The following is a 72,089-nucleotide window of genomic DNA, read 5'->3' on the forward strand; positions in this document are numbered from 1 at the left end:
TTTGATCCCAAATTGAGCAAGCTTGTAAGTTGTCTGGAGCATTTCCTGTATTGCCAACAAAGAGATGAACCTATGCTTTGGCACACTCAGTCTGTTCCATACCATTGTGTCCCATGTTACTCTTTGTTATTCCCTTTTAACTTCTCATAAACCTTTTTCATAAAATGTGCCTATATGTCACGTAAACCTGCTTGTGTAAACACTATTTTCATTTGTTCCTTGACAAAGCATGTCTTTTTTCAGTACCAGCTAGCATTAGCTTGTCGTACGTGAGCCCACCTGTAACAGCCCGAATTCTCTCGACCACTTGACAAGGATTAAGCACAGCGAAAGAGACTCTAGTCGATATAACTCGGACAATTACCATCACACTCACCGAACTACATCGAAATGTGTGGAACTCAATTTCCAACTCTATTCAAATTAATTAACTATTACAACAACACCCTGATTCTCAGACTTTATTCTCATAAATTTCTACAAAAAATCCGGCAGAGTTTCCTTTGAAAATAGGACAACTCTAAAGCGGGAAATAATATGAACCTGTTACAATTTCAATAAATAAAATAGTAACGAATCCCAACAATCTCAACGCTTTCACGGAGCAACAACTAACAGAGAATCAGGAGCACTAGCTAGCGACTCTTTAATGGGGAAATAGATTATAGAAAATATACGATTAACTATTACAAAGTCAAGCGTCCTCACTTTGGTATCACATATAACATTACAATTATTCTTCCAGAACATAATAGTTTTAACTCGGGAAAGATTACTCACGACTTCAACCTGAAACATTTAGGATATTGCCACCCACCAAGTGACAGGCCACAAAAATGACAAAATGACAAACACACATTAGCAAAGCTGAGTACTAAACCAGTAAATAAGCTTACACATGATTTGGTGGCTTTTACTTGAAAACGACTCAACAGTCATCATGCTCAGATTAATCACACAAGTCATAACAAAGTATAACATTAGTCTTGTTGGACACATACATGCAATACCATCATTTAATTCATTTCATAGTACACCATCGTTCATATGATAGCAAACAAAGCAGAGACATAATTCATATATCTTCATTTAATTAATTAGCTTTGAACATATCACAATTACTTATGAGGAATCTAAGTTAACCAACTCTGATATAGGTTATATGACTTATTTCGTTTAAACGATTTCTTATCATAAATCTAACTTAGATTCTCAAATACCTAATCATTTTCTTATACCTTTGAAAACAATTCCTTATCAGGAATTAAATAACATGACAACACTCTATGATATAATTCCTTACCGGGAATCCAATACCAAAATATGATTCCTTATTAGGAATCCAATAACAAGATACGATTCCTTATCGGGAATCCAACATCAGTATAACTTACCATGATATGCTTCCTTATCAGGAAAGCAATATCGATATTCATATTCAAATATTAAATAAACATTCATAACTTACTTGATACGATTCCTTATCGGGAATCCAATATCGAAACAACTTACCACGATACGATTCCTTATCGGGAATCCAATATCGATATAACTTTCACTCCGACAATGGGGGTCGTTACCCAACCATTCTCTTTACTTTTGGCCAATAAGCGCGACTAGTCCGGAGCACATTTTTCCGCTGATTTCATAAGCCATCCACAAGTTTCACATTACCTGATATATCGCCCGATTATCGCCCGACAAAACAATGGGCAGGTTTCCTTGTGGAGCCCCCATGATTCACAGTCCATGAGGCACTGTTCGTGTCACCTCATCCGTCGACTCAGACGAGGCTGCTTTCCCCTATTAGATTCCTTTCGATTATCGTTCATAACTCAAGCAGATCATTCATATAACTCATCCAATAATATTAGTAATTCTTATCATCTTTTGAACAACCAACCACACTAACGGACTTTACTTTAGAGAGTTATACTCATTTATCATAGTACCTTCAAACATATTTCAAGTTTAATACTTATACATTTACGTTCAACTCAATTTCCAATTATAGAACTTATAACCACAATCATATTCAACAACATATCAATAGTTACTAAACCACTTACACTTAATTCATACTCTTGCATATGAATAGTTTATATTCTTTTACAAACTTTATGATTATCAGTCTTCATCTACCTCAATAATGATAATAACCGGTATCAAGCACAAACAACAATTATCATAGGCCTCTATCTTAGAATTAACTAAGGAGAGTTAACTTAAACACCTCTCTCAAGGCTCATTAATGAAAAGTTGATTAATGAAAACAATTAAATATGCTTCATACTATACCATATATTAAATTCCAAATAGAAGTTTCATGATAACAAAATCAATTTACATAACATACTAGTAATCATACAAATGGAGTATGCATCATTCCAATTAGGAAGTTATGGAACCATATATGTGGAGCTTCTTTTAAGCAATTTAAGAACTTATACTCACACAAATTCTTACACTAACTTGTTTTAGTGAACGTTAATTGAATAGTCTAGCTGACTTCCCATTTACAATTATTAAACCCAAAATCTCATTTTAGCAGACACGAGTCAGATAGTCCAGCTTTATTATATTATTCCATTTATAGAGATCGAACTAAAATACTTTATTAAACACACCTTCACTAATCTAATTCACAGTTAGGTAAACTAACTCTCATACTCTTAGATTATTAACAATGATTAGTCAATCATTTTAGAACTATTTCCATCTCCAACCAACTCACATTTTTTTATTTAAAAGTCAATCAAATTGGATCTACAAGTTGACTTTAATTAACTCCACTCTTAATAATTTGACAAGGAAATACTTAATACTATACTTTAGAACACTTCACTAAAATAAAAGTAGTTCACTAAAGTACTAGACTTGGTAAGTACTGTGAAAGGAAATGAACATTTTACTTCCCTTTTAGTAACTCTAAATAGGTGTTCTAACTTTACATATTGATCCATTTATAGGGTATTGCCTTATCACATTAACTTAGATATATGTACATATAAACCTCACTAATGGACTTATGAGTTACAAAACTACTCCATACTAGCTAACTCCATGTTATTAGCACAATTGTGTAGTCCTTTTTCTCCCTTTAATTAAGTAATGTAGCAGAATTTGTTCTTTCTCAAAGACAAGATCAATAATTCTTAACTAATTAAACATATGAGCATCATACACTTCTTAATTACTATTCTCTTCACTTATAATTCAACCATGAACTTGAATTACTACAACACTTATTGATAACTTTCTATCAACATTAAAACTAAAGATACTTGAACTACCTCTTACTAACCCATATCATTCCAATCATGTCCTTCATCAAACTAACTACCTTTCTTGATCCAATTTCGATTATGTAACTTACTCAACAAACAACAATCACAATTGCTATCCTTATATGTTGTCTCTAATTAACTTATTAACATCAAATAGTCATAAACAACCATCTAGTATGTTAGTCTGTATAAATACTAGATCAACTATAAGAGGTAGGTGAGTTGTAGTTGTTCAGATTTTTAAACTTTTTGCGGAGAATAAAAACTTGAAAGCAAATAAAGAGAATAGATGATAAGGAGAATACAAGAAGATACTTTTAACAAGGTTCTCTTCTACAATTCTTTAGGAAGAAACCTTTCTCTTTTATCTATAATAGTTATTACAACTTATTGTAAATCAATTCTCACTATGTTCCTCAAGAAACCAGTTCCCAGTCACCTTGTTCCCCCTGAACACGTGACTTTTCTCACTTGACTTTACTCAAAGTCTTCTCTTGCTCTTTCTTTTTCTCACTCTGATTACAAAAATTTTGTTCTCTAAATCTCACTCACCCAACACTCAAAAGTAATACAATAATTATTGCTTTGCAAAGTATAAAAACTGAAATAAACTTTCTAATAAATAAGACATGTAAATCTGGAAAGTTGGTCGTTTATTCTGGTTTTGGTTGAGCTATATCTAGAAGACTTGAGCAGCTCCTATTTTTTCTCCACTACATAGATATGGGTGTTACAAGTGGCCCATGATCAATCAGTTGATGTAATCGTTATCTCCATGATGTTCTCCAACTAAATCCATGTACAACCAACCACTACTCCATAAATTTAGCGTGGAGTTAGTTGTTGAGCGTTGTTTGCTTGGGTGGTTAGTTACTTCTACTAGATTCTAGGAACTGACTGTCAATCAGTTTTCGGTCTCCCTAGATACTAGGAACAACAGTTTTAATTCAGTTTTCTTCTTGACAACTCGGTTTGTCATTGATCGTTACTTCCTCGATTTAAGTCGTTCAACCTATATACCAATAACAAACAAATACTCCAACTAATATCATGGAAATCTTATTTTTATTCAAAATAATATTCCATGCTATTAGGTTATTTTAAAAACAATTCATAACATGTAATATTCACGTGCATGTAATAATATTAATTTAAATAAATTGACTAGGTTAAACTTATAACCAATTCCCCACAAGTTATAATTAAAGTAATTATTAACAAAAGAATATAAACTAATTTATATGCAAACATTAAAACATAAAGATTATCAAAGTCTATAAATAAATCTTAAGTAAAGTAATTGATTCTAGACTCAATAATATATTATTTGTCATCATTAAAACAGTGAATACAATTATATTTCCCTTTTTTTATGATGGCAAATAATTGGTAAGAAAGTTAAAGAAAATAATGAAAAAGAAAAGAAAGAAAGAAGAAATTTATTTAGAAGGTTCAAAGACTCTAAAACTAAGACTGTAAACTGTGACTAGGGACGGAGATAAGATCATCAAGAAAGGCAACAAGGACTAAGGAAAGTTCACAAAATTTTCTAAGCCTGTCAATATAACTCTTCCCCTTTTTGTCATCATCAAAACCAAGTAGTGAACCTGCAGCACTAGTACAATCAACAATCTTAAAATCAAGGCAATTAGCTCTAACATGTTATCTGATTATATTAGCCATCCAAACATTCCAAGAGTAAGAAAAGCAGGAACATGCATAACAAAGCATAAGTATATCAGGAACAGAGTTCAAAAAGCAAAAGATAAGAGAATGAATTTGATAAAAGAGGATTAGAGATTGTTCAGAATTTCTTGTCATACAACAAGGAGAAGCAAAATAAAGAGAGATGCAATTGTTCAAAAATTTATCAAGCCTAAAATAAACTGAAATATCATAGTCTTAGTGAAAAGGGATTGTGATCAGGGAGGTTCATAGATTGGAAAGGAGGTAGCAACAGAATCAACTTTGGTGCAGATGTTGGAGGCTCCCTTGTTGATAGCTTGGAGAACCTGATCATGTTGAACATCTTAGTGAGAAATCCAAGCCTGTAAGGTTCGCACCCTTGTTCCCTGCAGTGCAATGGAAGCTTGAATCTCCTTCAACAGTCCATGGAGACCAGCAGTGAAGAGGAGAGGAAAATCCACAGCTTGAGAAGTTATTCCTTTAAGAACTAGATCCTCATCCAGGTCAATCATAATGCCACTAACTTGGTTGCTCCTGGGCTCTGCTAGTCTCTGACTCTTCCGGACCAAGTTCTTAACCCCAGAACCTAATTCCTCATCTCTCTTCCTCTTTAACTTCCAAAAGTTTCAACATCCTTCTCCACCTTCACCTTTACTTCCTCAAAATCATACCCTATCACACCCCCTTGGACTCTCAAGCTAAGTCTTGAGAGTGTATCCTTTGTTAAATAATTCTCGGGTTCCTGTTCAAAAGATGGTTGAGAAGGGAGTTTAATCTTGCATTTTTCTCAAGATTATGGAAATGAGATTTCCATAGCCAATTTGGTTTTTGTGTGTAATGCAGTGGGTAAGGTGAGTTATGATTAATGCGGTAAGGTTGATGTGAATGTTGTTTGTAAGACAATACATGAGAGAGAGATCAAGGAGTTTGGCTTAGGTTCTTTTGGAGGTATGGGGAACAAGAAACCGCCAAACCAATTGAAAGAGGAACTTTTGAAATGGATTTAGGTCATTTTGATCCATGGAAAGATCCATGGGATGACCACCAAAAAGATTTAGAATTTTACTATCTGTTGCCCCTTCCGCATTTAATTTTGCTTTTCCCTTTACATATTCTTTGTACCCAACAGCAGGTTCATTGAACCAATCACTCAATTTTATTTCATCAAGCTTCACTAAATCTCCCCCGACAACACTAATGCACAATCCATTAGAATTTTCAAACTTAGAACAGAATTCAGTCATTTTGTCCTCATATAAACCCTCATCTATGCACAAAATATGCGAATCATTTTTGAAATTTTACAATATCAAGATATTCGGTCCATTTCCTTTTCTTGCACCACCCCAAATCGACGCAAAACCCAATCAAAAACTTAGTGGATTTTGTTTTGTTACCTTTCTTTGTAGGAATTTTAAGTGCCTTTTCGACTTCTTCCTCTTCCTCATTTCTTCTTCCATTTTCTTGGAAGAATGCTCAATTTTCGGTGTTTGTTCTTTGCATGCCGAAGATTCTTGGCTGGAACAACAGCAACACAACTACCACAACTAAACGGGAATAAAATATGGCTATAGTTGCGCAAAGCAAGGAAGTAGTTACAATAAGTTGAGCATAGCGTGGAAAATTTCCTATATTCCGGCAAGGTAGCCGTTGTAAAATATCAGCTTAGGATTATAATATTTAAGCACAGAAAGAGCCATAGAAAACTCACTGGATTATTAATTTAGAGATAAAGCATACAAGAAAAATGCATTAATTATCGACACTCAATCATACAACTCTTGTACTTAGATCACAAATATAGACTGTAATGATCGTTGTTCATCTGGAACGACGGTCACTGATAGTGGATTGGTCGAATCATCTTGACTCGTGGTTTTTACCCACCTTCATTGGGGTTTTCCGCGTCACCATTTCCTTGTGTCATTCCCCTGACTTTTCCCCTTGCATTAATTTCTAGTTTTGTTCGTCCAAACATCTGGTTGTTGTGTCCCTAACTTTAATTCTGTCATAAGGCAAATTTTAGCATAAAAAAATTGGCTCCCACCGTGGGGAATAACCAGATTAATTACTTTCTTTCAAAATCCATCCAATGGCTGAAGCAACTAATCTCAATGAGATGCAAAAGCTCTACGATCAAATGAAAGCAGAGATGACTGAAATGAAAAGAGCTAATGAACGTTTGTCCTTTGACTTCTCCTCATCTCAAGAGAAAATTCACAAGCTGCAATAAGAGTTGTCCTCGTCAAAGGCATCCAAGGCGAAGCGGTGTGCCAACATGGAAGACGTTTCTTTCATGTAAAACTACACCGATTCAGACAAGTTGAATCTGAAGACGACGCAGAGTTCGAAGAAGACGATCCCCGAAACGATTCCGAGAAAACCCCTGACACGGAGATGCAGATCTTATGGCAAAGCGGATGATCCTGATCGAGAAGCAAAACCGACGCTTAATGAAGCTTATGTCCCAGCTCCCAGGGGCACCGACACCAAGCATTGTTCAGCATCTTAATGGCCATGCAGAGTTGTCGTTCATGGAAAGGATTTCAAAGGCTGCACTCCCCAAAAAGCTTAACCTGCCCGTCCTCGTCGCCACCTATGATGGTTCAACCGATCCAGGCGAACATGTTGCTCAATATAAGCAGAGAATGTGGAAAGTGTCAATCCCTTAGCATCTCATGGAACCTGCATGTGCAAATCTTTTCGAGCCAGGAAGCTTAGGCAACTCCTCCATCCTGGTCAACAAATATATGATAAGTTCGAAGGCAGCCGTAGCTTGGAGAAGCAGACCAGCGATCTATATGGCGTCGTTCAAGGACCAAGAGAATCCATCCGCGATTATTATAATCGCTTTAACAAAGAAATGATTAGTATTAAAGACCTTGACACTAAAACCACCATTGAATGTTTGAGGAAAGGTTTAATTCTCCGGTCGAAGCTCTATAACTGCTTGACGAAGTACCCATGCCAGACGTTCGAAGAAGTCAAAGCTCGAGCATTGGCGCTGATGCGATTGGAAGAAGACGACACCATCCTCAACACTATATCAACGCGTCAAACACCTGAAAGTTCCAGCGATCACAAGTTTTATGCTCCAAAAAAGAGCACCTGGCGAAGTCACCCCTACAACCGTCCTGGTCAGGTACATAACGTTACCGATGTTGTTGACAATGTAGGCATTGACACAAAGACGGAGCAACCGACCTATCCTGATCTTGAATCTTATGAATTCTCTGTCAATGTCGGAGGCATCATAAACGCTTTGACTAAGATCGGAGTGCCCGTTCGTTGGCCACAAAAGAGTGATCGACCCGATGCACAGAAAGACCAATCAAAATGGTGCAAGTTTCATAATGACCATGGCCATAAAAAAGAAGAATGCATTGCGTTGCGTCGTGAAGTCGCGTTTGTGCTCAACAAAGGTCATTTGCAAGATATGGTGAGCGATAAAGGGAAAGCATCCTTCGAAAGGAATCCCACCAAGCCAATTCCACCCGCATCTCCGAGGCATGTAAAGGTAATTAACGTGATTTCAGCTGGATCTGATGTATGTTGACTAACGTATTCTGCAGCCAAAAGGCTAGCAAGAGAGGGACCTCCCTCATCTGCCGTTTATAAATCTTGCAGGTCCGAAGAAGAACGTAGGCTGGAAGCAATGGCGACGATGTGTGCAAAGCAGAGCACCACGACGGCTTGGTTATATCCTTAACCGTCAGCAATTGCCTACTAAGACGAGTGTTGGTCGATTGAGGCATCTCAGCCAACATCATCTTTAAGAACGCTCTCGAAGGTATGGGATTATATGAAAAAGATATTACTAAACAATCCATCGTCTTAGTTGGTTTCAGTAGAGAAGCCCATCACACTGTCGGAGAGATTACACTGCCAACGCTAGCCAAAGGCGTCAACTTGCCAACCAGATTCAATGTTGTAGACTGCCCGTCCGCCTACAACATCATCCTTGGGTCCCCTTGGATTCAAAAGATGAAGGCAGTCCCATCAACCTATCAACAGACGTTGAAGTTCCCCACTAAATGGGTCGTCCAAGAAATAAAAGGCGAGCAGAAAGCCGCACAAGAATGTTACAGCTCGTCGCTCAAACCGCCAAAATCGTCGATCTAGTAATTAACGGATGGATCAGCGCCTGATGCACCCGACGAGCAAAACATAGACAAAGTGGTGCTCGGTCCAACCGTTCCAGACCGTATCTAACTCCAAGGAATGTCAAGGAAGTGCAGAAGCTGACTAGATGCGTTGCTGCTTTAAATCGCTTCATATCCAGAGCAGAGAAGTGTCACTTATTATATGACGTATTGCAAAAAAATAAAGGCTTCGACTGGACCCCTCAACATGAAGACACATTACAAGCGCTCAAGCAATACCTCGCGTCCCCTCCGTTGTTGTCAAAGCCTTGCGAGGGGAGACGTTGCAGCTTTATTTGGCCGTGAGTGGCCTATCTGTCAGTGCGATTCTGACGCGAGAGGTAGAAAGTCAGCAACTCCGATTAATTATGTAAGTAAGTCTCTGCTAGACGCAGAGACCAGGTATTCCTCTTTGAAAAAGCTTATTTTAGCTATAGTAGTCGCTGTTGAAAAACTTAAACATTATTTTGAAACGCACACTGTTGTCTTATGACTAATTATCCAGTAAAGTTTATTTAGCGACGACCGGAATTAACAGGACACATGAGCAAGTGGGCAATAGCACTCAGTGGTTACGACATTCAATACTGCCCTAGAACAGCTATCAAGTCGCAAGCGCTAGCAGATTTTGTGGCAGACTTTAGCCCAGAGCTAGAGAAACTTGCAAACGATGAAGTCGCACAGATTAACCATATTAACCATGAAGCTTGGATTTAATTTGTTGACGGATCATCTAATTTTCGTGGTGCAAGTCTAGGTATTGTGCTTAAGTCGCCACAAGGGGAAAAGGTGGTACGAGCAATCTGTTGTGAGTTCAAAGCGACAAACAACGAAGCCAAATACGAAGCACTAATAGCAGGAATGACCATAACAGACGACTTGGGGGAAAAAGTGCTAAAAGTCTACAACAATTCATTATTAATAGTCAGCCAAATTAAAGGCGAATTCGCAGCAAAAGACTCCAAGATGGCGCTGTACGTAGAAGTAGCCCAAGAAAATAGTAAGATGTTTAACCCATTTGATATTTTGCAGATCCCAAGAGACCACAATACTCAAGCAGACGCGCTAGCCAATCTCGGATCTTCCTTAGGAGATATAAGATTAACCTCTGTCTCCATAGTCCACTCGCCAAGTCCAGCAATCGCCAAGGACGCTAATAAAATCGTTGCGACGATAGAGGAGCACGTCCAAATCAATGACGGAGACGACCTTGCTGCTCACAACAACAACCTAAACTCTGCTGGCAATGTCGTAGCGACGGACGACCCTAGCAATGAGGAGGTAAGTGTTAGTTGGACAAAACCATTCTACATTTACCTCACTAACGATATATATACTTCTAGCAGATAAAGCAAAAATGCGTAAAATTCGCTTTAAGGCATCAAGGTACGTCATCATCTAAGGGGTATTGTTTAAAAAGTCAGTCCCATGCCCTTACTTGTGTTGCTTAGAAAAGAACCTGTGGAGCACAATCTTGGAAGATCTGCACGAAGGAACGTGCAAAAATCATTCAGGAGGACACAGTCTGTCCAACAGAGCGTTGCGTATGGGTTACTATTGGCCAACGATGAAGAAGGACGCTACCAGGTATGTCACCAAGTGTGATAGCTGTCAACGACACGCAGGTATGACGCACAAACCTTGTAAAAATCTGCATCCTTCTTTAACACCATGCCTTTCCTGAAATCGGGAATGGACATCGACAAGGAAGTCATTTCTTTTATATACACTAACATAATTTGCAGGTTTGATGTCCCATCTGAAATAATATGCGATAATGGGTCGCAATTTATTAGCGACAAGACGAAACACTTTTGTGTCGAATGGAACATTACCTTGTTAACGTCAACGCCTAGATATCCACAAGATGGACAAGCTGAATCTAGCAACAAAACAATCATTGACACGTTAAAGAAACGACTCACTACGATGAAAGGAAAATGGACAGAAGCATTACCATCCATCCTATGGGCAAATCGCACAACGCCACACACCGCGACAGGACAAATACCATTCTCATTGGTCTATGGATGCGAAAGAACTTGTGGAGCAAAGTCTTTATGAAAGCACATTTTAACATTATTTTTGTAATGCAAAAGAACAATCTTGTTCAGATTTCAACTTATCTTGATTTAGTAATTGCGGATAAGGTGCGTGAGAGAATGGGGATAAGACAAAGAGATCCCCACCCTTCACATACAACACTTAAAAAATCTAAATCGTGTAGAATCAAAGATAAGAGTCTAGTCGAATGACCAAATACTCCTTAATCACCAAACCCTTTAATTGAGGTTAATTATGTAGCCCATGGACATTTCTTAATTATATACTTTCCCGTCCCATTTTATAGTTCTCATATTCCATTTGGGTATCAACTGTTGTTTTAGTCGACAAGAAGTTTGTTTGGCTGCTGACCAAACATTCCCTGGCCTAAGGTTTGGTGTGCTACAACACTAGAGTCGTTCTTGCAGTTTACTTATTGTTGTTACATCATGTTTAGTTTGTGACTTAGGTTCATCATGTTTATAAGACTTTAAAAGTAAACTAAAAAAAATTGAAGTATTAGTTATATTTGTATAGTATGCATACATGTTTGCGGTTTTATTGGTGTATAGTTAGTTCTTTGATTACTTTATATGACTAATCCTTAAAACAGTATGGGTACTAGTTTGTATAGTTGACTTCTTTCACTTTTGGTCTAACTTATTTGCTCTTTTGGAATAAGTTGATTTAAGTTGAGTCGTTTTCGAAAGTAGTCAAAACTCATAAGCTAGGTTATGTCATTTATAGGTGATCAATTATGTGAAGTATAGTCTAGTGACTTATTCTATATTATTATATTGTAGATTGCAAGTTCGTAGAGGAAACTTTTTGACTTGAGTTTGCGATTCATTGATTGTGATTGCTGATAAGGTAAGAATCTTACTATAATTGTACAGGTGAGTTCACAATTGTTTTATATCGTTTGAAAATTAATTTGTAAGAATGAGATCATTTTTATGATTTTTTATATATTGAAGATTTGAGTTGTTCACGATATTATATTGAAAATAATTATGAGATAATATTAAAAGGGGAAGTTCACATGGTTACCAAGTTTAATTATATTGCCTTGTGGAGTTTTCACTAAGCGGTATTCTACGAGTATGGAAGTATGTTGAGTTAATAGTGTCTCAACAATTTATCTTAGTAGTTGGGAGTATATTTATCAATACTCTTGCCATTGGTCTTCCTTCTTGGTACGTTATCAAGTTAGGGGTATGCATACTAGGTACTTTGTTGTTTACCCTATCTGGTGAGCCTAGCTAGATCACTGGAATTTTATTACTTCCTACTCACAGATTTCGGAGTTAAGGGTACAACAAGGACCCAAACTATCAGATTGTTCACCATTCAAGACCTACAACTATTTTATGCACCCTTTAGGACCTGATGACAAGAATCTGGCAAGTTAACTCAACGTTAACTGAACTGAGGTTAACTAGACCAAAAAAAAAGTAAAATTTAAATTAAAAAGTAACCGTTGGAATTTATGGAACTTTTAGTTCCTGAAATACAGCTTAAAAACAAACAAACACAAAAAAAAACAATTAAGATAAAATAAATAATACTTAATATCCAAAAAGTACAAGAACACCACAAAAAATAAACTCCATTAAAACTTCAATCTCCATTCTCATCTTCTCCAAAGCTTCAAAAAAAATGATAATTAAAACCCCAAATGAACAAGACTAATTAGATCCTTTTTTTTTAGTTTTCTGAATGAAAATGAAAAACCCCATTTGTCAAATTCACATTTATCACAAGCCCATTAGAAAAATTCGAATTTACTACTCCATTCTTGAAGATCTAAAGAATTCGAACCACAATACAAAACAATACGACCCAAAACTAAAAACAATTCAAACAAAAAAAAAATCAAAACAATTCGAAAGAAAACCCAAAAAAATCTGAACAATTCTAACTGGAAAATAAGAACAACCCCAACAAAAATCACAACAAAAATCATACCACAAAAATCAAACATACCCATAAAAATTCGAACAATACAACAAATCCAAAAAAAATCCACAAGAAAAAGAGAGTTCAAGAGTGAGAAAGAGAGACCATACGACGAAGACCAACTTCGAGATTCATTCACATTGAACATATCTTGTGCTAAAAACCCAAAAAAACAAATTTTTGGGTTTGAAACATCTAGATTCAAACTGAAAAATTCGATTTTTGGGTTTGAACATCTTCTTCTTCCAATTTGAATGATTTCGGATGTTTTTTCCCAAAAAAAAATGATATCGTAAACCATAAATGGTTCAAACCCACAAAATAATAATCCCATTAACTCGAAAAAAACATAAATAAGCGAATTTGTGGTAAATTTTGGTAGAAATTGGTGAACAAATGAGGAAGGTCTGGGAAGAAAGAATAACGGAGGGGAGAGAAAAAAAATTGGGTTAGGGTTCTTGAGTTCTTCAGTAGATTATGTTAGGAGAGAGATGAGAGAGGTGAGAGAGGAGAGAGAAAATAAAATAGTTCCCAATTATTACTTTATTTGGTCCCCACGCTTAACCATAGTTATAATTTTGCAACATCAATTGACATTAACGGTGCATAAAATAGTTGTAGGTCCTTAACGGTGAAAATCCTAATAGTTCAGGTCCTAAATGTACCCTTAACTCCAGATTTCGAATGGTTATATTTGAAAGTTTTACAGAATAGTTCAAAAAAAAAAAAGATTGGATTTGAGGTTGTTAGAGAGTTAATATATTATATATAATATGTACAACTTTAAATGAATTTGTAAGATATTCATATATATTTTAGTTGTACATTGAATAGTTTTGTTTTAGTACAGTATTAAATCTTGCTCAGCCTTTGGCTGATATTACAGATTTTAATGTGCATTGACTTGAGAAGATAGTTAGCTTCCGGTTGGGTTAAAGAGTGCGTTGGATCAATTTTGATTTAATAAGACTTTAGTAAGATTTTCCCTGTTATTTATTTGTCTATAAGATTTATATTATGGTTTGTAATAATTAATTACTTTCTATCTAGTTGGTCTCTAATAATTATTTAGAACTTATTGTTTATTATTATTTTTAATTAGAACCATTAGTCTTGCGGTTATAATTATTAATTATCAGAGCGTATGACCTTTGCATATTCGAGTTTATTTATTATGAGATTTTTTAGAAGTACCGGACTTTCAGGGTTGTTACAATACCAAAGGGGGTAAACAAACTAGGTTGGACTCCCCTCCTAAGGCATATAACAAACCATATAGGCAGCTAAGTACAATGTATCATCATAGTTTTAAGAACCAATCATAATTCTTCTAGAGATCTTTTGAGGCATTACAGCTAGAATCCTAGCTCTAGTATATTATGCCAAATTTGCTTCATCCCTTGCTCTATGTTAGGAACATACTGATTACAATAGACCGAATTCCGAGCTCACCAAATAAAGTATATCAAGGCCAATAAACCAGCTAGAATCACTTGTTTCCTGAATTTTGACTTCTTGCTATGTTAATCACCCTGATCAATTATTGTATTTCATCAATCTGATGAGTAAGCTTAGACCAGTCTTTAAGCATATTCAAACAACACAGGCTAAAGTGGTATTTGAAAAATAAATGTTGGTGATTTTCATTATAACTGCTACAAATAAGGCAAGTATCAGATGTTTTGATCCCAAATTGAGCAAGCTTGTAAGTTATCTGGAGCATTTCCTGTATTGCCAACAAAGAGATGAACCTATGCTTTGGCACACTCAGTCTGTTCCATACCATTGTGTCCCATGTTACTCTTTGTTATTCCCTTTTAACTTCTCATAAACCTTTTTCATAAAATGCGCCTATATGTCACATAAACCTGCTTGTGTAAACACTATTTTCATTTGTTCCTTGACAAAGCATGTCTTTTTTCAGTACCAGCTAGCATTAGCTTGTCGTACGTGAGCCCACCTGTAACAGCCCGAATTCTCTCGACCACTTGACAAGGATTAAGCACAGCGAAAGAGACTCTAGTCGATATAACTCGGACAATTACACATCACACTCACCGAACTACATCGAAATGTGTGGAACTCAATTTCCAACTCTATTCAAATTAATTAACTATTACAACAACACCCTGATTCTCAGACTTTATTCTCATAAATTTCTACAAAAAATCCGGCAGAGTTTCCTTTGAAAATAGGACAACTCTAAAGCGGGAAATAATATGAACCTGTTACAATTTCAATAAATAAAATAGTAACGAATCCCAACAACCTCAACACTTTCGCGGAGCAACAACTAACAGAGAATCAGGAGCACTAGCTAGCGACTCTTTAATGGGGAAATAGATTATAGAAAATATACGATTAACTATTACAAAGTCAAGCGTCCTCACTTTGGTATCACATATAACATTACAATTATTCTTCCAGAACATAATAGTTTAACTCGGGAAAGATTACTCACGACTTCAACCTGAAACATTTAGGATATTCCACCCACCAAGTGACAGGCCACAAAAATGACAAAATGACAAACACACATTAGCAAAGCTGAGTACTAAACCAGTAAATAAGCTTACACATGATTTGGTGGCTTTTACTTGAAAACGACTCAACAGTCATCATGCTCAGATTAATCACACAAGTCATAACAAAGTATAACATTAGTCTTGTTGGACACATACATGCAATACCATCATTTAATTCATTTCATAGTACACCATCGTTCATATGATAGCAAACAAAGTAGAGACATAATTCATATATCTTCATTTAATTAATTAGCTTTGAACATATCACAATTACTTATGAGGAATCTAAGTTAACCAACTCTGATATAGGTTATATGACTTATTTCGTTTAAACGATTTCTTATCATAAATCTAACTTAGATTCTCAAATACCTAATAATTTTCTTATACCTTTGAAAACAATTCCTTATCAGGAATTAAATAACATGACAACACTCTATGATATAATTCCTTACCGGGAATCCAATACCAAAATATGATTCCTTATCAGGAATCCAATAACAAGATACGATTCCTTATCGGGAATCCAACATCAGTATAACTTACCATGATATGCTTCCTTATCAGGAAAGCAATATCGATATTCATATTCAAATATTAAATAAACATTCATAACTTACTTGATACGATTCCTTATCGGGAATCCAATATCGAAACAACTTACCACGATACGATTCCTTATCGGGAATCCAATATCGATATAACTTTCACTCCGACAATGGGGGTCGTTACCCAACCATTCTCTTTACTTTTGGCCAATAAGCGCGACTAGTCCGGAGCACATTTTTCCGCTGATTTCATCAGCCATCCACAAGTTTCACATTACCTGATATATCGCCCGATTATCGCCCGACAAAACAATGGGCAGGTTTCCTTGTGGAGCCCCCATGATTCACAGTCCATGAGGCACTGTTCGTGTCACCTCATCCGTCGACTCAGACGAGGCTGCTTTCCCCTATTAGATTCCTTTCGATTATCGTTCATAACTCAAGCAGATCATTCATATAACTCATCCAATAATATTAGTAATTCTTATCATCTTTTGAACAACCAACCACACTAACGGACTTTACTTTAGAGAGTTATACTCATTTATCATAGTACCTTCAAACATATTTCAAGTTTAATAGTTATACATTTACGTTCAACTCAATTTCCAATTATAGAACTTATAACCACAATCATATTCAACAACATATCAATAGTTACTAAACCACTTACACTTAATTCATACTCTTGCATATGAATAATTTATATTCTTTTACAAACTTTATGATTATCAGTCTTCATCTACCTCAATAATGATAATAACCGGTATCAAGCACAAACAACAATTATCATAGGCCTCTATCTTAGAATTAACTAAGGAGAGTTAACTTAAACACCTCTCTCAAGGCTCATTAATGAAAAGTTGATTAATGAAAACAATTAAATATGCTTCATACTATACCATTTATTAAATTCCAAATAGAAGTTTCATGATAACAAAATCAATTTACATAACATACTAGTAATCATACAAATGGAGTATGCATCATTCCAATTAGGAAGTTATGGAACCATATATGTGGAGCTTCTTTTAAGCAATTTAAGAACTTATACTCACACAAATTCTTACACTAACTTGTTTTAGTGAACGTTAATTGAATAGTCTAGCTGACTTCCCATTTACAATTATTAAACCCAAAATCTCATTTTAGCAGACACGAGTCAGATAGTCCAGCTTTATTATATTATTCCATTTATAGAGATCGAACTAAAATACTTTATTAAACACACCTTCACTAATCTAATTCACAGTTAGGTAAACTAACTCTCATACTCTTAGATTATTAACAATGATTAGTCAATCATTTTAGAACTATTTCCATCTCCAACCAACTCACATTTTTTTATTTAAAAGTCAATCAAATTGGATCTACAAGTTGACTTTAATTAACTCCACTCTTAATAATTTGACAAGGAAATACTTAATACTATACTTTAGAACACTTCACTAAAATAAAAGTAGTTCACTAAAGTACTAGACTTGGTAAGTACTGTGAAAGGAAATGAACATTTTACTTCCCTTTTAGTAACTCTAAATAGGTGTTCTAACTTTACATATTGATCCATTTATAGGGTATTGCCTTATCACATTAACTTAGATATATGTACATATAAACCTCACTAATGGACTTATGAGTTACAAAACTACTCCATACTAGCTAACTCCATGTTATTAGCACAATTGTGTAGTCCTTTTTCTCCCTTTAATTAAGTAATGTAGCAGAATTTGTTCTTTCTCAAAGACAAGATCAATAATTCTTAACTAATTAAAAATATGAGCATCATACACTTCTTAATTACTATTCTCTTCACTTATAATTCATCCATGAACTTGAATTACTACAACACTTATTGATAACTTTCTATCAACATTAAAACTAAAGATACTTGAACTACCTCTTACTAACCCATATCATTCCAATCATGTCCTTCATCAAACTAACTACCTTTCTTGATCCAATTTCGATTATGTAACTTACTCAACAAACAACAATCACAATTTGCTATCCTTATATGTTGTCTCTAATTAACTTATTAACATCAAATAGTCATAAACAACCATCTAGTATGTTAGTCTGGTATAAATACTAGATCAACTATAAGAGGTAGGTGAGTTGTAGTTGTTCAGATTTTTAAACTTTTTGCGGAGAATAAAAACTTGAAAGCAAATAAAGAGAATAGATGATAAGGAGAATACAAGAAGATACTTTTAACAAGGTTCTCTTCTACAATTCTTTAGGAAGAAACCTTTCTCTTTTATCTATAATAGTTATTACAACTTATTGTAAATCAATTCTCACTATGTTCCTCAAGAAACCAGTTCCCAGTCACCTTGTTCCCCCTGAACACGTGACTTTTCTCACTTGACTTTACTCAAAGTCTTCTCTTGCTCTTTCTTTTTCTCACTCTGATTACAAAAATTTTGTTCTCTAAATCTCACTCACCCAACACTCAAAAGTAATACAATAATTATTGCTTTGCAAAGTATAAAAACTGAAATAAACTTTCTAATAAATAAGACATGTAAATCTGGAAAGTTGGTCGTTTATTCTGGTTTTGGTTGAGCTATATCTAGAAGACTTGAGCAGCTCCTATTTTTTCTCCACTACATAGATATGGGTGTTACAAGTGGCCCATGATCAATCAGTTGATGTAATCTTTATCTCCATGATGTTCTCCAACTAAATCCATGTACAACCAACCACTACTCCATAAATTTAGCGTGGAGTTAGTTGTTGAGCGTTGTTTGCTTGGGTTGTTAGTTACTTCTACTAGATTCTAGGAACTGACTGTCAATCAGTTTTCGGTCTCCCTAGATACTAGGAACAACAGTTTTAATTCAGTTTTCTTCTTGACAACTCGGTTTGTCATTGATCGTTACTTCCTCGATTTAAGTCGTTCAACCTATATACCAATAACAAACAAATACTCCAACTAATATCATGGAAATCTTATTTTTATTCAAAATAATATTCCATGCTATTAGGTTATTTTAAAAACAATTCATAACATATAATATTCACGTGCATGTAATAATTAATTTAAATAAATTGACTAGGTTAAACTTATAACCAATTCCCCACAAGTTATAATTAAAGTAATTATTAACAAAAGAATATAAACTAATTTATATGCAAACATTAAAACATAAAGATTATCAAAGTCTATAAATAAATCTTAAGTAAAGTAATTGATTCTAGACTCAATAATATATTATTTGTCATCATTAAAACAGTGAATACAATTATATTTCCCTTTTTTTTATGATGGCAAATAATTGGCAAGAAAGTTAAAGAAAATAATGAAAAAGAAAAGAAAGAAAGAAGAAATTTATTTAGAAGGCTCAAAGACTCTAAAACTAAGACTGTAAACTGTGACTAGGGACGGAGATAAGATCATCAAGAAAGGCAACAAGGACTAAGGAAAGTTCACAAAATTTTCTAAGCCTGTCAATATAACTCTTCCCCTTTTTGTCATCATCAAAACCAAGTAGTGAACCTGCAGCACTAGTACAATCAACAATCTTAAAATCAAGGCAATTAGCTCTAACATGTTATCTGATTATATTAGCCATCCAAACATTCCAAGAGTAAGAAAAGCAGGAACATGCATAACAAAGCATAAGTATATCAGGAACAGAGTTCAAAAAGCAAAAGATAAGAGAATGAATTTGATAAAAGAGGATTAGAGATTGTTCAGAATTTCTTGTCATACAACAAGGAGAAGCAAAATAAAGAGAGATGCAATTGTTCAAAAATTTATCAAGCCTAAAATAAACTGAAATATTATAGTCTTAATGAAAAGGGACTGTGATCAGGGAGGTTCATAGATTGGAAAGGAGGTAGCAACAGAATCAACTTTGGTGCAGATGTTGGAGGCTCCCTTGTTGATAGCTTGGAGAACCTGATCATGTTGAACATCTTAGTGAGAAATCCGAGCCTGTAAGGTTCGCACCCTTGTTCCCTGCAGTGCAATGGAAGCTTGAATCTCCTTCAACAGTCCATGGAGACCAGCAGTGAAGAGGAGAGTAAAATCCACAGCTTGAGAAGTTATTCCTTGAAGAACTAGATCCTCATCCAGGTCAATCATAATGCCACTAACTTGGTTGCTCCTGGGCTCTGCCAGTCTCTGACTCTTCCGGACCAAGTTCTTAACCCCAGAACCTAATTCCTCATCTCTCTTCCTCTTTAACTTCCAAAAGTTTCAACATCCTTCTCCACCTTCACCTTTACTTCCTCAGAATCATACCCTAGCACACCCCGCCCTTGGACTCTCAAGCTAAGTCTTGAGAGTGTATCCTTTGTTAAATAATTCTCGGGTTCCTGTTCAAAAGATGGTTGAGAAGGGAGTTTAATCTTGCATTTTTCTCAAGATTATGGAAATGAGATTTCCATAGCCAATTTGGTTTTTGTGTGTAATGCAGTGGGTAAGGTGAGTTATGATTAATGCGGTAAGGTTGATGTGAATGTTGTTTGTAAGACAATACATGAGAGAGAGATCAAGGAGTTTGGCTTAGGTTCTTTTGGAGGTATGGGGAACAAGAAACCGCCAAACCAATTGAAAGAGGAACTTTTGAAATGGATTTAGGTCATTTTGATCCATGGAAAGATCCATGGGATGACCACCAAAAAGATTTAGAATTTTACCATCTGTTGCCTCTTCCGCATTTAATTTTGCTTTTCCCTTTACATATTCTTTGTACCCAACAGCAGGTTCATTGAACCAATCACTCAATTTATTTTCATCAAGCTTCACTAAATCTCCCCCGACAACACTAATGCACAATCCATTAGAATTTTCAAACTTAGAACAGAATTCAGTCATTTTGTCCTCATATAAACCCTCATCTATGCACAAAATATGCGAATCATTTTTGAAATTTTACAATATCAAGATATTCGGTCCATTTCCTTTTCTTGCACCACCCCAAATAGACGCAAAACCCAATCAAAAACTTAGTGGATTTTGTTTTGTTACCTTTCTTTGTAGGAATTTTAAGTGCCTTTTCGACTTCTTCCTCTTCCTCATTTCTTCTTCCATTTTCTTGGAAGAATGCTCAATTTTCGGTGTTTGTTCTTTGCATGCCGAAGATTCTCGGCTGGAACAACAGCAACACAACTACCACAACTAAACGGGAATAAAAGATGGCTATAGTTGCGCAAAGCAAGGAAGTAGTTACAATAAGTTGAGCATAGCGTGGAAAATCTCCTATATTCCGGCAAGGTAGCCGTTGTAAAATATCAGCTTAGGATTATAATATTTAAGCACAGAAAGAGCCATAGAAAACTCACTGGATTATTTAGAGATAAAGCATACAAGAAAAATGCATTAATTATCTACACTCAATCGTACAACTCTTGTACTTAGATCACAAATATGGACTGTAATGATCGTTGTTCATCTGGAACGACGGTCACTGATAGTGGATTGGTCGAATCATCTTGACTCGTGGTTTTTACCCACCTTCATTGGGGTTTTCCGCGTCACCATTTCCTTGTGTCATTCCCCTGACTTTTCCCCTTGCATTAATTTCTAGTTTTGTTCGTCCAAACATCTGGTTGTTGTGTCCCTAACTTTAATTCTGTCATAAGGCAAATTTTAGCATAAAAAATTTGGCTCCCACCGTGGGGAATAACCAGATTAATTACTTTCTTTCAAAATCCATCCAATGGCTGAAGCAACTAATCTCAATGAGATGCAAAAGCTCTACGATCAAATGAAAGCAGAGATGACTGAAATGAAAAGAGCTAATGAACGTTTGTCCTTTGACTTCTCCTCATCTCAAGAGAAAATTCACAAGCTGCAATAAGAGTTGGCCTCGTCAAAGGCATCCAAGGCGAAGCGGTGTGCCAACATGGAAGACGTTTCTTTCATGTAAAACTACACCGATTCAGACAATGTTGAATCTGAAGACGACGCAGAGTTCGAAGAAGACGATCCCCGAAACGATTCCGAGAAAACCCCTGACACGGAGATGCAGATCTTATGGCAAAGCGGATGATCCTGATCGAGAAGCAAAACCGACACTTAATGAAGCTTATGTCCCAGCTCCCAGGGGCACCGACACCAAGCATTGTTCAGCATCTTAATGGCCATGCAGAGTTGTCGTTCATGGAAAGGATTTCAAAGGCTGCACTCCCCAAAAAGCTTAACCTGCCCGTCCTCGTCGCCACCTATGATGGTTCAACCGATCCAGGCGAACATGTTGCTCAATATAAGCAGAGTATGTGGAAAGTGTCAATCCCTTAGCATCTCATGGAAGCCTGCATGTGCAAATCTTTTCGAGCCAGGAAGCTTAGGCAACTCCTCCATCCTGGTCAACAAATTATATGATAAGTTCGAAGGCAGCCGTAGCTTGGAGAAGCAGACCAACGATCTATATGGCGTCGTTCAAGGACCAAGAGAATCCATCCGCGATTATTATAATCGCTTTAACAAAGAAATGATTAGTATTAAAGACCTTGACACTAAAACCACCATTGAATGTTTGAGGAAAGGTTTAATTCTCCGGTCGAAGCTCTATAACTGCTTGACGAAGTACCCATGCCAGACGTTCGAAGAAGTCAAAGCTCGAGCATTGGCGCTGATGCGATTGGAAGAAGACGACACCATCCTCAACACTATATCAACGCGTCAAACACCTGAAAGTTCCAGCGATCACAAGTTTTATGCTCCAAAAAAGAGCACCTGGCGAAGTCACCCCTACAACCGTCCTGGTCAGGTACATAACGTTACCGATGTTGTTGACAATGTAGGCATTGACACAAAGACGGAGCAACCGACCTATCCTGATCTTGAATCTTATGAATTCTCTGTCAATGTCGGAGGCATCATAAACGCTTTGACTAAGATCGGAGTGCCCGTTCGTTGGCCACAAAAGAGTGATCGACCCGATGCACAGAAAGACCAATCAAAATGGTGCAAGTTTCATAATGACCATGGCCATAAAAAAGAAGAATGCATTGCGTTGTGTCGTGAAGTCGCGTTTGTGCTCAACAAAGGTCATTTGCAAGATATGGTGAGCGATAAAGGGAAAGCATCCTTCGAAAGGAATCCCACCAAGCCAATTCCACCCGCATCTTCGAGGCATGTAAAGGTAATTAACGTGATTTCAGCTGGATCTGATGTATGTGGACTAACGTATTCTGCAGCCAAAAGGCTAGCAAAAGAGGGACCTCCCTCATCTGCCGTTTATAAATCTTGCAGGTCCGAAGAAGAACGTAGGCTGGAAGCAATGGCGACGATGTGTGCAAAGCAGAGCACCACGACGGCTTGGTTATATCCTTAACCGTCAGCAATTGCCTACTAAGACGAGTGTTGGTCGATGGAGGCATCTCAGCCAACATCATCTTTAAGAACGCTCTCGAAGGTATGGGATTATATGAAAAAGATATTACTAAACAATCCATCGTCTTAGTTGGTTTCAGTAGAGAAGCCCATCACACTGTCGGAGAGATTACACTGCCAACGCTAGCCAAAGGCGTCAACTTGCCAACCAGATTCAATGTTGTAGACTGCCCGTCCGCCTACAACATCATCCTTGGGACCCCTTGGATTCAAAAGATGAAGGCAGTCCCATCAACCTATCAACAGACGTTGAAGTTCCCCACTAAATGGGTCGTCCAAGAAATAAAAGGCGAGCAGAAAGCCGCACAAGAATGTTACAGCTCGTCGCTCAAACCGCCAAAATCGTCGATCTAGTAATTAACGGATGGATCAGCGCCTGATGCACTCGACGAGCAAAACATAGACAAAGTGGTGCTCGGTCCAACCGTTCCAGACCGTATCTAACTCCAAGGAATGTCAAGGAAGTGCAGAAGCTGACTAGATGCGTTACTGCTTTAAATCGCTTCATATCCAGAGCAGAGAAGTGTCACTTATTATATGACGTAGTACAAAAAAATAAAGGCTTCGACTGGACCCCTCAACATGAAGACACATTACAAGCGCTCAAGCAATACCTCGCGTCCCCTCCGCTGTTGTCAAAGCCTTGCGAGGGGAGACGTTGCAGCTTTATTTGGCCGTGAGTGGCGTATCTGTCAGTGCGATTCTGACGCGAGAGGTAGAAAGTCAGCAACTCCGATTAATTATGTAAGTAAGTCTGTGCTAGACGCAGAGACCAGGTATTCCTCTTTGAAAAAGCTTATTTTAGCTATAGTAGTCGCTGTTGAAAAACTTAAACATTATTTTGAAACGCACACTGTTGTCTTATGACTAATTATCCAGTAAATTTATTTAGCGACGACCGGAATTAACAGGACACATGAGCAAGTGGGCAATAGCACTCAGTGGTTACGACATTCAATACTGCCTAGAACAGCTATCAAGTCGCAAGCGCTAGCAGATTTTGTGGCAGACTTTAGCCAGAGCTAGAGAAACTTGCAAACGATGAAGTCGCACAGATTAACCATATTAACCATGAAGCTTGGATTTAATTTGTTGACGGATCATCTAATTTTCGTGGTGCAAGTCTAGGTATTGTGCTTAAGTCGCCACAAGGGGAAAAGGTGGTACGAGCAATCTGTTGTGAGTTCAACGCGACAAACAACGAAGCCAAATACGAAGCACTAATAGCAGGAATGACCATAGCAGACGACTTGGGGGAAAAAGTGCTAAAAGTCTACAACAATTCATTATTAATAGTCAGCCAAATTAAAGGCGAATTCGCAGCAAAAGACTCCAAGATGGCGTTGTACGTAGAAGTAGCCCAAGAAAATAGTAAGATGTTTAACCCATTTGATATTTTGCAGATCCCAAGAGACCACAATACTCAAGCAGACGCGCTAGCCAATCTCGGATCTTCCTTAGGAGATATAAGATTAACCTCTGTCCCCATAGTCCACTCGGCAAGTCCAGCAATCGCCAAGGACGCTAATAAAATCGTTGCGACGATAGAGGAGCACGTCCAAATCAATGACGGAGACGACCTTGCTGCTCACAACAACAACCTAAACTCTGCTGGCAATGTCGTAGCGACGGACGACCCTAGCAATGAGGAGGTAAGTGTTAGTTGGACAAAACCATTCTACTTTACCTCACTAACGATATATATATTCTAGCCGATAAAGCAAAAATGCGTAAAATTCGCTTTAAGGCATCAAGGTACGTCATCATCTAAGGGGTATTGTTTAAAAAGTCAGTCCCATTCCCTTACTTGTGTTGGTTAGAAAAGAACCTGTGGAGCACAATCTTGGAAGATCTGCACGAAGGAACGTGCAAAAATCATTCAGGAGGACACAGTCTGTCCAACAGAGCGTTGCGTATGGGTTACTGTTGGCCAACGATGAAGAAGGACGCTACCAGGTATGTCACCAAGTGTGATAGCTGTCAACGACACGCAGGTATGACGCACAAACCTTGTAAAAATCTGCATCCTTCTTTAACACCATGGCCTTTCCTGAAATGGGGAATGGACATCGACAAGGAAGTCATTTCTTTTATATACACTAACATAATTTGCAGGTTTGATGTCCCATCTGAAATAATATGCGACAATGGGTCGCAATTTATTAGCGACAAGACGAAACACTTTTGTGTCGAATGGAACATTACCTTGTTAACGTCAACGCCTAGATATCCACAAGATGGACAAGCTGAATCTAGCAACAAAACAATCATTGACACGTTAAAGAAACGACTCACTACGATGAAAGGAAATGGACAGAAGCATTACCATCCATCCTATGGGCAAATCGCACAACGCCACACACCGCGACAGGACAAATACCATTCTCATTGGTCTATGGATGCAAAAGAACTTGTGGAGCAAAGTCTTTATGAAAGCACATTTAACATTATTTTTGTAATGCAAAAGAACAATCTTGTTCAGATTTCAACTTATCTTGATTTAGTAATTGCGGATAAGGTGCGTGAGAGAATGGGATAAGACAAAGAGATCCCCACCCTTCACATACAACACTTAAAAAATCTAAATCGTGTAGAATCAAAGATAAGAGTCTAGTCGAATGACCAAATACTCCTTAATCACCAAACCCTTTAATTGAGGTTAATTATGTAGCCCATGGACATTTCTTAATTATATACTTTCCCGTCCCATTTTATAGTTCTCATATTCCATTTGGGTGTCCCAAAATGTTGTTCTCATTTCCCTTATTTTCATTTTTTGACATGACTTTTTACTCTCTCCACCTTTTCATATGAGTTTTTGACACCCTCATTTAATGTTCCCTTCAATCTTGGTTGGGTATAAAAAAACATTTTTTTTTACTTTCTCTCTCCTCTTTTCACATGCCCACCCATTTAATGTTCTAATTCTTTTTCTTTTTTTTTATTACAATAATTCGAAAAAACACAATAACTCTCAATGCAATTACATAATAGTTATTGTTTCCTTAATTCCCGTATCCGAAATAAAATGAGAATTATAAAATGAGACCATCTCCTTAACAAACCTATAAACCCTCGTAAATACAATTACATAAGCTAAAGTACCCACGGCATAAAAGGCCTAAAATCCAAATGCCATTTACTTTACCCTCATACCTTGGAAATCCACGCCCCAAATTATAGCCAATCACACAAACATGTCCACCTTATTCATCTCAAACAATACTATATTTTAGTTTCCAAAGATGAGCTCAGACGTCAAATTCCCAATCCCAGCTAAAAAACAAACATTAACGTGGCATCTCCATGGATTCATTGTGTGAGCTTGCGTCTCGGCAACTCATAAATACAAACAATAATAAGCACGCAGCTGAGCTGACATCCCCAATTCATTCAACGTGCATTTCTTAAAGATTCCGCATCTACCTTTCCAATTCACAAAAGTTTTCACCTTTTTGTGTCATAACTCATAACATAAAAATTGGATATGGAGGTGGTCTCTGAGAGGAGAGAGAAACCAGTCACTTCGTCGGCACCGGAGATTACGACGTTCACCGGAAAACAAGAGTCGGTGCTTCACACTATTCTCGCCGTCGCTATTTGGCTTGGTGCTATTCATTTCAATGTCGCCATTGTTATAGCTTCCTTTTTCTTTCTCTCTCTCCCTAATTTTTTTGCGTTAGTATTTCTCTTTCTCTCTCTTTATAAATTCTTTCTTCTTTTGAAGTTAAATCATTGATTAATTTTGTGTCTATTTTTTTTTCTAGGGTTTGCTGTGTTCTTCTGATATTTATTTTGATTCCGATTGATGAAAAGGACAAATTTGGCCGGAAATTAGCTAGGTATTAGTTCGAACTTCCGATTAAACTCAACATGCTTCAATTTGATTATTAGAGATTATTATGAGCTCAAAATTTCTGATTTTTGATTTTCCGCAGTTATATATGTAAGCACGCTTGTGGTTATTTTCCGATCACTCTTGACGTTGAAGAATACAAGGCATTTGATCCTAATCGAGCTTATGGTAAGCTTTTCTTACATTTTGTTGGTGCAGATTTTCCATTTTTTGAAGGTTCAACTTTTTACTCCCAAGATTTTGGAGAATTTTATATGGGATTCATCGGCTGAAAGACGATTAAAGGTTTCATTGTTCTTTATATATAAAGCAATCATATTGATTTGAGTAACATATTTTCAACTAACTGTTAGATATCTAAACTCTAAAGAGGAGTATGAGTCTATGATGGGATCCGCATCCAATGCATTTACAAAAATTTATAGTAGACTCATATGTCAAAATTAACATACCGAAAAATGAGCTATTTAGCCATTATGTTTGGAATTGTAAGAAGGAAATTACTTTTCAGTTTTTCTTTATGTTTAGATTTATGGTGACCATTGAAACTGACTCCAGCTGTTTAGCTGAAAAAGAATGACATAGATAATGATGTTCATAAAGGAAAGAGAAAGGTTTGACTTACATTCATTGTGTTCCTTAGACCTTAGCTAATGACTTGCTCTTGAATATGGTAGTTATAGTATGCTGCATTGCTGGACGGAGTGTAATTATCTGTCGATGTTTGTAAAACATAGTTGTGCATTGTGTTAAATGGCTTTTCTTTTTCAGGCATTAAGTAATAATTTTATGTGCCTTGCTATATGCAGTTTTTGGGTATGAACCCCATTCGGTCTTGCCAATTGGTGTTGTTGCGCTTGCTGACCTCACAGGCTTTATGCCTTTGTCTAAAGTGAAGGTTCTTGCAAGTACTGCAGTAAGTCATATACTCCTCTAACTTTTCCATCCCGATACTTCTCTTTTCTCCCTTGTTAGTGGGCTTACCACTTCACTGATGACTAGGTGTTTTACACTCCATTTTTGAGGCATATATGGTCGTGGTTGGGTCTATCTCCGGCAACTAGAAACAATTTTAAATCTCGGCTGTCTTCAGGTTATAGTTGCATCATAGTGCCGGGCGGAGTTCAAGAGACGTTTCATATGGAGCATGGCTCGGAGGTATTTCTGCATTGTTATTTGTCATTGTATACATGTTATGCCCTAAATTTGTTGAAGCAGGATCGGCTACTTTTTAGTACCCTGACAAGCTAATTTTACCCCTTTCTGTTCTGACACAATAGTTGCTTGATGGATGGACATAGGGTTTATGTATCTGTGGCAGCTTAATGCTTAGTTTTGGTTAATCTTTGCTGTTGCAGGTAATTTTTCTTAAAAATAGGAAAGGATTTGTTCGCCTGGCTTTGGAGAAGGGCTGTCCTTTGGTTCCTGTGTTCAGCTTTGGTCAGGTATTCTTCTATTGTTTATGCTAGTAGGCTCACTGACTGTGTGCTCTGTTGAAAATTTTAGTCGAAACTTTTTGAGAAAGATGATTCTTTAACTAGCGTTTATGGTCTATAATAATGCATTCTCTACATTCTTTCTTTTGCAGTCAGAGGTCTATAAGTGGTGGAAGCCCAGTGGAAAGTTGTTCTTGCAAATCGCCAGAGCTTTGAGGTTCACCCCTGTATTTTTTTGGGGAGTTTTTGGGTATGTTTTAAACTTCGTTAGCTAAAAGTTGGCATGGAGAATCTTCGTTGTGATGTATGCATTTCCTTTTTAGATTTTTCTTATTCGAAGAGGAATTTGAATTCGTGTTGAATACTTTTGTGGCTTTGGAAATCGTGATGCTCTTTATCAGAAGGAATATGGAAATTTAGCTTACTTAAGGAGACTCTCTGGTCAATGGCCCTGATCTAGCCACCTAGGATCTAAAGGGAAGCATTAGTGGTTCAGGATTACCCTTCTATGGGGACCTTCCTTTTCGGATTCGCAGTTTTTTGTATGTGACTAGGTGTCTCAGGTTACTTATCTGAACTTTAAACTTAGGTCCTAAACTATGAACCTGGTGTCGATACGCTCCAGCGTTCTTAGAGAATGAAAGAGGGATCCAGGGCATTGCAGAGAAGACCTCCACCCCCAAATGTAAGTCAGATACCACTTGGTCTTTCAGGGATAGTGGAAGTTGATGATCTGATATACCTGAGGAAAAGGTTGGGAGGGAACAGTATTACTTGCAAACTAGCTTGTTAAGTTACTGTGACAATTCTGGAATTGGCTTTGCTAGAAGGTTAAAAGTTTATTAGTGACTCTCTTTAATCACAATCTTTACAATCACTTCTGGGGATGTATGAGATAGGCTGCTTTTTGGCCGGAGAATATGGCAAGCAAATATGGTGATGGCTAGGAAGCCTAGGACACGAAAGAACTAGTATCAGAATTAAGACCTTGATGACAATGCAAAAGGTCTCTGTATAATTAGAAATAGGAAACTTCGTATGGATGATGGAAAGCACGAGAAATCTGAAACGTCACCCTTTTTGAAGAAGATACTCGTTATTAAGAATTATTGCTCTACATAATAGCCAAATATTTTTTATGGCTGTTTGGCTGATGTCCAGTCCAGCTTTACCATATATGGAATGATAGAATATTCGTGTACTATTCTTTTCCATAATCAAGTTTAATACATGCAGGTCGCCGTTACCTTATCGGGTCCCCATGCATGTTGTGGTTGGTCGACCGATTGATGTGAAGAAAAATCCAGAGCCCACCATGGAGGAGGTATGGATTCTATTACATCGGTGAATCATCTGTTTTTTTCTCCCTTGTCCTGATAGTGTATGGTACCATTTGAAAATTGTTCAATAATTTTACCACAATTTCCACAATTGACAAATGCATTTTGGTACTATTACTTCTGCATTAAATTCGTAACTTGTCCTGCTTTCTTATGTGATGTAGTTTAATCACATATGATTGTTGAGCTAGAGGGTGATTTGAGCACCTATACTGGTTAAATTGGAGGATTTGTAGCGTCCCTTTGTGGCTCTCGTGCAGTCCAGATTATTGTCCGCAAAAGCATGTGACAAGTATTTTAAATATATTTTAAAGTAAATAAACATTCCTTCTTAGGTATAAGGTACCCTTTATGGAAGGATGCACATTGGGTGATATGTTTGTTGCATTTTTTGCTTTCCTTTACGCTGAGGCAAAATTATAACTGTAACAGCAATGAAGGACGTGTTGAAAAACATTGCCATAGAAGTATCTCACTAAAAAGTAAAATGTTTCTAATGGTTGAAAATTTGAGCGTCATTTGTCTTACATCTGTATATGGCTATCCGGCCCTTTTTCTGTATTCCTCCTAACTGGCTAAGTTACAGGCTAAAACAAAGTTGCATTGCTATGTGCCCTTCGCCTAATTTTGACAGTATGCTGCTCCAATTATTCTTCCACATTTTGTCAGGTTTCGGAAGCTCATAGCCGGTATGTTGAGGCGCTCGAAGACCTTTTTGAAAGACACAAGGCAAGAGTTGGTCATGCTAATCTTCAACTGAAGATTCTTTAATTTTTTTTTGGATTGTCTTGTATATATGCACATTAAAAACCGCCCAAATCCCCCAAAAAGAAAAAAAAAAAAAGGTACTCTTTAACAGCTATGAGTAATCCAATCTTTTAAAGGTTAAATTTCGGCTAGAGAAAGGGGATATCCAACTCTATCTGAAAAATGAAGACGAGTGAATTGTCATGATGTAGTTCCTGTATCCCTCAGCAGCTAAATTTCATTTACACCGTAATTCAAAATGTAGTCACTATTATTTGTCATCTCTCCTGTTTTTGATGAATTCTCAGTCTTCTCCTTTCCGAGATGTCACAACATATGTCAACAAATGTAGTTTTCCTCAATTTGTTTCTTTAACCAAAATAATCAAAATATTTTGGTTCTTCGGTGAAGTTCATAGTTTATTAGGAGATATATGCACCGAACATATAATTTTGCTAAATTCACTAAGTATGACGCGTCTCTCACAAATGTATCCTGTTCTGTTTGAACAAGTCATATATACTGTTTGCATTATATTATATGTATCCAAGATTGCAAGGTAAACATACAGCACAAACTGTGTTGTAGGGGTACAGAGTAAAATGGTCAAGTAAACTCGTATCACGAAATTTGTGTTTTCTTTAGTAGATTAGTACATGTTGCTGATGATGATATCTACTGATCCCGTTGCGAACCATGTGCACTACGGCACTCTAAAGAACTACAGTGCGAGTCCTTAAGACAGGAGCCAAAGGTAGAAGGTGCACCAGAGAGTGAGCATAACTGGTGCCAGAACATTAGTCCATAGCATGATGACTGAACATTCATTCTGACCTGCTCCAAATAGCTCTGTTACTGTTCCTGTGGTAAGCGTCAAAAGCACTTCATTAGATGTAGATTATTATTTCTTTCAAAAAAAAAAAAAAAAAGATGTAGATTATTATAGAATAGTTGCAGGAAAGGGGAATGTCGAAAGTTCAATTTGAACATAAATGTTTGTCGACTGTAATGGTTACGTTATTTATTGGAGAAGAGGGAAGTGACAATGGTCCGACTAGTAGAAATGACTTCAAGTTATAATTTCAAATTGAATTGAATCAATCAAAAAACTAATACTTCCTCCGTTTCTAAATAAGTACAACATTTCTTGTTTGCACGTTTGTCAATGCTTTATTTTAACCATTAATATCTTCAATTATCAATAAGTAAAAATTATAAAAAGTTGATATTAAAAAAATTCACATTCAGACGAATCTAACAAGATCCCACATGACTATGTTTTTCCTAAAATGTAAATCACCAAAGTTAATTAAAGTTTAAACTGTGAATAGTAAACACTATGCAAATGTTGCACTTATTTAGAAACGGAGGAAGTATTCAATATGAGTTAGTTCCTATAAGTAAAAAAAAGATGAAATACATCAATCAACAAGGAAAGGCTTACTAAGTAGAAATAACAACAGTGAACATTAAAAAATAGTTCAGTTTAGGGAATTTGATGCGAGGATCAGATAAAGAACACAAGCTTAATGATACCATCGTTGCATACCAATGCTCACTGCCGGAGGGAGCGAATATTGAAGCAGAAGAACAAACTGAAAGAATATATCATGAGATTGCACGAAACCAGCAAAAACAGCGCCCTTAACAATTAGAATGCCCAGTAGGGGAAGAAATATGTATCGAACTACTATTATTCCTATAATAGTTGTAGATTGAATTCCTGATCCCTTTAACCCTGTAAATGAACAAAAGAACAGAAAAAATAAAAGTTTTGAGCTGTGCTCTCTTGAATTTTTCTGGCAATCGAGATCGTGTGTTGGCGAAGTGGAAGAGATGAAGTACCTCTCAAGAGATTTGCCCCGAGTATTAATGTTGTACATGGGATGGCTGCATCTCTGATAATCAGTGTAACATCAGTAACTATGCTGAGTTGAATCAGGTAATATACAAGCTGATTTGCTAGCAATTGCTGATTAGGCTATAACCTGGATCAATCATGTAGAAGTATTTGGTATTCAAAGCTAGTTACATACCCGATCATGAAACCTGTGTCTCCAATAACATGGAGAGGACCATTATTGTCCATGAGCAGCCTACGAAATGGAGATATCATCCCGATGATGAACCCAACAATCTACAGCAGAAAAAGGGTATCTTCTCAGTAAATCATAAATGTAATATAGTACTTGGTATACTAGTAAGTTGTAACCACCGGGTAATTTATAATGTTGATCCATAAAAAATTTTTCGCATAATATTCGTATTCAATATAGTTTTTTTTATATGTGCAATATATATCTTTGTCCCCTTTTTATGAATTCAGAGTAATGAATACGTGGTTTTTTTTTTTTTTATGATGCCGCTCCAATTGTTGAAGGTGCTAATACTGCCTTGAGATTCAATTCCTTGGAGATATTTGTTAATCGTTGCTTTATCCTTGATGATAATGTAACCTGCTAAAGAAATTAAGAAGGTAAGCCATCAGATTACAACGAATAGGATGGCCGAAAGCGAGTGTAAGAATATGAATAACCAAATCATGAGATTACTAGCAAAAACTTTTTTTATTTTCAATTTTTTTATATATTTTGTGAGTAGGGGTGTGCGTCGGCCATACCAAGACTGGTTGGAACGACACATCTGAATGCAAGATTTCTTTGGACTAGAGACGGTCCAGAACCAAGAGCGAAATTTCACATGCGGTTCGATTTTTGACCGGATTGGATTGTATTTTGGTTTCACACTTTATTATTAGGAAAAAATGACAAAAATAAGACAACCTTTACCCGATTCGCCACATTTAAGTCAACCTTTTGAAAATCCAGAGATAATACAAGCTTTACATTATTTAAGCCAAATTTAGGTCAGATTACTAGTAACTTGTTCGCAATAGGTTAAAAATGTTTTTGATTTTTTTTTTTTTACTTTTTTTCTTTAATTAAGCTCTCCCCCCCCCCCCTCTCTCTCCTCCTCCCACTGCATTTTGGCATCACCACTTCTAATCTCTCCCCTCACTGCCTTCTTCGTTGATTCCGGATTTGGGTCTGTTAGCACCACCACCAACCACTGCCATCAATTCCTTCTCTCTCCTCTATCACAACCACCACCATCACTGCCTTCTTCGTTGATTGTGATTTCGGTAAATGGTTTTTGCGGGTGGAAAATAGTGGTTTTCGCTAGGGTTTTTGGTGGGTATTGTGGATTCGAGATTTGGGTTGGGTTTTTGGGTGATTTCGGGTTGGGTTTGGCTAGTTTTAGGTTTGGGTTTTTGGTTTAGGGTGGTTTTAGGCTGGAGGTGGTTTGGGGTTTTCGGTGGATAGTGTTTTTGGGGTTTGGGTGGTTTTGAGATGGTTGACAATGGTGGTGGGACTGGGTTAACAGGGCTGGTGTGGCTGGGTTCAATGTCGGTGGGGTTGGGTTGACATTGGTGGTGGGGCCAGATCGATGGGGTCGAGTAAGTGGTAGTAGGGTTGGGTTCGGTGTTGGTGGGGCCGGTTAGTGGTGGTGGTGCTAGTGGTGCTAGTGGGGCCGGGTTACCGGTGGTTGGTGGTGGGGTTGGATTAATGGTGGTTCGTGGTGAAGTTGGGTTAATCAATCATAATCAAAATCGTAATTAAATTAACCTATTGTTTACTTGGGTTAGCAGGTTAACTTTTAGGTCAACCTAAATTTGGCTTAAATGATGTAAAACTTGTATTATATCTGGATTTTCAAAAGGTTGACTTAAATGTGGCTCATCGGGTAAAGGTTGGCTTATTGTTGTTAATTTTTCCTTATTATTATATATGTAAACCCACTTTCAGTTAATCTCAAAATATTAATACCTTTGCACATCACCTTCTCAAATTGTTCTTAAATTTGTTGATGACCAGTTTAATAGATAAAGCTTGACAGTGTTGCTATTCTATAGGTCTAAAGCTTTAAATTATTATAAAAAGATTATCTCTTATACCATCCCCCTCCCATCAACTGTTTCCCTGTCTTTTCCCCATTCCTGCCACAAACTCCCGTCCACTTGCCCTTTCTCTCTCCTCCCACCTCTGTCACCAACTCATCACCATAACCCTTTCAGGAGGTGTTTGGTTCATATGATTTTGTTATAATGTATGGGTTTAGAATGATTACATACACTGTACTATTGGCTTTCGAGATTTTCACTCAATGAAATCTCCAGCTATTCAACGAAAGGGCACTATGGCTCGTAAACTTGATATGGTGAAAGCTTATGATCGAGTGGAGTGGATTTTTCTAGAGTGTTCGATGTGCCAAATGGGTTTCAACGATGGTTGGGTGAGATATCATGCGATGCATATCTAGTACGTACATCTCCTCTATGATAAATGGTGCGGCTCAAGGTGTTGTTACTCCCTCTCGTGGATTATGCCAAGGGGATATCATTTCGTCGTATCTCTTTCATTTATGTGCATAAACTTTCCCTACTCTTGTTACTCGTGTTTCTTTGACTAATGACATTCATGCGGCATGTGTTTGTCAGGGAGCCCCTATTATTTCTCATCTATTTTTTTTGTAGATGATATTGTTCTGTTTCCCCGTGCAAATTTCCAGGAATGCTCAACCTTAGATTTCATTATCAGCGAGTATGAAAGAACTTTTGGTCAAAAAATTAATTTCAATAAATTGGAGATTTTGTTCAACAAAATATTTAGGCAAACACTAGAGAAGAGACAATTCAATTGCTTGGCGTGGAGGAGGTGGATAGGCATGAAAAATATCTTGGGTTCCCTCCAATACTTGGAAGATCCAAAATAGCTACCTTTTGGAAATGTCAAAACGAGGGTGTGGAAAAAGATTCAATGGTGGCAGGCAAAACAAAGTTAACAATTATTTTATGATGCTTCTTTTTTACTATGGAAGGCGAAACAAGGTTAGCGATTATTTTCTGATGCTTCTTTTTTACTGGCTCAAATTCTAAAGGCAAGATATTTTAAGAATGTTAACTTCTTAAGCTCCTACCTAGGAGACAATCCTAGTTACATCTGGAGAGGCGTCTGGAGCTCAAAGTTTGCTAAAAGAAGGCTTGAACTGGAGACTGGTTAATGGCAATAACATTAATTATGGTCAGATTACTGGCTTCAACCACCTCATTCGCTAGCGACCCCTCACCCATATCATGATACGAACGTGTCATTAATGTGGCTAACCTTATCAATGAGAATTCATGTTCGTGGGGTGTAGAGAAGATAAATTATACTTTTTCAGTAGAAGATAAATTATACTTTTTCAGTAGAAGATGCTCTTCAGGTTCAACAAATCCCAATTAGTATATGTGTGCCTCTTAATTCTCTCTATCGGAGCCTTGAAAAAAACTGGCATATTTACTATTAAATATGCCTAGTGGTTGAGTCGGATCAACCATGTTGCAAGGTGGGAAGAAACTCGTTGATGACCTGGTTTTCTGAACTTCTGGAATAATGTTTGGCATCTAGATTGTCCTCCCAAACTCAAGCATTTTGTTTGGCGTGCTGTTAGTGGGGAACTTACTGTTAAAGAAAGCTTGGGTTATAGGAACATCAATTAGGATAAATCATGTCAGATTTATGGAAGAAATTATGAGACCATCATTCATGCTCTCTTTTAATGTTCTTAGATTCATGCTTGTTTGGCTAATACTCTTTTTACTAATATTATTTCCCAATGCACTCATGGCTCTTTTAACAAAATGCCATGGCTATTCGAGAACTTGGCAAAAAAATGAAATCAGAATGCTATTGGCTTTGGCTTGGGGTGTTTGGACATGTCAACGAAAATAGATTTGTAAATGGGAATTCTGATTTGGAAGCTACTACAGCTGGATTCACAAGGCTTGTAAATGATTATTTTAAGTACACCCATCTTATTTTTTCTCTAAGTCCTTGCCGTGTGTACCCTGCTTATTGGTCTTCTCCAAGTGAATGTACTATATATAAAGTTAAATTCAAATGCTGAGTGAAAAGAACTAAGGGTCATACTAGGATAGGAGGACAATGATTGTTCTAGTACTATTATGTAGTGGAGGGCACTGAATATCATTTGCTCAGTAGCAATCGATCCTAGGTCCTCTATATGTGTACCAAGGATTAGAAATATCTCTATTTTTGTCCTTAGTAATTAATAGCTGAGACAACTCAACATTGTGCCCTTTGTTTATTGGTTTCCTAGGTAGCTTCCTAGCCTCTTGTGGTGTATTTAAGCCCCTCAATCTTAGGTTGTAAATCAAGCAAGAGAGAATGAATGAAATGGGACAATTGACTGCTGCTAAACCTTTGTTCTTTCACAAAATGTTTATGTGGTATCATAGCACAATTATAAAATTCTCTCGCAGAAAGACATCACGGAATTTTTTAGCTCAAAAATTAAATCTTTGAATCATGACTGAATCTACTACTATAGAAAAAACAAACCCTTTGTATTTTACATCCCTCATATGGGAATAACTTCACTTGCATAGACAAACTCCAAGGATCTTCTAACTACATATCTTGGAAAAGGTCTATGGAGATAGCTCTTGCATCCGAGAGAAAACTCGGGTTTGTTACAGGAGTGATAAAAAGAGATACAAAGGATTCTGTAAAAAAGGATGTTTGGGATACTTGCAGCAACATGGTTATATCATGGATCCTAGGGTCTGTGAGTGAACCAATTAAAAAATCACTCATGTTTGTTAGCAATGCCAGAGAGATATGACACCAGCTTGAGAAGAGGTCTTCTCTTACTAATGGCACTAGAAAATATAAGATATGTAAAGATTAACTCTATGAAACTAAGGAACATAGAAGAGAAATTAATGAGTATTACACTAATATGAAGTGTTATTGGGAGGGGTTAGAATTACTTAATATTCTACCCCCAATAACCTTTGTGACCGCGAAAATTACAAGCTTTATTGAAGCAATTACACAGCAACAAGAAGAACATAAACTCTTTCAGTTCTTGAATGGACTGGATGATTCATATGAAATACAAAGGAGTAACTTACTCATGATGAGTATTCTTCCTACTGTTGAAATTGTCTGCAGTTTTCTTGAGCAAGAAGAAGCTTAGAGGGAGGTCCTAGGACACGTCAAAAAAGAAACAGAACATGGCCATGTTTTCTAAGGGATCAAGTGGATTTGTGAACACAACTCAACCTTCTGCATAGCGCACTGTGTGTGAAAAGAATGGGCATACAAAAGAAGGTTATTGATTTGTTATTTGGTTTCCTACAAAACCTAACAAAGGAAAGTATCAAGGTGTAAACAAAGGGAAAGGAAAGGACCTTTTTCATAAAAATGGAACAAGGGGAAGCAAGTTGGGTCTAAAACTACAGCTAATGCTCAACATGAAAGTACATCATCAATGAGAAATTAAACTACTATAACAGCTGTTAAGGATGCTTCCAACTCCTTCAAATTAAGATGTCAGTGATGCAACAAACTGTAGCTTTAGTGGGCATGGTATCATGCTATTTTGCTGACTTAGTGAAGGGTGAATGGATTTTGGATTCAGGTCTAAATTAGAAATCTTAGTTTTTCTTTCTCTTTTCTCTTAATTTATCATGTGAAGAAGGTGGGGAATACCATAATGCATCTTATGGCTAGATTTAGTTGCTCCCTTATAGGATAGTGAGTGTATCTTTCTATGTAATTTTCCCCAAGGAGTTTTATCTTTGGTGGAACTTAATTTTATTCAATAATACACTCCCCCTCCCGTGCTTCTCTACTTAAAAAAGCATATTACAAAGTTTAATATTGTATGAAGCATATTAAAATTTAATATTTTAAATACAAAAAGTATACATAAATAATATCTTTTACAGAAAATGGACCGGACTGGACCAAAAGACCATAATCTTGGTTTTTCATGAATTGGGGACGGACTGGTTCGGGTTCGAAAGGGATTCTGCATACCCCTACTTGTCAGATCCTTTTAGATGACATATGTCAATTTTTTATTATTAATTATTGATTAAAATTATAATTCTCTTACTTGTCTTGATATCCTATTATTAGGCGTTTTTCCTGTTTTATCCCTTTTCAACTATTAATTTAGGAAATAGAGCAATAGAAATTAAAAGATCTGATTCCCAATCTTCATTATGTCAAAGTAAAGTCGACTGAAATGAGACTTTATTGTTTTTGCTAAAAAATTTCATGTTTTTTTATATGGATTAACTATCATACAATAACCTTTGTCATGATTAATATTTTCTTGGTATCTTCGTCGACCTTGTTGAGTAGACTTCATAGTGAATATGTGGTTATTGTTGTTGTCAAATCAACTTGATCTTCTCCTCCATTATAGGGATTTAACGCTACTATCTTTGTCTAATGACTTGAACCCGTAGTATGTTGTCGAAACAATTCCTATTTTTAAGGATTTGAGATTATATTGATCTACTTGCTTAATTAGTTGATTTGTTACATCTTTCAACCGTAGACTTAATCAGTTGATCTGGAGTGTTATTGGTAGTTCATGCTCATCTTGGGTTGAGCCATACACGAGATTGCGCTGAAAAGTACCACATATATTATTTTTTTTCTCTACATTCTGCAATCATATTTTTTACACAATTATTTTTGATAAAAGATCTATGTAAGTCTAGCTCCTTGGTAATTCGCCAAAAGCAATGTAGAAAGAAAAAAAGAAAAAGAAAAGAGGCAGTGTTATTTTTCTTACCACATATTTAGTAGAGGAGTTGGAGAGGCGCGGAGCATCAAGGGAATAGATTGAAGAATGTAAGGGTGGATTTGGTTCTGCTTCATCTACCGGGACATTCGCTGATGTTTCCCCTTCATTTGCTTTCACTTCCTTCGAGGAGATTCTAACAATGTTGTAGGCATACAACCAAAAGTATATGCTCCCAATCTGAATAATTTTTTGAACAAATGACGCTTGTATCAGCTAGTCTTGCTTAATATGCCCTATATATCTTGTTGTTTAAGATAATAAAATAGTCCCTTCGTCCTTAAAAAAAGATTCGTATTAATCTAAAATGGATGTTTTCTTTTTCAAATCCTCAATTTTCTTCTTTATTCACAGCTTAAGCGTAAAATAAAGTTGTTTCTTGAGGGAGGGTGGAGTAATAAAATTGAAAATTATTTGAATTCATATGGTATATAAGAGAAGTTATATGTGAGATTATACCGCCATGGAAAGTGAAGCATAAGCAAGACCATAGCGCTCGCAAATATTAGGTTCTCCAAAAGGACTGCCTTTTTCTTTGCAGATTGCAGGGAGAATTATGATAGGCAAGTTACCAAGATTCCCTGTTTCAATGGTGAATCAACTTAAACAAGATTATATAATTTAAGACTACGTTTAGTTGAATGAACATAATTGTCCTAGATATATATGTATGATTATCATTCTGTATTTGATTTTTAATAGGTTTAAACTAACTTTTCCAAGGATGTTAAATTTTTGAAATATGTAAACGAAGAAATGCCACATATTCTTTCTTACACCTTACATTTCACTTTTGTTCTCTCTCATTCATCATGTTCCATACATTTTCAAATCCATCTAACTTTTCTTATAAGTAATTAAATAAAGGACAAGTAATTTAAGATTTCCCTTCCAAGAAAAAGGATTATTTAAGATCAAGTTCTCTCTTGAAATTGTTTTTATTTAGAAAATTATTTTCATGATAAAATATTTTCCATCTAATCAAACTGAGTTCAGTAGAAAATCCAACATCCAACCCATTTGGATTCGGAATCATTCGAGGAAAAGACAAGATATACTGATTAAATATTCCAATATAGTAATATAAATTCTAAATCACAACCAATAACGAGCAAGCTGACCATTACTTCATAATATATACATCAATTGATTTATAATTACTTATTTATCAATTATTTAATAAGTTTAATGTTGAAATCATCATAGTAAACTAAGATCTATCTATTTCAAGTAATTAGCATTGACCACACAAATAATAAATGAGCATATTATTCTTATCATGAAATACTTTCTCTGTTTTTTAATATTCACAATACTAAAAGGGGCACAAAAGTCTAGAAAAGAAAAGAGATACAAAAGAACTCATGTGTACTAGGAGAGATAAAAAAAAATATATTGCGTGCCTAACATGTCAACATTGTAAGTAATTGACAAAATCTTGAAACCAAAAAAACATTGCAAGTATATAAAAATGGCTTGAGAATTGTATAACAAAAGCATAGTAAATGCTACCTTCGTATTTTTTTAGTTGCAACATTTGATTTTGTGGCACTGTTAATCAACCAACTTTATCAAACTATCTCGCATCATTATATAAGAAAAAATATATTCAAGTGAGTATTGTTAGTTTCGTCTCAATGCTATTCTAAATATCAATTTTTTTTAATAAATTTTACTTATACTCAGTAAAAGATATTAACATTCAAAGAAGTGGATTGTCAAATGTGAAAAAGCAAATGATGCAACTAAACAAGATACATAGGTAGTATACTGAAAAGATAAGGAGCAATTGACATGAATAATCTCAACTTAAAAAAAAAGATTGGTGAAATTTAGGTAGATTCAGGCAAATATTTGAAAAACGATCAAGTTAGAGAAAAAAATGCTCCATATAATTTCAAATTAAGATAAACTAGTCGTATATGCATGTTATGCTTGTGAAGTCAAATAATAGTGGTAATTGCTTTACAGTTTGTTACATCGGGTGTCTTCTTTTTTTTTTTAAAAAAAAAACTGATAAGATGGTATATTTTTTCTAGTTTGGAGTATATTGATAAAAAATGATGTACACCAAAATCGTCAAGGGTTTCCATATATAATTTAGATAAAAACAAAATTAAAAGGTTAGTTTCCTTTTTGGGCAAATTAAAAGAATTATGGAAATAAACGTTGGGTAGAGGAGATTGCCAAAAGAAAGAAAATAAAGAAAAGGTAGACGACAAGCTTACCCTTTAAAAAAAATCCACAAAATACCCTTAATTACTAACGGAGATTAAACAATACACAAAATACTCTTAATGATTAATGGAGGTTAACTTGATAGTCATTAAATCATAATTAACCTCATTAACGCCTTGTGTCTCCTCTCTCTCCACCCAACCACATGCACCATCTCATAATCTCTCTTCTCTCTCCACCTAACCCTCTGCAATTATTAGTCATTAAACTATGTCCACCACTTCACTGTCTCTCTCCTCTCTCTCTTCACCTAATCCCCTCCACCTCCGGCCACCATCTCCAACCACCCCTCTTCCTCTTTGACTGCAGTGCCAACAACCCACCATTTCTTAATGTTGAAGCAGATTAAGAAATTGACATGCACCTTTCCCCCTCCACCTCGCTTCATCATCCTCGGTGTACCCACATAACCCCCTTCCACATTGCTCTAACCAGTCACCACCATCACTCAGATTCTAAACATCACTTTTCAAGTTTCCATGTCCAAACACGCTTCCACCTCCTACCATCAATTTCAAGAATTTGTCAACCTCGCAATCCTAATCAACAACCAAGTAACCAGCAACAATAATCTACCCTCCATTAAACTAATCACTAAAAGACCCTCCATAATTGATTACTCCCTCCGTCCTCTATTAGTTTACCTGTATTCCATTTAAGGGTGTCCCTTATTAGTTTACCCCTTTTTTTTCTATTTTTGAAATGGGACCACAAACTTTTCATCACACATACATTCAACTTTAATATAAAATAATAATTTCTCTTTATTTCTATGACCCACAACATTATGCCTCCTAAAACTCTGTGCAAAAGAACGGGGTAAACTAATAGAGGATGGAGGGAGTATTTCACAGCAACACCACTCCCATAACTTGGTTTGCTTCTTTTTCTTTTTTCAACTTTTTTTGGGGTTTTATTTTTTGAATGGATCTAAAAAAGGCCCCTTATAACCAATTTTCACTTCATCATCCGAAATCTCAATAAACTCATTACCGGCCGCAACACCATTGTTATCATCCTAATCATTCAAACCAACTCTACTAGCAAGAGTCTTCCCAATTATTCTAAAAGGAAACATCCCTACAATACGAGGCCAATTAGAGAATAGGGACATTTCAGGGGAGGAGAAAGAGTTATGAGCGAAAATAGAGGGAGAAAAAGTGAAGATTACCGGTGAAAATTCCAACGATTTGTCAAAAAAATGGTTGGTGCAGGTGCAGGAAAAACACAATGGTGGAAGCTACGAGATTGTGGTGAAAATTTTGGTGAAAATAGGTCTTGGTTGGTGCAACTTACAAGTGCAGAGGGAGAAGAGCGGTGTGGTTGTGGGAAAGGGAGACGGCTGAGTGGTGGGTTATTTGCTGGTGTTAATGGTGGAGGGGGGAGAGGAGAAATGAGTTAAGTGGATTAGGGGAGATAGAAGGAAATATAGAGATAATAGGGTAGGGTTAATTTAGAATTAGAAGGTTAATGAGGTCAAATAGGGATTCATAATTAACTGAATTAATATTTATTAGTAATTAAGGGCATTTTCTGTTTTATGGGAAGTGAAGGGTATATGGTGAATTCTGAAACTTGTAGGGGTATATGATGCAAAAATAATTATTAGGGTATATGGTGAAAAAACCGAAACTACAAATACAACCAACACGCCACTGAGCTAAAACGTGTTAACTAAGAAAACTAGGCATGTGATGCTTATAAACTATGTTTTGTCGACAATTTTCCCCCCGGATTTTTATGGGTTCAGTTAAAGCTACTGAACCCATGCTAGATCCGTCAATGACAGAGTCTAAATGCATTACGAAATGCCTGATTGCACAACATTTAAAGAGCACTTCTATTGATACTTTTAAGTCCAATTTATAAGAAAATAAACATGCATAAATATACAAATGATAAGTAAACTGTAGATAGTCTAATTAGGTCATCAATTTTAGATAATCAAGTGAATATTGATTTCATGTTAAATATGCGTGCTTATATTCATCATACAGTGAGCTGAGTTTGTAGATCTTAATGAATTCAGTCCCTATGGTATTCGGACATGGATTAATCACCAAAGTAATTACTTGATACCGATCCGGATATGAAATATGTGTCACATCCGACTATTTGCAGTCGGACATGACGAAACCCTAATCTCCATATTGAATCACAAAAGAAGCATAATTATGGGCTTTTATTCGTCATCATAAGGTGAGCCCAACTCAATAATCAATTTTCCGGTAACGTTGACGGAAACAGAGTCGCCATGGTTGTTGTTGAAGAAGAGATGAGAGGAAGAAAGAAGATCAATATTCATGATTGAGACGGGAGAGTAGAGAGAAAAATAAAAAGAAAAAATAAACACGTGGTTTCTACTTAACAAAGCCATATGATTGGGATGGGACAGTGTAAGGAGAAATAAATATTGGTGCCACCTATCTTTTCTTTTGAAAACAAGTTTATATGGACCCGATGCACATTAATGAGTTTTATTAACTTTATATAGTGAGTTTTGTAGAGAAACAAGGAACTTATATACAATATGGTGGATTTAAATAACGAAAAACATGTAGTGAAATTATATGCAATATAGTGGATGGTTTGATTTAAATGTTCTAACACTTAAGAAGATGTAGGTTGTGATATCATGATACATGTTTTAACGTATAGAAGGATGTAGTTTTTGCATGATACAATGAGGTTCTTAATGATATAGTAGGTTTTGCATGATATAATGATAAGTGAGTGTCTAATGATATATTGGATCATTCATAAATGATGTAGTTTTTACATGATATAATATATTTGTTGAATAATATAGTGAGGTTTTGAATGACATAATGAGTTTTTGAATGATATAGTGGATTGTTTAGAAATGATGTAGTTTTTGCATGATAAAGTGTGTTTCTCAATGATATAGTGGGTTTTTGCATGATATAATGAGTTTCTAAATGGTATAGTTGATTATTCAGAAATCATACGTTCTCTTGGCTTATGCACACTAATGTTAACGTGAATCGGGCCCATGCAAGTCAGATTGTTTTTTTTTTGTCCTTTTTCTTTCCACCTTTAAATGAGGCATAACATTTTCATTGGTAGAGAATTTCCCTTATAAAAGTTGTTTGCCTTTTGAACTTTATGTTCTTTTCCAAATAGATCACATATATATTCCAAATATGTTTATAGAGAAATTTTTATATTTTCAAATTTTAAAGTGGGAATATATAAAAAATAAAGGTAATGAAAGTTAGCATGTCCGCCCCCTAAAAAGTGACCGGGCTTGGGTGGATTTTTTGGGCCTTGTTTCATTGTTTTTTGTTTGGAACGGGTTTTGAGTAATCTAAAAATGATTTTTTAGTTTCAATTTAGCCTTGACCAATTTTGGCCTGAAAAGCCAGTTGTTTTTGTTATAAAAAAGCGGGCTTTGAGCACAAAAAATTGGCTCGAAATTTGTCTTACCACACCATTTGATCACCTCTAATAAAAATGAAGATAAAATGAGTATTTAATTTTTTATTAGCTGTATTCCCATAGCCGTGCCCAACTTTAGGATGGTGTTCCCATATCCATTTATTTTTAATTAAAATAACGTTATACCATATCGGGCACTCGTAACCATGTCCATATAACATAGCTCAGGTCGGATACATGTGATATACAAGTGCGTAGAGATTTGTGCAGTGTGACAGCTTGGTGCATGTGATTTATGTTGTATGCTTAGATAGCTGACTGTGGTTCTAAGGATCCACACGCATAATATAGTGTGACGTCTTTAGTGATTTGAGTTATTTTAAGATGTAAGGGGGCGTTTGGTTAAGAGTTTTTAAGAAAGGGTAAGGGAATCAACTTACTTAATTCCTTATTGTTTGTGAGGTCTATTCAATCATTTCCTTTACCCCTTGGTTACCACAAACTAATCTACATTCATTCCCCAACCCCACCCAAGGTATCCCTTATCTTTTCTCTCCTCTACTCCATGGTTACCTTGAATGTTATTTGGCCCATTGCCACCACAACCACCATCCTCCCACCAAACCACCACCTTTCCACTTGAAATCCTAGCCAGCTAAAACCACTACCTCTCCACCCGAAACAACCAATTTAACATCGTAAACCACCAAGCCTCCACTCTAAACCCCAACGCTGCCATCTAAAACCTAGCATAACCACCTGAAACTAACATACAACCCACCGAAAAACCACCGCATAACCTACCCAAATCCCAACCCAAAACCCAAAATACCACCAAAGCCACTAAAACACTTTACGACCCGCTGAAACATCATTCTCTCCCCCGAAAGCCAACCCAACCAACAAATGGACCACCCTGTCACCAAATACCCACTAAGTCTACAATAAAGGAAGGAGATAATACCTTGAGTTGAGGGTAAATGAGGTGCCGACGAAGGAAAGGGGAAGGCAGTGGTGGTGGGGGATGGAAAGGAAGTAGCGGCGAAAGAAGGAAAGGGGCACCAATGGTGGAAGGGAAATTTCCAGAGAAAGTATGGTGGTGGTGGTTATAGAGGGAAAATTATGGTGGTGGAATTATTAATGTTTCCTTTTGATATTTCTAAACAAACAATTTACAACATCTAAGGGTAAACCTTTTTGATTCCCTCTAGTAACCCTTTTTCAGACTCTTCCCCTTTCCTCTAAAAAAACAAAAGCTCTCTAAGGACACTGGAATCAAGCGGGCCTTCTCATTTATAGTTGACTCAAGTTGAATTTGCACCCACGAGCTCAAGTTACATTACTTTTTAATTGATATAAATATATTTTGTACAAGTAAAGTTTCTACTTTGTAGATGGTGTTAGGCACATCTTGGGCCATTATGTATATATGCTTATTATTTGTTGTATAAGGGTTATGGGCTGCTTATTGTAAAGCCCATTAGTGTTAATAGGATGTAATTAATACTGCCTAATGAAGGAAATACAACTAAGAAAACTTTATTCATAACATGGTATCGGAGCCTTAAGCCTAACCCTACTCCTATCCTCACCATCCGTCGATCCTGCTCAACCGCTCCTCACGGTAGCATTGCCGCAACTTCCACCGAAATAATATATGTTTTTTCTTTCTTCTTGTGTCAGTCACAATGACAGAGGAACACAAGCTTGATCCCACTTCTCCGTTCTATCTCGGCTCGGGTGACCAATTCGGAAACTTAATCACTCACGTGATTCTTAAGGGCGACAACTACCTTGCGTGGGCTAGGGCAATCACGTTGTCCTTGAAAGCTCGTCGAAAATTTGTGTTTGTTGATGGCACCATTAGAAACCTATTGAGAAACGGAAACTCCTCGATTGGGATACCGTTAATTCTATGCTCGTTTCCTGGATTCTCAGGAGCATGGATTCGAAAGTTCTACCTCTATCCCTTACTTTGATGATGCGCGGGCCCTTTGACTCTATTTGGAGTCTCGATTTTGCATTAACGACGGACTCCGCCTTCAACAGTTGTGTGCTACCATCACGACTTGTAAGCAAACCAAAGGTATGCCTATGGCCGATTATTATAATGCTCTCATGGGATTGAACGACGATTTATCTCGTTTGAAACCCTTACATGGCTGCACGTGTAGTATGCGCACTTGCAATGTTGCTGCGAAATTTGCTGCTGATTGCGAAGAAGAAAAACTCCACCAATTTTATATTGGTGTGGATGATGACCTTTACTCCATTGTCCATTCCAACCTTCTTTCGCAACAGCCTCCTCCCTATCTCAATCGTTCTTACCAAGCATTCCTCTAGGAGAAAGGTGTGCGTGGGATTGCCCACGACAAAGTTGCGGTTACCGAGGCTAGTATCTTTGCCGTGAAAGCTTCCTCGGGTCGGGTTGGCAAGTCCTCTCTTCATTGTACTCACTATAGGAAACATGGATATGATGTCTCCACGTGTTTCCGGCTTCATGGCCATCCGGCTTGGTGAGAAGAAAAATATGGGAAGAGTTCTGATTCGGTTGCTTCTACCGAGTCCACCGCAGCTCACCTGACTCCTCTAGCCTCGTCTGATCGTCGCTCGTCTTCCACGGTTGTGGGTGCTCATGCGCTGAGCAGCAGTGCTCGTTCCTCTAGTAGTGGCGTGGCCTTGCCACCTCCGGTGATGGGCGCACAGGGGGGTCTCCCCTTGATTCCATAACTCCTGCTCAAATGCAAGTTTTATTAAACTTGTTCAATGACAAAACCAGTGATCACATGATGAGTGAGTGTATTACCTCTTCTTGGTTAGTTGATACAGGTGCTTCCTATAACATCACAGGCAATTCTCATTTGTTGGTGGATATTGTATCTATTCCTGCTTGCCTTGTCGGTTTGCCGCACGGTGAACATATTGTTGCTACTTAATATTTCTTGGTTGATCTTGCTGGGGGTTTAACGCTTCGCAATGTTATTATTGTTCCTCGTCTTCAATGCAATTTAATTTTTGTGTCGCAGTTGATTGCTGATACTCATTGGTTTTTGCCCGCTTCACTGATTCTCTTTGTGCTATACAGGACCTTCGCTCGGGGAACCTTATTGGAGCCCGTGAACGAAAGGATGGACTCTATTATTATCGTGGGATTCCGAGTGTGTGTGTTGTGACGTCTGTTCCCGCTATAAGTGAATTTGAGTTGTGGCATCGGTGTTTGGGTCATCCGTTAGATAAGATTGTCAAGCTTCTTCCTGTTTTTAGCTCTAGTAGTAGCTCAAAGTCATTACATAAAGCTTGTATTGTTTCCCTCAAGCTAAACAATCTCGTCCTAGTTTTCCCATTAGCTATAATAAAGTGAGTCACATTTTTGTGTTAATACATTGTGATATGTGGGGTTCTTATAAAACTCCTTCTTTTTGTGGTGCTCACTATTTTCTCACTTTAGTAGATGATTTTTCTTGTGCTACTTAGGTTTACTTGCTGACTTCTAAAACTTATGTATACAAGTCGTCTTGTTCTTTCTTTGTCATGATTGAACGTCAGTTTGAGGTGACCCTTAAAATAGTACGTAGTGATAATGGTACGGAGTTTAACTGCATGCTTGAGTATTTTGATTCTAATGGGATTATTTTTCAAACAACCTGTGTTGGCATACCCCAACAAAATGCTCGTGTTGAACGCAAACATCGTCATTTTGAATGTTAGTCGTGCTTTGATGTTTCAAGGTAACCTGTCTGTTTCTTTTTAGGGTGAATGTGTTCTTGGTGCGGTTTATCTGATTAACGGTACTCCCTCTCGCTTGTTGCATATCAAAACTCTGTATAGGATTCTCTTTGGTGTGGTTCCTAATTTTCATGCGCTAAAGGTGTTTGGATCTCTTTGTTTTTCCTATAATCAACGCTCGAAGGGGGGACAAGTTTGCCTCTCGTATTTGGAGGTGTGTTTTTGTTGGATATCCCTCCCATAAAAAAGGATGGAAGTTGTTTGATTTGGAAAACTTATGAGATATTTTTTTTTCGTGGGACGTGCAATTTTTTGAGAACGAATTCCCTTTTGAAAATCAACCTCCTCCCTTGTGTGACCATAATGGGGTGGATGGCGATTTTCTGGACGACTTGGAGCAAGTCCTTGTCTCTAGTGATGATGAATTGGCCGCTCCCCCGTTGGGCCTCAGCTCGCGTCTTCTTCTCGGTCCACAGCCCCCCTGCTGCAACTCCTCCGCTTAGCCTGCTTCGCGGGATCCTCTTAGGCCTTCTACCCAGCAGCTTCCTGGCTCGCTTGTTTCTTCCAGCAGCGCTGCTGCCTCTACTGGGCCAGCTGCTCTGGGCCTTGACGATGCGGGCGCTGCACCTGCTTCATCTGATGAGATTGTTCCGTATTTGGGCCTCGGCCAGCGTGTCAAACACACTTCTGTTTTGCTTCGAGATTATGTAATCACTCTGAGTCCTGCTATGAGTCTATCACCGTGTTCATCGTCTTCTTCTGGTTCCACAGGTACTCCTTATCCTTTAACACATTTTGTGAATGCTAACAAAAATTTCTATGTGTCACCGTATTTTTCTTGTTGCTCCCACTGCAGGTCATGAAGCACGTAGCTTCAAGGAGGCACTATCTTATCCTGGCCGGCGTGAGGCAATGCAAAAGGAGATTAATGCGTTGGAAAACAATGCTACTTGGGTTTTGACTCCTTTGCCTCCCGGGAAACATGCTCTTGGCTGCAAATGGGTTTACAAAATCAAATATCATGCTGATGGTTCGGTGGAGGGCTACAAAGCGCGTCTTGTGATCTTTGGTAATCATCAGGTTGAGGGCATTCATTACAATGAGACATTTGCTCCTGTTGCCAAAAGGGCGACCATGCGTGCGTTCCTTGCTATTACTACAACTAAGAATTGGAGTTGCATCAGATGGACATTTACAACGTTTTTCTTCATGGTGATCTTGATGAGAAGCTCTATATGAAGCCTCCTCCCGATTTTCAGAATCATAATTCTGGTTTGGTGTGTCGCCTTCAAAAGTCTCTCTATGACCTTCGCCAAGCCCCTCGCTATTAGTTCGCGGAATTGGCTACTTCTCTCAAAAAATATGGCTTCCATCAATCCTACTCTGATTACTCTCTCTTCAATCTTACTCAGGGTTCCGTGCAACGCAATGTTCTTTGGGTTATAGCTGATTTAACATTATTTGGGTGACTGCTTTCAGATGAAAGATTTGGGTTTTCTCAAATACTTTCTTGGAGTTGAGGTGGCTCGTAGTCCCAAGGGGATTTTCTTGTGTCAGCGTAAATGCACCCTTCATATAGTCGTTGAGATCGGCCTCCTTGGTACTCGTCCATCTAGTTTCCCGATGGAGCAGAACCATAGCCGCTCTTGCCACAAGCCCCCTTCTTGCTGATGCCGAAAAATATCGTCGTCTCGTGGGTCGTCTCATTTGTTTATCCTAATTCACTCGTCCTGATTTGGCCGTCACTGTTCACATTGTTCCTCAGTTCATGCAGTCCCCTCGCCAACAGCATTGGGATGCTGCTCTTCGGGTTGTTCACTACTTAAAGGGGTGTCCCGAGCAAGGAATTCTTCTTCGTGCCGATTGTGATCTTCCGTTGACTGGTTGGTGTGATTTTGATTGGGCCAGTTGCCGTCTTACTCGGCATTCTTTGACTGGTTGGCTCGTTTTTCTTGGTCATTTTCCTGTTTCTTGGAAAACTAAGAAGCAACACATTATCTCTCGATCTTCCGTTGAAGTTGAGTATCGCTTTATGGCCACTACCACTTGTGAGTTGATTTGGCTTAAGGCCCTGTTTCAGAGTCTTGGCATTGCTCATCCTCGCACGATGAATCTTTATTGTGATAGTCAATCCGGTCTCCACATTACTCAAAATCCTGTGTTTCATGAACGCACGAAACATATAGAAGTGGGTTGTCATTATGTTCGGGATGTGTTCGAAGCGGGTCTTATTTCCACTGATCATCATGTTCCTACTGCGTCCCAATTGGCGAACATTTTCACCAAGGCCTTAGGCCATCGTCAATTCCATTTTCTCTTATTCAAGTTGGGCATTTGTGACCTACATGCTCCAAATTGGGGGGGGGGGGGTTAGGCACATCTTGGGCCATTATGTATATATATATGCTTATTATATGTTGTATTAGGATTGTGGGATGCTTACTATTGTAAAGCCCGTTAGTATTAATAGGATGTAATTAACACTCCCTCATGAAGGAAATACAACTAAGGAAACTTTATTCCTAACAGATGGTATGACATCTATTAAATATTAAGGTAAATGAAATTGAAAATGTAGAAGAAAAATTCAAACCAAAATGAAAATTAGATTCTAACGAAAGATTCCATTTTTGTGATGAATCAACCAATATTTTGGGCACTTCTATTTATGTGATCCAAATGCATTATGAGTATATAGAGTATAACTTGATTTGGATGGATCTAGTTCACGTTAACATTAGTGTGCATCAAAACAAATTCACTATATTATTCAGAAACCCACTATATCATGCATAAAGTATATCATGCAAAAACGTACTATACCTTGCATAAACTACATCATTCAAAAACATTGAAATTAAAAAAACAATTCAATATATCATTCAAAAACAATCCACTATATTATTCAAAACCCTAGTATATCATAAAAAACTCAATACAATCATTCAGAAACATACTATATCATGCGAAAAATACATCATTTATGAACAATCACTATATCATTCAAACACTAACTATATCATGCATAAACTCACCATATCACTGTACATTCACTATATCATTCAGACATTTACTATATTATGCAAAAACTACATATTTTTATATGTTATAGCACGTGTCACGATATATAGTACACAACCTATATCTTACGACATATTAAAACATTAAAATTAAATCCTCTACTATATTACATATAATGTCACTATATGTTCTATGTTAATAAAATGCACTATATTGTATATAAGTCCACGATATTTCTATAAAACTCACTATATGAATTTAATATCAATTACTAAAGCCGTGCAAACTAAATAAATGTACACCGAGTCTATTTGAATTTCTTTTAATATAAAATAATACATCATATATTTTCAGTTGTTACATCAACTTTATGAAATAATGGAACTAGTGAAATGGTAATACTAGTAAGATACTGAGATGAAATTTAAAAAAAGGAAGAAGCTGAGAACCATATCAACAAAAAGGGACAAGCTAAAAACCAATTCCCTTGAAATCCCATCAAAAACTTTGCTACGATAAATTACCAGCAGAACACCCACTCAAAAAGCAAAATAAAAAATTACCAGCAGAACAAGAGGCCAATATGAGACCTTTAATGTGCTTTGGAGCTTTTGTAACTTTAGCAAGCACCCAACCCATTGTTGAGCCTATCAGAAATGTAATCAGAATGTTTACTAGCATAAACCATCTGTAACCATAAAAGTTGTCTCACGTTAAAAAAAACCATATATATTTTAAAAATTATGAAGTGATTTTTTCTTGCTATTATTGTAACCAATAACCAGTTTGCGCATACAAAGTAGATGGGCTAATGACCTAATGTATACACCAATAAGTAAATGAAGGGAAAAAAACTACTTTTTGTCTATGAATGTTTATATTCTTTCGCGAAATAAAACTATGGATACTTTGGCTTTTATATTATTCATACTCTCACATAAACCTATGCAACTAGGTAAACATTACTGGTTTCGTTTTCAAAGATACATTTTGATCAATAAATCAACTTTTTGTAAATGTTCCAAGTATATAATAAATAATATTGATAATCAAAGTTATTCATGTCATAAAGATAAAAGTTTTGCAGTTTTAAAATGTTAAAAGACTAAATGACTGTAATAGAACAATTTTACAGTGAGTACCATAAAATTATAGCCACCACAAATTGAGTAATTGAACCATTTTATATTTAATATTACATTCGCACTATTTATTAAGTTGACTTTATAATTAAATTATAGTTAAAATTTATACATTAATAAACTTGTATTAAGACTTTGTATATATTAATTGGCTTTATATCCTAATCTTCGCGAATGGTGACAACAAAATATCTAAAGAAAGAAATAAATAACGGATGTTCAACGACAACATGTTCTCATCTTTTATTTATTGAAACTAGGTTTTTCTCCATTTTTCTATATTTTTAAGGTTCAATTAATAAATGTACAATATTAATCTAAAAAAAATAAAAAGGTAAAATTCTAATAATCATAGTGGCTACCATTCTTTGTAGCCATTTAACTAGAAATTGATGAATATTCTGAGATATGAAGAGGAGAAACTCACAGGGTAAGAAAGCTTTCAAATGTTACCGTTTTTGCCAAGTTGCTACCCACTAACGCGGGACCGAATACGAAAAACACAACCTAAAGAACCAAAAGAGAAAGAAAAATATTAGAAGATATAAAAACAAGAGGTATGTGAATTAATATCGAACTAGAATTATTAAGGAGGAAGAGGAACCTTGTTGAGGTGATTTGTGGCCGCCTCTCCCAATATGTCGATCCGATTTAAAGCAAGAAATAAACCTAATGCAGTAATCAAAAGAACCTTCAAAACAGGCATTGAAGCAACAAATAATAAATTAAACCATGACCCCATAACCTATATAATTATTTCGAAAGTCAAGTGTAATGATGTTTTATGTCTAGCCAACTACAAAATTAAAAAACGCACTTGTGTTCACTAGAACTTATATATAGTAGCAGAAGCAAATATGCTGCACTTTTTGGGAAAGGCGTGCACTTATGACTTAAGTACTCTCCGTCCGCGTAGAAGGATAGACTACTTACCAACTTTACTAACCTTAATTTTAAGATAACACATTTTTAGTTGAGTTAATATATAATAGGGTTAATTGACTATAATAGCACAACCTTGAGCTCAAGTGCAAGGAACAACACAACCTTAAACGGGCACAAAGCATAGCACCAACTTCAACACATGGTGAAGAAAATAGCATAAATGGCACCGGAGCACGGAGATTCCACCGGAGCTAGGGAATCTCCATTAGTTTAAGGGTTAATTGGCAAGGAATAGCATAACCCTTATTAATAACATTTCTAACTCCACCCTATTACTATACCACATACATCCACTCTTTCCTAGCCCACCACACTAACGCCACCCGCTAACACTATCTTCCTTCACCACACCCATCATCTTCCTTCACCACACCAAACACCACCTCCACTCCAGCAATGTCATCCTCTGACCCAAACACTGCAGCACCACCACACCAAACACCATCTCCACCACAGTCTCGTATTACTCCCAGCCCACAAGAGCAAGCGATCCGTACTAATTCACCACAAAATAGAAGAGTTCCAGAAAGTTTGAGCGATCATGACGCAATCTCGAAGCAGGCGCTCATCAAACCTACCATTTTACAGACAGCACGTGGAGTGGTCTTTAATGAATCAATAGTGAATATTGAGCTCGAAGAAACTGAGATCAGCCTCCACAATTATTATAAGTCAATTACTGATGATCAGAGAAGTAAATCTAGCGACTTGATTTCGACATTGGCGCTGATGAAATTTGTTGATAATGTAAAGATTTATGGTGCATCGAATAGGGAAGAAAATCGCAAAATGAGGAAGTAGCACAACAGCGAAGAGAAGTAAAGAGGATATCAATTTTTTTGAGATTGAAGTTGAAAGTTGGCTAGAACACAACCTTTGGCTCAAGTAAAAGGAACAACATAACCTTAAACGGAGATTCCCTAGCTCTGGTGGAATCTCTGTGCTTCGGTGCCATTTATGCTATTTTCAGCACCACGTTTTTAAGTTGGTGCTACGCTTTGCACACGCTTAAGGTTGTGTTTTTTCTTGCACTTGAGCCAAAGGTTTGCTCTTCTAGCCAATTAACCCTATATAATAACCTATAGGGCCGTGGTTAGGATGTTGGGGTTCTATGCATATTCTTGAAAAGAGACGCTTGAATCTCCAATTTTTTTTTTTATTTAGAAATGGATGATTTTATTAACATAAAAATTTCACTAGGTTATAGTGAGAATGTCAAATTATGTAATACATGTACTAGGAAAAATAATTTGTAGATATGCACTTAAAAAGTGAGGTATTAATGGACTAATTAATTAATATATGAATTTTAGAAAAATTTGTATAAAAATTCAAAAGGTGAAGTTTAATTGCAATTAAATAAACTGATGAGGGAAGATGAAAAGATAAGGGCCAGGGAAAAGTGGCCACAAGTCAATATGAGGGAAAGATAAATTTTCAAAAGTTGTGACTCCTCCCCAAAATACATTACTAATTAAGTTTTGACCTTTAAACCTCGAACATTGAAAGCCCTTTTAGTTATCACTAGTCCAAATGAATTTTTCTACTTCTAAATGATAACAATAAGAATACATACAATTTTTTCAGGGGCCTTGCATGGTCGAGCACCCCGCAGGCTAAGCCCCACCCTTGATAACCTGTTAGATTTTTCTACAAAAGTACTTTTGTGTTTGTTGATGTTCTCTCTTTTTTTTAAAAAAAATGATAAGAAGAAGAATCCTTACTTGAGGAGTAAGAGGGAAAGTTAAGGAGAATATGTATAACCAAGTATTACAGTTGTAAGGATTCGACCTTATGACCTTAAGGTTACAAAGAGAATAATCCCCAACCAACTACACCAAGAAAGCTTGATGTTGTTGGTATTCTAAATTGCACCCCATATTTTTTAATTTAACTCTATGTTTTGTATCCTCAAACTTACAAAAGTTTCCATATTTGAGCCTTATCTTTTGTCTAGAGTAGCGTTATATGTACGAAATCTGTCCGAAAGTATATTGAAAATTAGATGAACTGTCTTCTTTCATTTTGCTTTTTGAAAAAAACTATTGTTCGATTTAAATGTGGCACTTTTTTTCCCATTTTTTCGTTTAAATGAAGTAGTTAAATATCTCCCTAATTTTTTATATCTTTTTTTCTTGAACTTTTTTGTTGGGAAATATTTATAAAAATAGTCATTTGTTGGAAAAGACCATATAATTTTATTTTTTTTAAAGAGAGCTATTATAATACTTATCGTTGTTACATAAAACCACCTCAATGTTTTCCAGCAGAAAGTCAATGTTCTAGCATTGACTCTTGTTCCTCTCCCTTCCTCATGAATGGTGCCAACCTATTTTTTTCTATCATAATCCCTTAACCTTACCATAACCTTTCCTCTTGCTTCTCTTATTAAGGATTAAGGTACAAAAAAAAAAGGTTGGTCCCATTTAATGAAAAAGGGAGGGGAAGAAAGTCCATGTCGAAAATTTTGACTTTTTGTCTGAAAAATTGAAATGATTTGAAGTAATAAAGTGAAGTATTATGATAGGTCTTTTTTACCAAAAAAGTTTATATTAGGTCTTTAACAAATAACTCATTTAGTAGTAAAAAAAAGATTTTTTTATCTTTTTCTATCTTTTCGGTGTCCTCTATATATTGCCATCTATAACATAGATCACTCTAACAAGTTTTATTTTGGTATCATTACTTGTTACATAATTAAAAATGTAATAATACTTTTTAACACACGGAAGAAAATTGGGGGGGGGGGGGGTTCCCAACAAAATATTAAGGTTCTTGTCGTGTTATTTCAATGGAAAAAAATTTCCTCTTTAGCTGAGAAATGTTTTTTTCATTTTGGTTGTGAACAACTTCTATCTCAAGAATTTTAAGGTGTTATATTTGAGTAACTTGTAACCTGATTTCTAGGGTTTTTCATTTTGGTTTTTGAAGAGGAGAAAAAAGTGAGAGTGAGATAAGAGATAGTGGCGGAGCTATGCCGATACATGGGGGTACAACTTTACCCCTAATTTTTTTTGAAAAAAAATCAACCTTAAGAAAAAACAAGTCACGCTGGAAATCAGCGCGTTAGTGCGAAAAACAAAACATGGGAATTCACTCCTCTCTCTAACTCTCCTTTCTCACGCCCCTTTCTCACGCTCCTATCTCTCTCTGAATTTTCAAACACACGACACACCCAGATGGCAGCCGTTGCCAACCGTAGTGGCGCTCGCCGCTACTTCGGGCACTCGACACAACTTCATTCTTCACGCGGTAGTGACTGTAGCACTGCCCAGTTCACTATTCAGTCGAGTGTCGACTTGTCGACTCACAATACACAGTAAGCTTTGTGTAAGAGGTTTTTAGTGTGTTGGTAAGGCACCAAAAATCACTTACAAAAAATATTTATATCTCTCCTTTCTTAATAGGAGTTGGCCTTTTATTTTTTCAGATGGCAACAAAAAGTCTTCGGCGTAACAAACGATTACTAAGAATGTAGTAAAGGCAAGTCAAGGATCGACACAGGGAAATTGTGATTACCCAAAGTCTAACAAACTCAAATTGCCTAATTGAAGTATATTTGGGGGCTTTAAATAATTTTGTAACAACTAATAACGAACTAAAGCCAAATAAACTAGTAAATAAAATATGAGATGAATACTGATAAGGGAAACACTATAGTAAAGGCTACTAGTATGAATGAAAATGGAACATTGATCATTAATACAATTGTTGTTAAAAGGCAACAATTATGCAAGGTTTAGCTTTTCTCTAAGATACATAAATCCTCTTTCAAATGGTGCCTAAGAATAATCGCTTAATCAATCAACTAAATACTCTCTCGAAAGGTTTGACCGTCTTCCTTTGAGATCCTTGTCCAAGTTGGATAATCCAAAACTTAGACGATCTCCTTATAAGGGACATACGACCGAGGTGGCCGCCTTCCCTTGATTCGGCAAGGCCTCAATCGACGAAGGCCCCCTGAAGAAGGAAGTCGGCCAAAAGACCGACGGCTGCTTTCCCTTTGGGAAGGACCTTCGTCCTAAAACTAGACAAAGGCCTCACTTGTAAGGACGACCGTGGTGGCCGCCTTCCTCCTTTGAAGGTACTTCGTCCTAAAACTAGGTCATAGACTCTGGATGAAGGACCAGGCCGAGGAAAATCAGCCTGTTATGGTCGTTCTCAGAATTCTAAAAAAAAGAAGAAAAAAAAAACTAACCAATGTCTCTGCCCTTTTTTAGGAGCTAGTTTTGTTGTACTCCTTCCAGAGGGATTTGGTGAACTTTGACATGCTAATGTCTTCTGTCCAAGACTTCTTCAAAGCATCTTTGGAAGGAGCTGTAAGAGAAAACAAATCATTAGTAGGGTTAAGGAATCAGACGAGGAGTTTTACTTAAAAATTAAATATTATACCTCTATCTTCGGCCGACTGCAAGCCAGCGGTGACCGGGAAGTTATCATTGTTAAACGTTTCTTTAAAGGGTATCTAATTGGACGATCCCTTAAAGAAGGAGTTGTTTAGGGTAGAATACTCCGCTATTCTGAAGTATTCTACCAGTTCTTCGTCAGAACTGCTCTCTAACTGTAAAAAGGACGTTGTTCGTCCAGTGTTGGTGGGAGATCGGCTAAAATAGTGGTATCTCCTGGCAACTACCTCGTTAGGCGCCTGGACGAACAGAAACTCGGCCTTCCAAGCGTGCATCTTGGATGTCTTATCCCAAGAAGTAAGGAAGCCATGAAGGTTACATACACTAAACCAAGCTCCTTCTATAGTGTTAGGAACCTTTTTTTTTGGCAAAAAGTAAGTGATTTTATTACCAAAAACAATGCAGCACCAACACAAACTTACAACCAAACAACCACAACAAGACAGCCCAAAACAAAGCTAAACACCTACCCAAAGCACCCCAGCAACTGAGAGAATCAATAGCACACTACATAAGAAAGCAAAATAACTATATAGCTAGCTCAATCATTGAGCTGCTAATTCATTAAGCCATTCCTTCTCACTCACAGACCACTTACTATTAACTTTGCTATTAGCTCTAAGACATACATCAATCTGAATTTTTCTTATTACAACTTCTGGCCTCATAACTGCTCCCTCCCATAATGCAAGGTTTCTGGCCTTCCAGATATAGTAAACAGTAGCAGCAAGGCATGCATACACCACCTGTTGTTGTTTTTTCTTCTTGAATTTCCTGCCCCATTTCTTCCAGTGAACATATAAATTCTCCTGATTGTGCTTATGAATTTTCAGCCAGTTCATCACTCCTTGGCACACTTGAGTACTGAACTTGCAGCTAAAGAATAAGTGACAGCAAGAGTCCAGGCCATTATCAAGCACTCTGCAGTCTGACATACACCAGCTCTCATAAGTCTATCTCTTGTCCTCAGTCTACCCAAAGCTGCAAGCCATGAAATGAATGCATGCTTTGGAGTGTTTAAAGGACTCCAAACCCAGTGATGCCAGCTAACATTCTCCTGAGTTCCACACAACCATTTATACCCCTCCTTTATTGAATAGACTTTCCTACCATCAAGCCACTGATTGTTATGATAAGCTGCTGAAAACTTATCTCTCACCCTGCATATAATTTTCCAAGTCCAGCTCACATTCCCTTTTGGTTGATACTCCCACCAATTTGCATCCCTAATATAGATGCTATGGACCCACTTGATCCAAAGAGAATATGCCTTTTAAGCAATCTGCCATGTATACTTGCCAATAGCAGCATTGTTCCACATCATACAATTTCTCACACCCAAGCCTCCTTTACTCTTAGGTTTACAAACCCAGTCCCATGACACAAGGGGAGGTTTATGAAGATAAGATTTCCCCTCCTATAGAAAAGCACGAGCAATTTGAATAACCTTCATCAACACTCCTTTGGGCAACATAAAAATTTGTGACCAGTAGGTGTGAATGCTCAATAGAACAGAATTAATTAGGACATTTCTAGCAGCATAAGAAAGATTCCTAGAAGTCCAGCACAACACTCTTCTCATAATTTTATCAACCAGCACATCACAATCAGCTATAGAGAGCCTCTTTGAGGTAATAGGAACCCCCAAATATCTAAAGGGGAATTGCCCTGTTGTGAACCCAGATATCTGGAGTATCCTTTGCTAAACCTCCTCCTGCACATTGCCAAAATATATTGCACTTTTTTCTTTATTTGCTTGTAACCCTGACGCTTTATAAAAAGTTTTCAAAGCTCTAATTAATAGCAGCACCAATTTGACTTCACCCTTGTAAAACATCATGAGGTCATCTGCAAAAACTAGATGAGTGATCTTCAGGCTTGCACATCTGTAATGGAAACCAAAGTCCTCCCTACTACTCATCTTCCTCAATAGTCTAGTGAAATATTCCATCAGAAGGACAAAGAGTAAAGGAGATACAGGGTCTCCCTGCCTTAATCCTTTTTTTCCTTTAAAAAACCCAAACATCCCACCATTCAGACTAATAGAGAAAGAAGGAGTAGACACACAAGTCATAATCCAGTTACAAAATTGTACTGGAAACTGGAGCTTCTTTAGTAAATTTTCTAAAGACTTCCAGCTAACTGAGTCATAAGCTTTTCTTAGGTCTACTTTCAAAGTACACCTAGCAGGTTGACTCTTCCTCTTGTATTGATTCAAGATGTCCTGGCAAATCAAAATATTATGCATTATGCATCTCTGCTCCACAAAAGCACTCTGAGCTGGATCAATCAGATCAGGCAACACCGTTTTCAACCTAGTACAAAGAAGCTTAGATATTACCTTGTATAGCACATTGCAACAGGCAATAAGCCTGAATTGTGTAACACTCTCTGGTTGCTCCACCTTAGGAATCAGACATAGATTGGTAGCATTGAGCTGCTTGAGTAGCTTACCAGTTCTAAAAAAATCCAGGACTGCATTTGTAATTTCATGCCCTACCACACCCCAAGCATCCTTAAAAAATCCACTCGAATAGCCATCAGGCCCAGCTGATTTGTTATGATCAATATCAAAAAGAGCAGCCTTCACTTCATCTGCACTAAAAGGGGCACAAAGAGCATGTTGCTTCTCTTGGGACACCACCTTGCCCTCTGCAATTATTGTGTCACTAACATAAGCTTCTGCCTCACTATCAGTTCCTAAGAGCTCTTCATAGTAACTAAGAAAAGCCCCCTCAACCTCCTTGATCCCCTCTATCCATATCCCATCTTTATCTTGTATTCTAAGAACTTGAGCCTGTTTCCTTCTCTTCTTCAAGCATGCATGAAAGTATGCAGTATTCTCATCTCCTCCCTTAATCCAATCATGCTTAATTCTCTGTTTCATCAAACTCAATCTGGCAGAGTTGATCTCCTCATAATCCTTCCTTGCTCTCTCCTCCTGCTGATGAAGTACAATATTATGAGGATCTGCATAAATGGCCTCCTGAATGCTCATGAATTTATCCATAGCCATTCTAGCATCATTCTCCATATTAGCAAATTTTTCCTTATGCAGAGGATTTTTCAAAGCCTTCAGTTTACAAACAATTCTGTACATGGCTACACCTGATACTACTGCTTGCCATGAATTTTGCACAATCTGAGTAAACTCTGCAGTTTTACCCCACATATTGCAAAATTTAAATGGTCTAGGTCTGCCCCTCACCTCTGCATCCATATGAACAATACAGGGGCAATGATCAGAGATGTATTCAGGCATGAACACAGCAATAGCTTCCTTAAAGACATCATTCCACAAATCATTACATAAGACTCTATCAATCTTTGTGAAAACTCTGCTCTCCCCCTCCTGCTTATTCGACCAAGTAAAGAAAGGACCACTAGTAGCATGCTCACCGAGCTTGCAATCTCTGACACACTGCCTGAAATTTGCAATCTCATCAAGGGTAATAGCAGACCCAATTCTTTCTCCCATGTTAAGAACATTATTGAAATCCCCTATGACTACCCATGGGCCTATAACCGATGAGTTAATCAAACACAAAGCCATCCATAAATCCTCTCTTCCCCTTGCATCATTTACACCATATACTATAGTCACCTCAAACTTCCTTCCTGTAGCTTTATGGATTACCTCACTATGTATAAACTGAGCCCCAGAACACTTCACATTCACCACAAAAAGGTGTGGAAGCCAAATCAGCCAAATTCTACCTCCTTTATCATATTGATAGTTAGTAATAATAGACCAGTCACCACACACCTTAGGATAAACTTTAGGGAAATTCCTAGCTTTTATCCTAGTTTCCAGGAGCCCAAATAATCCCACTTGATGATGTGCCAAAAACCATTTGACATCATTATGTTTAGCAGGACTATTAAGGCCCCTAATATTCCATATGCCTATTTTATCCATTGGGAGGAATCAGAAGTTCCTCAGCCTGCTTCGATTTTACTCCCACAACACTACTAGCAACTTCATTGCCTGCTACATCTTCAGATATGTTAACCTGAACCACACCAACAACAAGTGTCTCCACCTCCACTTGTTGTTCATTCTGATTTACATCCTGCTCAGTCTGCTCAACAACAGGAATCTCATTCTGATCTTCCTTCTGCTGAGCACTATGCTTGATCACACTTACATTCCCAACAGGTTGCTTCCCACCAGCTAGTTTGTTTTTTTCCACCCAAACTTATCTAGGTTTCACTTTTTTCAAAGCCAACTCATACTTTTTTTGTCTACACTCCACCACTGTATGCCCTATACCTCCACAATCACCACAGAAAGTTGGTCTGCACTCATATACCACCTTCTGTGTGACTATCATTCCCTTCTCATTCACAAACTGAATCTCTTCAGGAAAAGAACTATCTAAGTGAACTTCTACCAGAATTCGTGCATATTCCAGTATGTCTTTCTGGGCTGTAGCTCTATCAGTTCTGATAGACTTTCCAATAAGACTAGAAATCTTATTCAAAGAAGTAGATCCCCAATATTTCAGCGGTAAACCAGGTAATCGCACCCAAGTAGGAACAACTTTTACTTCTTCCGCCATTTTTCCTGAATGTCATTGACACTCATCTTCTTCTTCACATCCCCTGATTGAGGTTTCTTCACTACCTTCACATGTTGTTTAGCCTTCTGACCTCCATTGCCTTTTTTTGAACCCTTTGCCATAGCTTCAGCACTCGCCGAGATTCAAATTTCCAGTAATGAAGATTTCGCAATATCGCTAAAATTCTAGAGAGAAGCCAGACTTTCTCTCTCTAGACTCTCATTTTTTTGTTTTTTATGTACAATGATTTTTTTTAGTGTTAGGAACCTTATATACATAATGTATCTGGGTAAACGCCAGCAAGGAAGGAGGAACACCCTTCAACTCACAAACGGCTAAAATAATCAAAATAGTTTTCCAAGAGTTGGGGGCTAATTGATTATGGCTGATGCAATAATAACGTAGCAGTCGACCAATGAAAGGGTGAAAGGAAAATCTTAGTCCCGCGTCTAAAGTCATCCGATAAATGGTAAAATGGCTAGAAGGAGAACTAAGGATGGTATCGTCTTTACCTGGCAAGACGAAGGAATAACCCGACATGGGAATGGCAGAGGAAAACTGCGTAGGGTCAGTACCTACTTGTCCTAGCCAACCAATGTTGGCTAAAATGAATCTGGGGTCAGAAAGAGAACCTAGGCATCTTCTAATTTTAAAAGAAGCTGTAGATGGGTCGTCCGAATCATTGGAGGGGCCAGATTCACTTTCTATTCCATTGACCTCTTCCACCTCCATGTCTCTTCTAGATGGACTGGCCTCAGAAGCCATTTGAATAGGTCTATCATCTTGTACGCTTCCAAGAGAAGAATGCTCAGGTGTTGGCCGGACACTTTGGACTCTATGCTCCCCATCATTGGGAATTCGACCAGTTGATGCCTCCATCTCAGAACTGGAGGTTAGTAGGTTCACTCTGCATCTAAGACGGGTGGTTTTCTTGACGCACGCCAGATTACCCTACACAGGCAACGATTAGGTCGTCTAATTTTGCCGTCCATATCTATAATAACAAAATGCATGACCGGCCAAAATAGGCCCAACTCTAGAATATGTCAAAGAAGGAAGGCTATTTGTTCTAGTGTCATGACAAACTCATAAGTGGTCGGGGTTATTTGACGAAGAAAAGAAATCCATTATTTGGAATTTCAAAAAAGAAAAATAAACAATTGAGATCGAATAAGAAGAAGGAGGATACCTGATGAGCTACTCAGATGATCGATGAAGTTAACGGATTCTGGACGAACGCACTCTCTCACTAAAAATTCGGAAAAAGGGCAAAGTTTCTCTCTCTCTCTAAGAAAATTCTCTCAAGGAGTGAAATGGTCTAAGAAAGGACAAAAGTCCATATTTATAGAGGAGTGAAAACAACCCACTCCTCTGTTAAACATAACCGTTGTATTCAAAGATCATTGGCAATGACCGGTTAAAATCGGCGAAATGGCGGCCTTTACAATTTTTTGACTAGCAAGGTGGTTCTCTTGAGATAAAAGGGTTCTTTAACCGTATTGGCGCCAAAGCAATAAAAAAAACCCTTTTAGGGGCAAATGTTGTAACATGGAAATTAACGATTCTCCACCGGACACGTGGACTCATACGGAGCGCCCACGTGTCTCTTGCCTACAAATAAAGAGTACAAGACGAAAAGGAAATATCTGAAGTACAAATCCCTGTTCAGGAAAATTACCAGCCCATGTTTTTGGCCTGACATACACTCTGGCCCAGGACCTCAAAACACATTGGCATATGATTGGATGATGTGTACTTCCCAATCACTGCTTGTCACGTGTCATGCTCCAATTGCTTAACTAATTAGGTGATCTTAAATTAGGGTGACCTCAGGGTACAACAATCACTCCCAACACTATAAATAGTCCTTGAAATCAGGAAAAAGGTATGTATTTCACAGCAGTATACTATTACTCTGTCACAATTCTCTCTTGCTCTCTCTACTTTCTCTCTCTAAACTTTCCTTATTACTCCTGATACCTGACTTAAGCTTCGGAGGAAAAACCACCACCCAAACCTCCAGGGTAGTCCTTTTTTGTAGGTTTGTGAACGAAGTTGAGGTTCAGGATCCTATTACTAGGATATCATTGTACAAGTCTCCATTGAAAAACTTGTTGTTAAAATAGCAGTATATTTACTATCTAGTTTATGGACTATGTAACAATTAGGGTTTGTTTAATGTAATTTTTCGTTACAGTTTTTGTAATTTTGTATTTTCATTTTAATTTCTAAAGATTTTGAAGTCTTTTTGATTTGTTTATATTTTCATTATCTTATAATTAATTTTAATAATTTTGTTTAATTTATGGTTTATTTTCGTTGTAATTTTGCTGTAAGTTCGTTGTAAATTCGTTAATTGATAGTTTTAGTTGATTTTGTTTTTATTTTCGTTATTTATGGCTCCTTTTTTTCAAGTTTAATGAAATTTGATTCGTTGCTTTTTTGAATGCACTTGGCTGAGAATGTGGTGTTGGCTGCATTTTTTTTCATGAAGTAACCAAATTGATCCGATTAGGGTGAAAACTGAATGTGTAGTCCACTACGAGGTCCCATTTTCCCCCAACAACTGGACCAATTAACCATATACTGGTCCGATTGTTGGTGAAAATGTCAACTGATACCAGCCCGACTCACCCAACCTAAGCAGGAATCGTAACCTTTATTTTGACCGGATCCGATGATAGTTTTTTTCACTAGTTATGCACTCCTTTGTGTTAGCGGAATTGAGGCTTGGTGCGAGCACCCATTTCTCAACTTGTCCTTTATTTTCACTGCTTTCTTTGCCGACTCTTGAAATCATAGTCATCTTATGTAGTCCCACCTGTATTATGAGCATGGCAAAATCATAGTGAAAAACAAATGTACTAGAAATCCTATAAAAAACGACAGAAAGTCTAGAAAAATGTCAATGTAATAAAGCTAGAATAATCAAGTGAATGAAATATAAAAAGAAAGGGAGAAGAAAGAGGGAAAAAGGGGAGAAGAGAATCAAAATGAGCCAAAAGGAGTCCATTAAGTATGTACGCACTTATCATTTTGTTCCAAGTTTTTTTTGGTAAGTTTTTTTTGTCAAAAACAACCTTTTATGGTCACTTTTTTGCGAAAAATAACCTTTTACTTTTGTTTGCAACTTACAACCTTTAACAAAAAAATTTTTGCGAGATGCAACCTTTTCTATTTTTTCGTTTGACCGTCAACTTTTTTTCCTTTGATTGTGAGTTGGTTTACTTCCAACTTTCTTAAAATTTATTCCCCTCCATTTTTCTTCCTTTTCAATTATTCATTTCCCCCATTTCTTAAAATTCTTTCTCTCTCCTCTCATTTTCTCTCTACAATGTTGACAATTGATAAGCCAATGTATCCAATTGTTGTTTTGGTAGATGAGATAAAAAAATGATGATATACAATTGAGATTGAATTCTATAAGGAGACTATTTACAATTACAAGTGCGGTTGTGGAGTAGCGGTTAATAGCATTCCTAAGCCAGAACAATGATGATGATGATGACGTTCTTCTGTCAATGGCAGATGAATTAGGTGTTTTTTATACCCTACATTGGTGGTGTTGAACATGCCCATGTTTTGCTTCCACCCCTCGAAACGCTTTGAACAGAGTAGGAAACTTGTATGAGGGACAAAGTTGTTGAGTCATTGTATAGAATTGGATCCCATTCCTCGAAGTGATGAACGTTTTTTAAGGGGCCAATGAGTGATGAACTTGGTGCTGAGTAGCTGGGTTTTTTCTTCTTCAATCTCGTAGCTATGCTTACGTAAACTATCTACAGGCCATTAGTCTAGACTCTAGAATGACGGTAAGATTTTGTTTCTCAGAAATGTAAAAGAAAAATGTAGAGAGAAAATGAGCGGAGAGAACGAATTTGAAGAAATGAGGGAAATGGAGGGAAGTGAATCAATGAAAAGGAATAGAAATGGAAGGAAATGAATTTTAAGAAAGTTAGAAGTAAACCAATTGATAGTCAAAGGTAAAAAGTTAACGGTCAATGACGAAAAAATAGAAAAGATTTTATGTCGTAAAAAAAATTCGTTTAAGGTTGTAAGTTGTAAAAAAAAAGAAATTTCAAGGTTATTTTTTGAAAGAAAGTGACTATAAAAGGTTGTTTCTAACAAAAATCTCTATTTTTGTTTTTCAATTTTCATATTTTCCTACTTTAAAAGTTATATATATATATATATATATATATATATATATATATATATATATATATTATATATATATATTATATATATATATATATATATATATATATATATATATATATATATATATATATATTAGATTCTTAGATTAATTGAATATTTACATGTAAATTGTTGGATATTGATATTATTCATCAATTAGTTAGGGCTTATTGAAATTCGAAATTGAAATCAAATATTGAAATTGACAATTAATTAATTTTCATAAATTCTATTAGGAAAGGACAAATGATACACCCAAGTCAAGTAAATCCAAGGGAAAGCAAGTTAAGCAACCTGATCTTTGACAATTTATATTCAAAAGAATGAAATCCTTCGACTATTTATGTATTTTGTTTGAAAATTTGGATATTACGACTATGGATATTAGTTGTAAGGCATATGTATTGAACAATTTTTGTGGGCTTTTTCTCACTATTTTTTGTTTGTAGTATGCCCGTACCTTCATATTCAAATTCATGAGTCTGCCACTGTAGAGAAATGGAAATAAAATAGTCAATGAGTCATAGGTTGAGTTCGGGATGAGGGTATGAATAAGATCAAGAATAAAATTTGCCTATTGATGGCCTTTACTTAATATCTATTCATGTCAAGTTTTTGTGCAATTAAACAACGAAGGAATATATTAATGCATTCTAATTAATCTATAGCGGTTCATTAAACAAACGAAAGACAAATTTTTGGTTCTATGTTATTATCCAATCAAATTGCTAGGTTACTAACATGTTGTCTAAATTATCTAAATTAATGTTAGAACAACTCTTTCGGTCTATTATATGAATAATATCAATGTAGTGTAAAAACAATATCAAAAAAGGAAGATTTACAGACACTAATTCCCTTTAAGATCTACATCCTAACAAGTAGAGAGTTAGTAAAACAAGAATTGAATTGGAATTGACCATCAGCCTTTGTCGCATGTGCCTTATGCAACAATCTTCAGGATGAGCAATCTTGAAACTTGAAATAAGAAATTCAAAGAGATGGATGTGTTTGAATATGAGTTTGAGTATAAGAGAGTATGTGTAGAAGTCGCAGGAAAGTATTGCCAAAAGCCGTCAAAGAAATGACGTATTTATAGGCAAAGGAAACGAAAACGAAGAGAAAAGGTAAAATAAAACAGTACGCCTGGCGCATAACCTTTATGCTAGACGCACAACTTTGCGCTTGACGCACAACCATCGCGCCAGGCGCACAGCTTCAGCATCGCGCACACTTGCTTTTGGCTGTTTTTAATTGTTTTAAGATTCTTTTTTATCCTTGGATACAATCTATACTTTAAAATTCGAAATCAGTTATATTTAGTAATAAAAATCCGATTTTTGAAATATCCTTTAAAAATTAAATATCGCAAATAGTTAATTTAAAAACATTAAAAATACAATTAATTATCAGAAAAAATTAATTGGGCTTTAAAATTGGGCTTGGATTGTTTAAACCAATAAATGCTTTTGAGTTTAGCTCGTTCGGTTGCTCTTCCTTTGGGACCAGACCAATTCGAATGACTGTATGTTTCACCATTAAGTACTCAATGGGGAGACAAGATTTTGTGTCTACATCAAGTAACTCCTATTCTTGCATGATTGAAAGAAGCTTATTAATTTGAAAATGAATGGATTAGAATAACCTAACTAGCACAATTAATTTGTTGGTTAATTATTTAGTTTAATATTATTGGGTACATTAGATGCTCTTATACCGACTCAAAAGAAATACAAGTCATAACTAAATCTGTCAGATAAAAAAAAAATTGTTAACGAAGTTTTAGATAAATAATGTTGCTCTATTATCAGGCCCAACATAAATAAGTATGAGAAATGATAAAAAAAAATAATTGTTAGATACATTTTTTGCATCTAACAAATACACATAATATTGTATAGGTAAAAGATAGGGTTTATATTTTTTTTTCTTATATTAGTGCTTTATGTATATAAACATTATCCAAGCACTATATTTTACGTAACACACCGAAAGGTAATAATGAGTCTGGCATGTTTACGAACAGTTCCAGCTCAACTCGGTCAAAACTCGGCTCGTTGTGGCTCGGCTCGACTCGAGATTTAAACGAGCAGAGCCGAGTTAGGCAAATCGAAACTCAAAAAGGTCGTGAACAACTCGATTATTATTTTATATTGAAAAATTATTTTATATTAAAAAAATTATTTTATACTCCCTTCGTCCCAGAATAATTTTGATACTTATAAAGGCACGTAGTTTTAGATGATAAATTATTGTTTGGTTATCAATTTTTATTTTATTGAAAAGTAGATGTGATAGGAGTTAGTAGTTAATAAAAGTAGTATTGTTTTATTTTACAAAAAGAGAATGTGAGTCATGGTTAGAGTTGGTAGGTAATAAGAGTGATATTATTTTATTTGGAAGAGAGAAAATGTGGGCCAATAGTTAAAAGGTAAAATAATTAAAATAATAGTGGGTTATATTCCAAAATAGACGTGTAAAGAATATTTTGGGACAGATAAAAACGAAAAGTGTAAAGAGTATTCTGAGACGGGAAGAGTATGTCTTTAAAATTATATTCAGTATTACTTTTTAAATATTAACTAAGGTAACAAACTAACAATTGACATTACATTTTACTACTCCCACATTAGTGCATTGAAATATCAATGCAAGGATGTCTTGGCCTAGTGGTTAAGATTGAGGTGTTGTGAACAATAGGTCACAGGTTCGAATCCTCCCTCCCCTTCTTTGTACTTTGTACCGCCTTCGTGGCTCATATGGATAAAAAAAAAAAACTGTAGTGCATTGAAATAAAGAAAAAAAGAAAAGGTAAAATAAAAAAGAAAAGAAAAACAAGAGTAAAGAAGGAGACCAAGCTCAGCTTAAAAAATTCGTAAACAAGTCGATAATATATTATATGATGAACATATGTAAATCCAAATTTATATTGGAAATCTATATTTATATTATATTTGGATAACATGTGTAAAGATATAGATCAATATTCAATTTTCTCATTTATAAACAAACAAGGAAAAAAATACATTCAAAGCTTCAATAAATTACAAGGTTTTTTTTTTTTTTATTTAAAAAAAGAAGATATAAAAACAACTACAAAGCAGGGAGAGCATACTGATTCAAATGGAGTATTGTTGAAGATAGATAGTACGTAGTAGTGCCCACATCCAAAAATTGACAAAGAGAGTAATTCTAGCATTCTTATATAAACTAATATCCTGACACTAACTTTTCTAATTGAAGTGAATCCCACACGGGAAAAATCCGTAAAGGGAGTACAATAGCTTTCATATTAAAGGAGCATACAAGCTTTTGCTTCACTATTGAGCTTGAAACTTGGACTATAATGTTCCTAACCAGACTAGACGTCTAGACCCCATAAATGGACCCAAATCTAACAATGAGATTAGACCCACGAGTCGTGCTCGAGCTGTATTTATTTTAATGAGCTTGAGTCTAGCCTTGAAATTCCAAGCTCGACGAGCCCATGAGCCGAGCCTGGTTAAATCATAAACGAGCCGAGCCAAGCTTAAGATTGTTCGTCTCGGCTAGTGCTATAAGTAGCCCTAAACACACCCACCAATCACCGTATACACTTAAGTGAGATGAAAAAAACTAAAAATTACATTTGCTGATTTACAGTATGTTTTTTTATCGATTCTCGAGTAACGATGGTATACGATGAAAAGAGAACCCTAAGGATGGCATAAAGTTGGAAAACAATATAATGCCATGCACTAACCATCAAATCAGCAAAGAATGTTGATTAGTGCTAGATTTAGCACAACAGAATCTAATACCTTGCATTTGATACCTCTGGGCATTTTCCATTGTTGTGTGTGGTGCAGAGAAGCTAGAATATTCTTTTTCTGTTTTCCTTTTAAACTCCACTAAGGTCGCAATTATGGAAGATGCTAAAGAGTTAACTCTGTCTTGATGCTAATTTGAGGACTTTAATCTTTTGCCAGACATGATGTTGAGGTGCTTACTTTTCAGGTTTTCCAAAGTATCCAATCTATTTATGAGATAATGAAAAATATGATGATGTTTTCGTGATAAGGCTTTAATTGCTCAAATTAATTTTAGATTTTTTTTTTAACTTGATATTTATTGACAATATGTACAATAATTATTAAAAGAGATGATCTAATTTTAATACACTCCTTTTTTTTTTACATGTTACACTTTTGAAAAATTCGGTTACCTGAGCAAAAATTCAATTAGTGATTAAGAGAAAGTAAGGGTGGGGATTAAAGGGAGTAGGGAACACCAAATCGGGGTTTCTGGCAGTCACGCGACTGAGTTTTCGACGGTAGGGGTGGTGTTTTCGAGGCTGGGGTGGGGTTTTCGGCGCGTGGGTAGGGTTTTCGGCGGGTGGGGTGGGGTTTTTGGTGGGTGGGTGGGGTTTCCGGCGGGTGTATCGGGGTTTCTGGCGGGTGTAGTGGGGTTAGATGGGGTACGGTGGTGGAAAGAGGGGCTGCTGCAGTGGTGGGGAGGGGAGCTGCTGTAGTGGTGGGGAGGGGGTTGGACTGTTAGGGTGGGTGAAAGAGGGAGGGTGGTTAATTGTTAATTTAGGTTAAATATATTTAAATTAAATAGGTTTAATTTTGATTAATTGTTATAATTAAGGGTAAGTTGGTCATTTTACAAGGCAAAACTTACTAATTTAGGAAAAAAGTGTAACATTTAATTTGAAACATGCCTATCTAGGAAAGTGTAACATCTAATAAAAACCGGAGGAAGTATAAAAGTAGACCTACTTACTAAATGAATTAAATTAGTCAGCGAAAGACATTGACCTAGTCACTATTGGGCTAATTATCTTTTTAATGTTGGGCTTGTCATTGCCTAATTTTAATTTAA

General features: G+C 36.6%; 2 protein-coding genes across 4 annotated transcripts; one reads left to right on the forward strand and one right to left on the reverse strand.

The window, feature by feature from the left end:
- Window positions 1-26,671: 26,671 nt before the first annotated feature.
- Window positions 26,672-31,330, forward strand: LOC104896112 (diacylglycerol O-acyltransferase 2D). 2 transcript variants are annotated; one of them, XM_010682812.4, is made up of 9 exons: window positions 26,672-27,219; window positions 27,309-27,383; window positions 27,480-27,565; window positions 28,207-28,313; window positions 28,400-28,555; window positions 28,756-28,842; window positions 28,986-29,083; window positions 30,070-30,157; window positions 30,843-31,330. In XM_010682812.4, exons 1-9 carry the CDS (start codon window positions 27,029-27,031, stop codon window positions 30,942-30,944), a joined length of 990 nt encoding a protein of 329 aa, XP_010681114.2. In that variant the 5' UTR covers window positions 26,672-27,028; the 3' UTR covers window positions 30,945-31,330. The 2 variants fall into 2 exon arrangements, with proteins under 2 accessions (XP_010681114.2, XP_010681115.2); XM_010682813.4 differs by having other exon boundaries at window positions 26,673-27,108.
- A 37-nt stretch (window positions 31,331-31,367) lies between these two features.
- On the reverse strand, window positions 31,368-53,970 carry LOC104896113 (protein PIN-LIKES 3). Of its 2 annotated transcripts, none has more exons than XM_048647656.2 (10): window positions 53,718-53,970; window positions 53,541-53,620; window positions 52,535-52,659; window positions 40,047-40,168; window positions 39,579-39,767; window positions 33,284-33,376; window positions 32,957-33,057; window positions 32,766-32,818; window positions 32,470-32,658; window positions 31,368-31,781 (listed from the first exon to the last, which is right to left on the reverse strand). In XM_048647656.2, exons 1-10 carry the CDS (start codon window positions 53,853-53,855, stop codon window positions 31,657-31,659), a joined length of 1,215 nt encoding a protein of 404 aa, XP_048503613.1. In that variant the 5' UTR covers window positions 53,856-53,970; the 3' UTR covers window positions 31,368-31,656. The 2 variants fall into 2 exon arrangements, with proteins under 2 accessions (XP_048503613.1, XP_010681116.2); XM_010682814.4 differs by having other exon boundaries at window positions 33,284-33,379; window positions 53,718-53,969.
- Between the last annotated feature and the right edge of the window lie 18,119 nt (window positions 53,971-72,089).

Source organism: Beta vulgaris, chromosome 6, assembly GCF_026745355.1.
Source record: "Beta vulgaris subsp. vulgaris cultivar EL10 chromosome 6, EL10.2, whole genome shotgun sequence".
Taxonomy (NCBI): Eukaryota; Viridiplantae; Streptophyta; class Magnoliopsida; order Caryophyllales; family Amaranthaceae; genus Beta; species Beta vulgaris.

Bases quoted from the DNA above. Each gene is read 5' to 3' on its own strand.
- LOC104896112 (XM_010682812.4), top strand. From the start codon at position 27,029: ATGGAGGTGGTCTCTGAGAGGAGAGAGAAACCAGTCACTTCGTCGGCA. The intron at 27,384-27,479 runs GTATTAGTTCGA...GATTTTCCGCAG, and splicing joins TTTGGCCGGAAATTAGCTAG to TTATATATGTAAGCACGCTT. The intron at 28,843-28,985 runs GTATTCTTCTAT...TTTCTTTTGCAG, and splicing joins CTGTGTTCAGCTTTGGTCAG to TCAGAGGTCTATAAGTGGTG.
- LOC104896113 (XM_010682814.4), bottom strand. From the start codon at position 53,855: ATGGGGTCATGGTTTAATTTATTATTTGTTGCTTCAATGCCTGTTTTG. The intron at 53,621-53,717 runs GTTCCTCTTCCT...TTGGTTCTTTAG, and splicing joins CCACAAATCACCTCAACAAG to GTTGTGTTTTTCGTATTCGG. The intron at 32,819-32,956 runs GTATGTAACTAG...ACTGATTATCAG, and splicing joins GACACAGGTTTCATGATCGG to AGATGCAGCCATCCCATGTA.